The following is a 64,545-nucleotide window of genomic DNA, read 5'->3' on the forward strand; positions in this document are numbered from 1 at the left end:
TCTGTGCCTCCATGTGTTCTCTTTATACTGTGGTCCATCCCACAAGCTTCCAAAAAGTAAATAGAGAAAATAAATCGTGTGAGGATGTGATTATGTTGAAATTCATGGTCCCTGTAAAGTTGTGATGGACATGCACCAAGAAATATACTGTACTTAAACTGCAAATGAAAGTTAAAAACATTACTTAAGCTGCAATCTTCAACTCAGAGAGATTCCCACTTCGGGTGTTGTTCCCTCTCCCTCCCTCTCTGCAAAGCCCTCTTCATATCACCATGTTTACTGGCTGTTGACATGGAAAATATTTTAGGGTGAAATAGCAATGATTCATATATACACAGCTTCTCTCTGTGCTCCTGTTTGTCTTTAAACTTAACTTTCCCACAAATCGTGTATATAAGCCATGTTTAGGAAGGGGCGAACCTTACTCTACAAGATCTGACGGGGATGGATGTTACAAAGACGATGCTGCATTCGTATAGCTGTCTGGCAAAGTTGGCTCAACTGGAATATATTTGGGGACTGAAAGATGATTGAGCATGTTTTATGGAATTTGTATCTTTAATACACCTTTTCCTGAATGCTACAGCAGGGAACAGTTTCTTGGATGTTTTTGTTTTTTTAACTAAACAATTATGGTTTGCATCAAATTTATGTATTCCAATCCAAGCTGTGGTTGAGGACATTCACATTTTCCGTTGACCTTTAAAAGACACAAAGTTTGTGGACTAAGGGCAAGGTATTTGGTGCTTTCATCACCTGCGTACGTGTGTCTGGAGTGTGTTTGGGTGTTTACACATAACAGTAGGCTGGTAAATCCTGGGCCCACTCCTAGAGCACTGAGCATGACCGCATATCTCCAGGCTTGACGTTCTGCCCTGCCGTTTACTAAACAGCCTTGATAGGGCACGGCTGTTTTAGTAAAAACAGAAGGTGCGTGTATTTGTGTTTTGGGTTAATTTGGTAACAGGACATTTATCATTTTAATTCAGATAGTATTGAAGTGAAGAAATAACTTCCACTGACAGTAATTTCAACAGACTCACGACCTGGGCTCAGAATCTCCACCAAAAATAAAATTTTAATGCTATTACATTCTAGCAGCATGTCCTTCAAATGCTTTCTTCTGCAGCTCTGAGATAATCGCTCTTCTCTTAGTTTATGATATAAACATCTTGCACTACTCAAACACACACAAAGCGTGTGTGTGGGAGGCTGAATTCCGTTAGTTCGGCAGGTGTGTGTGATACTGCCACGAGCCAGGCAGCAGGTGGGGGCGAGGATTTATTAGATTTTAATCACATTACTGTATTGAGCAATAATTCCACTCCCTAAGGCAAGGAAGGTGCGTGTGATGGATACCCCTCAGTGACATTGGCCCCGACAAATCTGTCAAAGAATCATTTTGAAATGCATATTTATAGTAATTTCAATGTTATGTTTCAAACGTTTTGGGGCAATACAAATATGATTTAGTAAAGTGACTATCCTCAGTTAAAAAATACTTTATATAGAGTCAACTTAAGGGCTGTATTTTCATAGACAGGCACATGTGTACTCTGCGTCAAAACTGGCACATCTGAATTTTCATGCTGGAGCAAGTCTAATTTAGAGTGTTTGGGAATTTGGCACACCATGCAGCACCCCACTCAATGGGCTGAGGGCATTTTCTATTACTTGGCCTGGCACATCTGGCAATTTGGTGACAGAAAGTAGACTAGACTTTAAACCAGGTGACAACAGGTCTAAATTGTGGCTCAGATGGATTTAATCCAGGCGCAGACAGACAGATTCTGGGCTCCACTGATGTGCGGTGGATGTCATCGTATTTCATTCATAAATATAACGTGTACACAATACATTCTGTAGAGTAAAACTGACTCTGTTTAGAGTGGGACCAAATAGACTCCGTTTTAGAGTAACATTTACACTTCGTAGAGAATAAAATAAAGATTAGAAAAAATAAGAGGGACAACCAAGCTACTCTCTGAGCCATGCAGCTCCTCCTGTGTCTTTGTATATTGCTCATGTCAGATGGAATTTTCGCAACTCCAAGAAACTAAAAAAAATGTTTTTGGTCTCCTCTTGGATATGAGCAAACACTAGGAGGGGCATAGCTCTGGGCAGTATCTCAAGCTGAAGATTGTGAGTTCGTTCCTCAACCCTTGAGTGACTATATATTTTTTCCAATTCTTTATTTTACTCTCCTCCAAGTGTAAATATGACTCTAATATTACTTGGTCCCACTCTAAATTGAGTCAGATTTACTCTAGAGAATTCACTGTTAATGAAAACCTCATTGTATAAAACAAACATATGTCTCCAAGTGCCCACTAAACAATGGCTAACATCATCCGCAATCGGAGGTCTTCCTTATTAACGTGCAGGCACCATCTCTTGGACGGATTACAGCAAGTCTGTTATGCTTCCACTATGTGGACCGTGCGCCTCTCACTGAATTTTAAACGGGATGCCGAAACCCGCTTTGACTGTCTGGGAATCAAGTTGGCTGTGTTCACTCCCACAACGGCGCAAATACCAATTTCTAACAGCGCATATCCAAGGAAATACTAAAATAAAGAAAACTCCACCAATCCGGAGTTAGACTTGCTTTGTGTTAGGCTTGCACTAGGCATGCAAATACGACCCCACATTTTTCAGGGTGTGTAAAATAAATTGTTTCACTTGACATTGTTGAACGGAAAAGTGCCTTCAGTTGACCTCGTCATCCATATCCGTGTGATTAACAGTTTTGCATTGATCATGACATTTAAAGGACCAAATGAGATTGAGGATGTGCTGGTAAAATTAAAAAAATAAATAAATAAAGTGCAGAGCACACACAAAATAACAAAAGTTATTATTATTTTTTTTTAAAACAGTCAAGTTGGATAAATTATTCAACTATTGGGATGAGAAAGCAACATGTTTGGGCAGTTTTGAAATTTGCCACACTTCTGTTAATGTGTCTTCGCTTCATGACTCCACTGTGTGGATTACAGGTGAAGAGGGTCAATTTGCATATGAATTTGGCTCAGTCGCAACTAACCCCCCCCCCCCCCCCCACCTCAGCCCTGTATGACTGCGAGGGAGGCATGATACTTTGCATGATTAAAACTCAATTCATATTTTTGATTTAATGACACCTCACATTTTGCTCTGAAATCAGCACATAATGCAAATTTTATAATGCCGATCTCTTCACCTTGCATTCACACACAATCTGTAATACAGACCTTTTTCTCAGTCTTTCCGTCTTTGTTCATTGTTTTTTTTTTCATTCTGTGTTTGGTGTAAATGGATGTCATGCTGCCTGTGTTTCAGGGTAAATAAAAGCCTCAAATAAAGGCTTTAGGCTAAAATTTATCAATGGGTAGTTTACGGGATAGGCCTATTTATATATATTTCAGGACTACCAAACAAACGGTATACAATAGTACCCGTGCATGCAATTTGACCACACTAAATTAGTAAATCGTAAATTAACTACATATGAATTGTGTTTGTCATATCACAATCCTGATGAATTTGAACCAATGTCATTTGTTGATTTTAAATGTTTATGAATGGCACCAATGAAATCTAACAAATAAACCTTAAACCTCTAAAGCAATTAACATTTCTGACTCAGTTTTTTTTTTCAATTTCTTGCACTTTTAATGTTGAAGAAAAATACTACATTGGTGACAATCAATCAAATTGGGTAGTTAGCAATTAGTTCCTAGTTCAGCATCTTGTGCCAGTTGGATCAAGCGACACCCGGTCTGCAGTATATAGGCTACAGAGGCTGTGCGACTGTTTAAGTTGTTTAGGCATGTGAGGAAAGGCAGCATGGGAATGAGGTTGTTTATCATTTCAGTGAATCTGTTAAACAATTTATCACACAAAGCTCAGGTTTCACCGACTCGCTGCTTTTACTCCGCTGGTCATCAATTTCCAGCAGGAACTTTTTTGTCATTTCGTGCTTAATCTTGTATTCTTATTCTGCTTCTTATTCTTTTTATTTGTGTATTTATTTCTCAACATTAAAGCAAAAACTGTTGATTTTATTTCAATAAGTCATAAATGCAGCTGTCAAAAGTATTTTATTCATATCAAAAAGACAATATAGCATAAAGAATACATTAACAGGTGTAATAACAACCAAATTATGTGAAGGATTAAGATTAAAAGACACATTGACATATTTACAAAGAACACAAGACACCTGGAAGATCATCAGATCAGATTTAGGAGGCAACAAAACAAAACAATAATGGTTCACATGAATATAATATGTAGACAAAGGTGTAATTTAACCGCACATCTAAACTGCTGCATTGACGTTGTGTTTGTGTGATACCATCAAGGAATCACAGACATTAGTGTGGAACAGACTGATGTCAGCAGATCAGATCTCAGATCAGTTAAGAATGAGTCAGCTCTGATAGAGACCAGCTTTGTAGGGATATTAGCTGACTCTGGATTTAGTAGTTTCAGACAGTTTCAGCTCTTTTCTGCTGACTCAGATGTTTCTGTGGGAATCTAAGGGGATTATTTTGTCACACGCTTTTGCGACCTTAACTGTCTCTGTCAGTGCAAACATGTTTAGGGTGTATGTGTGTGTGTGCTAACATCTCAAAGTGACAACTAGTCTCAACTTCAAAAGAAAACTAAATTCAGTGAAGAGTCTTGCCTATAACATCAAGTTAAACTTCAGTGCCCTCGCGTTGATAGATGATTCCTGTTGAGCCCAGCGGGGGATAGAAGTGTCCACTGGACGCACTGTACTGGCTGAGGATGGGGCTGGTGTACCCCAATGAAGAGTGAGTGGGTGAAGAGGGGAGCATAGGGGGAGCTTGCACTTGTGGAAGCCATTCTCGGCCAGCAGAGTTTGGAGAGTAGTTACTAAAACTAGAAGCCTGTGGAAGCCTGTGTGGCCCATCTATAGGCAGGGGTCTGCTCAATACATCGCCTCCCACATTGGCTGATCCACCGGACACTCCGGACATCTCAGACAGGAAGCTGCTCAGACAAGGTGTAGCATTGGAAGATGATGGGGAGGGAATTCTGTCCGGTGTCTGGGAGATATTTAGGGAAGAGTTGGCAGAGTGTTTGGGGCTGCCCCTTTCACTTTCACCTGACTCAGGGGCTGCTGAAGTACCATCAACACCAGAGAGGGAGTCAGACTTCCTCTTCCTTTTGCGGCGGAAGTTTCCATTGTCGAACATCTTTTCACAGTTTGGATCTAGTGTCCAGTAGTTGCCCTTGCCTGTTAAGGGAGATTTTGCAAAAATGTAAACGATAGGCCTACAGGATATACAGTAAATAAAAAAACAAACATTTGATGGCGAGAGAAATGAATGAAAGCATAAATCTCAAAATCTTACCTGGATCGTCCTCATCTCTTGGTACTTTTTTGAAGCAGTCGTTTAGTGACAGGTTGTGTCTGATGGAATTCTGCCATCCTGCTTTACTCTTGTTGTAAAAAGGGAAGTTGTCTGCAACATACTGATATATCTGACTCAGGGTCAGCCGCCGGTCGGGTGCTCCATGGATAGCCATGGCGATGAGAGCCGAGTAAGAATAAGGTGGTCTGACGAGTTTCATCAAGTCTTCTTGTGAGGGTAGGGAGAACCAGCTCAACTCCCCTCCGGGGCCGCCTTGTCCAGCCGTGCCCAGGTATGGTCTCTGCATGCCATAGTGCTGCGGGACGAAGGGAGGCCCAGGGTTCCCGGGTGGACCGTTGGTGCTCAGGTATGATGGTGTGTTGAGGCCAGAGCCGTTGAACCAAAGATAAGGATTTGGCGATGGGGTGCTGAAGTCACCCAGCTCATAGGAAGTCGGCGTGGTGCGCTGAGGACTTGGCAGGGATGGCGGGGGGTAGTAACAGTCGCTGTACAAGCTGAGTTCAGGGGGCTCCTGGCCGAGGCTCGGGAACTGAGGACCACAACGTGGAGGAGACTGTTCCTGGGCCTCAAATGCTGACATTGTCGAAGCAGGATTTCTTCTTTCCTTGGAGAGCCTCGTTAACCTTCAGTTTTCTTAATTTCTATGACAAAATCTTTCTACAAGTTCTTTCTGTTCAAGCTGTTGAAGGTAGTAGATCCAAACAGTGCTGTCTGTCCTCTATGCTTGTCAACTTTGCCCTTGCTTTATGTTCAAATGTCACCTGTCATACCTGCTATATCTGTTTCCCTGGAAACGCCCCCACTCTCGTTTGATTGGTTCCTTCTTGAGTAGCCTCCCCCCCTTGGAATTGTACAGTTGCTCCAGGCATTGTGTTCAACCTTGCTTAAGTCTATTTTTTTTTCAAACTTAGGCAGTGGCACTATCCGTCATTTGTAATTTGTTGAGCAAATTCAAATAAAATTAAAATGACCATTTCTTTTTAGAAAGATTAGTAAAATGTCCTGGAACATTCCATAATATGTATTATTTATGTTTATCATCATTGATATGGTATTATTTATGGACAATTCCAAGCTTACGTCACAATTACATCAGTCAAAATGGCGATCTTACTCGGTGAATACGAGCTCTCCACTCTTTGAAAAGCATTGGACAACAGAAGTGCTATATGAACAGAAATTGGACATAATTATAACGTTAGATAAATGTCCTTACAAACAGCGAAGAGGCACTTGTACATTATTACACTGCAAAAACAACAACAACAAAAAACAGTTGTAGTATAACAACATTTTACTGCCTAAAATTGATAGAATGATGGATGGATGAAATTTACAGATTTGTTTTTCTGTATTTTTAAAATATGTTTTAATTTGCACATACTGCGATTTTACATATTAAATGCAAAATAACATGAAATCACTGTAACTGTGAAAACACAATATTTCTGTTCATTGCAAATAAAAAAAATACAAATACATTTAGTTATTATTAAAATGCATTCACAAATTAATCTTAATTTCACAAATATTTGTCTATTATTTCAGGGAATAAACTGTAAAATGCAACTTTTTTAATTATTTTTTTTAAAGGAAAAAAATCTTTTAAAATTGCTGAGAAATTAATAGTAAACATTTGTAATTTTACGATTAATTATTTGTTAATTGACTAATGTTTTTATTTAAAGTATCTACAATTACTGCAATGTTCTAGCTATAGTAATATTCATTGTCATTGTATTAACATTTATTTTGAAAGGACATCTAAAGAGACGGCGAAAGGAGAACATTTGAGAGGATGAATAACCAAGGAATTGGATTTGAACTAATGGATGTTGCCTCTGCTTATAGGGCCAGCACTAACTACCAACTAAGTATACATTTCATGTGATCTAAAATGTCTAAAAACATTGGTGGCGTGGCTCAGTGGTAGAGCGGTTGTCTAGAATCCCTGAGGTTGTGTGTTTGATCCCCTTTGTGACCATGTCGAAGTATCCTTGAGCAATATACTGAACCCTCAATTGCTCCTGATGCTGCGTCATCAGAAAGTGAATGAAGTTTGAGTAGTCAAAATATAAAGCTGTTTGAGGGCTGGAAAAGCGCTATATTAATGAATTACCATAACAGTATGTTGTAATTTCAAACCCTGTATCTAGTTTTTCAACAGTTTTAAAAAAAAAGTTTTGAAAAATGAATTACATTAAGCATTGCCATTTGTAATACAATCTTTACTTACTATATTTCTGGGTAATTTATTATTATAATTTTTTAATGTGAAACTGTTTCCAATTGAACATTAAAAATAACCTTAAAATAAGGTAAACATTTTTTTAAATCATGAGTACAACTTGTGTTTTAAAGTCTATTTTCTGTACATAATAGAAAGGGTTGAAAAATATTTTCAATTCCATAATTAAAATATTTTACCATTATATTTTACTCTGCATTTCGGTTGTAGAAATGGGTTGTTGTATGTTAACAGGAAACAAATACAGTATTGTTATTCTAACCTTCCTAAAAATGTTCTATTTTGTTCCATTAGTTTGATTTAACAAATTAATGGAATTTTAACTCAGTGTGCACTGGGTGTCCTTTTTTGGTTTTAAATTATTATTATTATTATTATTATTATTTTATTCTTTTAACACATAGCTCAAGAAAGTTCAGTGTGTCCACTGTCTGTCCACCACGATAGTCAGTCACAAGCTGTCCACTACACAGTGGACTCACTGGACTGCCTGACCTTAAAGCCTCGATTGCCAAAGTAAGTCATTAAACATTTTCATTTTATTTCAACATACAATATATATACTGTGAGCTTGTTATCTAGAAGGTCGTTCGTTTGTTTTGTTTTTTTGTTTGTAAGAAACGGTCAACTCGTCAAAACGGTGAAGCTAACATGACCTAGCATCATAGGCTAATGTTGGCTAATGACGGCTAAACGGTGTTGAAGCTGTCAGAAGTGTAACTTGTGGACATGCCGGTTTGTTCGGCAGATGGCCGACAAAACATTGCCTTCTGGGCACCAAACGGGCGCCGAAAACTCGTTGGAACTCAACAGACTTTTGGAAAGAATGATAGAAGACATGGAAAACATATCTGGTACGAAACGTTTGGACTTTAATTTATTGAGTTACGTTGTACTCGCACCATCCGTCACCGTCAGTGCAACTGAACTGCAGTTATGTCCACCTGTAGTGCAGCTGACGTGGATGGCGTACGACATGGTGACTCTGCGGACCAACCCCGAACGGTGGGGTTCAATGCTGCTTCTCAGGGAGGCTCATCACAATTGCTCAAACGCTGCGGAAGGGGGCCCACTTCTGGAACCCGCTCCCACGGACGCGACACGCACTCAGATGTGAAATTTTCCATCCATAATAGCAGCTCTTTGTTGTTCATTTTTCCAAGAAATCGATACATTTTAGTCCTAATCTGCCCACTTATTCATTAGTATGCATGCATTTTGTTGTAATACGTTTTTCACCGTCATTTATATAAGCTCAAAAATTCCAATAAAAGTACATGTTCATATTAAGTATGTGCTCTGCCTTTGATTTATTACAACCATTAATAATAGTAGTATATGATACAACGTTTGATTAAGTGAGCATTTTGAGCAATGCCCTCATTTGTCTTTTTTTCTTTTTTTCCTCCCCAGATGAATAACACAGAGAAAAGCACTGAACAGTCTTCATCAGCCACCTGCATTGATCTGGAATATATCCTAAGAGGGTTGGAATCGCTGTCTAATTACATGGATCAACTGGCACGTATGTGTCTTTCTTTCGGTCATTAAGCATCAATTATGACATTAGGATGAGTACGACATTGAAGATCGATTGTCAACCATGCAAATTAGAAAATGTAACAGTTTGCCCTCGATCTGCAATGCGATAGCCACATATGGATTACAGGAGTCAAACTGTTATGCAAGTTAGCCGCGCTTGGAGGTGTCAGCAACGCTGAGTTGCGTTGTTATACATGACAGCTGTCAGATCGCTGGTGGGTTAGAGAGACGTAACTGAAGGTTTACTCAAATGGCTTATCCATCAAGCAGGATGTTGTGACTTGTTTTCTGCCGAGGGGGACAGTTGCAGTAATAAAAATAAAGTGTGCCCTCATTAAAAATGTCTTTTATCCTTAATAGCTCAAATCCAAGAAGCCACAAGATTTGCTTAATTCATAACGTCTTTCATTCAAGACGTTTCTTTTTCAAAACATTTCAATAAACTTGTGACATGATGAAGTAAAAAAACAAAAACGTAAGACAAACCCTCAATTAAGGGATCCTCTGCTCCCTGCTGCTGAATTTTGGCACTAGATCTTCCTATCCCTTATCAGCTCTGTATCAAATATGTAGTCATTACCAAGATAAGAATTTGATTGACACTGAGCGTATGGTTGTTATTGTCATTATAGTTTTTGCTGAACTTTACCAAGTGATTTATGCTGGCACATTATTTAGCTGTTTTATTAAGACAAATGAAAACCAATGTGTGTCCATTGATATTGATCAATGTTGGGTAGAATTTTCTTGTATATGCTCTCAATAAATGATACTTTAACCGTATAAGGCTAGTAAGTGAATTAAATGCCATTAATGAATCCGTTCCGTTTCAAAGTCTACATTAATCTTCAATTCAACACTCAAGTTGTTTACTGCTAAGATTGATTATTTTTAGAAACTCAGACAGGTTTTTTTCTCTAATCCCCAACCTCCCACCTGCAGTACAAACCCAACTCAGGCAATGTGATCTGATCGTTTGTGTCGGCCACCCTGACAAGCTGGGACACCTGAAAATCCAGGAGGCGCCTCAGCAGTCGCCGCAAGCTTCTCCTGGAAACCATGTAAGAGAGCAGAGGTCATCTTTGAATAACTCGATAAAGTCAACTGACAATTATAAGTGCAAAAGTAGATACACTGGTTTTGCAAATATTATTTTCTACCATAAAAAAATCATGCATAGCAATGACTTTTGTGGAAATGTATTTATTAAGGTTCTCTGGGGTAGCCCCCACAAATGAATATGAACCACACGTACTGTAGCGCTGGTGCAGGACACAATCCTGCAGGGAGCTGCAGACCTTAGTGGTTTCAGTGTGTGTGAAGTGTAATCATCTCCTCTACCCTGGGGAATCTTAACAACACCAAAGTGCTCATAAAAAGCTGACTTGGACCTAATGATGCAGTGCTACTCTTGTCTATGAGCATCAAACATTGCCTGTGGCGTGCACATTCTTCAGTTTGCATTGAGTGAACGGCCACAACGTTTTTCTCCTCTAGATCACGGCTTCATGTTTTATTCTCTTGCTTAGTGTTTTTGAGGCAGGAGCGCAGGGAGTTAAGTTGTCTTGGTTACTGCTCTTGAAGCTATAAACCCAACAAGGTTTGTAGCAGTGGTAAGAGTAGCCAAATTGAGAAGTATCATGGTGTGGGAATGGCTAGTGCACACACAGTGGCGCACAAACATCTGTACTCAAATATGTGTTACTTACATAGGTATATATATATTTTTTGTAATTGGGGTCTTTGTTTTCATGCAGCTAGAGACAAAGGATGATGTGAATGTGTTTGTTTCTTCATACCAGCTGGGAGGCCAACAACCTTGAAGCTGGTATAAAACCAAGACACCGCAAGGACTACTTCAACTTGACAGTATGGCAAGCCAGGTATAGTACTCGGGTTTAAGACTGGCTTGTGTTGTGCTGTTCTTTTGACAACACCACCATCTGCTGTTCATTTTGTGAAAGTCCTTTAGTTTAGCTTTTCAGTAAACTTTGTGACTTATCACTGCACTTTGTTAGTAGAATTCTTATATACTTGTTATAAAGGTGATCCCCATGTCAATTTATGGGTGTTGGTATTTACTTTGAGTTTGAATAGAGTATTTCGTCTTTAAAAAATAAATTCTGCATATAAATGAAAATAAAACAGTCAAATTCCATAGGTTTTTGTATGATTTCACTCAAATGAACAATGTGGTCATGCTGAAATAATTGATAAAAAATAATAAATTCTTTTTGTGTGGGAAATAAGATTTATATGGGGGGGAAATGACACAAGGTTGGGAAAGTATACCATCATCAGGTGTGTTTTTCTGGTGGTAACTGATGGTGAGATGATTGAGTTGCTAATAATAAACAGTGACTGCATTTACCATGCACAAGCGAGGTTGCAGGCAAAAAGGTGGACAGCATTTTCCGTCACAAGTGTGTTCTATACGAACGTAACAAAAGTGGAATAGTTTGGATGGGATAACAACACATGAGAGTTCTCCAACCTAGTCTATGAAGAGAATGTAAACCGACTGTACATGTACAGTAAGTGAATAGTGATAGATAAGAACTTTTTTTTTTTTTAAAGATTACTGGCCACCATATATGTAACATTTTCAATACTTTTTGTGGGGTAAAATAGGCATAACACTGGCGTTGGGCCAAAACCCTGTCCCTCTCAAATCTCCACGTTTCAGGAAATCCCCAAAATGGTATGTTTGCTCAACCATTAACATTGTATCATCAAGTAGAGCAAACTATTTCCAAGACCTTAGATAGGTCACATCATACACATGACACCCACACGTGTGTACAGACCGAAAGTGTAGATTTTTTTTAAAGTTACCAAATTGGGGTTTATGAGGTTTTGGCCCAACACCAACAAGATTTAAAAATAATGGGATAAAGCCCCTACCAAATTATTTAGGGGATGGCTGTGAGAATAATTTAGCGGGTCTTCCGCCACTCTAAAATTAGCCTAGTAATGTCAAAGTTGTTTTTTTCCCCAAGTAATTAGGGATGTGGTATATGGCATGTGTAATAATGATGACAGTGCAGTGTGTACCCTACTTTAGAATTGGAACTGGTCTCTTAAAGACAGAGTGCAATGCAACATTTGTAAACACTGACATATTTTGTTCATAGTTGGTAATGGCCTCTTGAATCACTTTGTCATCTGCAGTAGCTTTTCTCTGTGTGATCATTTCAATCCAGTTCAAATTAGTGAAGTTTTGTGGAGCATATTGTATGTGGTGTGTGTGGAACAATTCAGTTAATGAAGTCAATCTTTTACTGACCTGTAAAATGTTCGTTTTAGATTTTTTTTGGGTTGTCATTATTGATTTACAGTACTAGTGACACATTCAGTCATTTATGTTCATTCAAGTCATGTCCATATGCATACATCTCTTTATTAAAATAACAATTGTGCTTATTCCTCATCCCTAATGTCCTCAGCACAGACCTTTTGTTTGGAGGTTTTGACCTATTAAAAGTTGATGTGTATCGATCGACTCTTCACCAAATTGTTGTATCTTATCATTCCGCACTTTTTAAGACTTGTAATTTGATGATACAACACTATGTATTTGGCACTTTGTATGTTGTTTGTATGTAATTTTAACTTTCTCTGTTATCTTATTTTATGGGGACTACAGATGGAAACTAGCATTGTGCTAAATCTGGTGCAGCCATCTTCTTAATATTACTGCACACTGTCCTTTTAATAAACTAAACTCAAACTCAAACCGTTAGTGTTGTTGTCATAGAAACTGCATCTTTTTATTGTAAATCACAGCATTGTCTAAATCCAATTGTGTAACCCAGCACAATGAGACTTGCGTCTTCGTATCTCACACATAGGTGATAGGGGAGGAGGGAGAATGATCAATCACGGAGTGATCCACCCCCAAGACCCTCAGGCCCGTCTGAGTGAAAACATGAGTCCTCCTGGGGGGTCTTTGTGAGGGCCGTCCCCTCCTCTCTACTGTTCTAATTTTGAGACATACCCCTGGTGAAGGGCAGGATCATGCTACTGTGGGTTCAACATGGAACACTGTATGATAATAGAGCAAGTGTTGCTTTATCCTGTGAAAAAGTGCATTCAAACAATGGCACAGACTTCCCCTATTGAAATGAGTGTTAAATCTGACCTTGATTTGATAAATGTTAACTGAAGTAAAATGGTTGAGAGCAGATGTGGTCATTTGGAGCAGACGTCAGGTCAGAAGTTTCCCTTTTGGGGTCAATACGGAAGTAATCATGTTGAGCTAGTGGAGAGAAAAGATAAGGGGTGGATCGGGGAGGACCTCCAGTGGGGCAAAGCCTTCATTAGTGCACAGCAGGACAGCATGGGAAATACGGGACATCCCTAGGAGCAAACAGGCAAATGGGAAAGATTAGGGCCTAAAAAGTTTCTTGTTTTCAGAGTCAATATTTTGTACTTTTGTCTTTCATGCCCTCCATTGCCTGAAACAAAAGACCACTTTTCCAGTCTTACTAATTGTGAAGCTGTGTATGATGTTAGTCTTGCTCCTTTATTGGCACAAGATTATGACAAAAATGTTAAAAAGACTCCTACCCCCTCTGCCCCAAGGATGGACCCTGCTGATGAATGCAATAGCCGTGCCATCTTTCATTTAACTGAGACAGTGGCAGATTTATGACACGTCCAGCTGAGTGGAAGATTTCCGGTCGATACTAGGGGTTGAAGAGGAAAGAAGGAGGTTAGTCACTGACTGTGGAAGGAGGTCTTACAGAACTTCCATGCGAGTGAAATAATTGAAAACGTTTTCAAGTGGGAACACATCACTTGGAAAACCTACAAACCCAATTCCAATGAAGTTGGGACATTGTGTTCAGCATAAATAAAAACAGAATGCAATGCTTTGCAAATCATGTTCCACCTATATTAATTGAATACACTACAAAGACAAGATATTTAATGTTCAAACTGATCAACTTGATAGTTTTTTAGCAAATGATCATTAACTTAGAATTTTATGACTGCAACACGTTCCAGAAAATCTAGGACAGGGTCATGTTTACCACTTTGTTACGTCACCTTTTCCAGAGCTGGGCACTTCCAGTTAATCGTCAATTCCCGTCTGACACTGTCCACCTTTCAGCATGTGCTTCCGCATATTCTGCTAATGCTTAATGATACGAAGGCACGCAAAAATACACGGAATGAGTGGGAGTGGACCATATGTACTCAACCCGATCGACGGACGTAAACGTGCTTCAGTCTGTGCTCAATCCATGTATTTATCCCAGGCTTCGTGTCATTGTGTCATAGATGAGTTTGAGCCCAGAACAGCTGACCGGCGGTGTTTCTGTGTTGTTGATAAATGGCTGAAGAGAGTTTTAAAGGGATACTTGACTCAATGAGCCATTTTCAGCAGTAAAAAAAAGATAATATTGTGTCTATAATTAACGTGATAACTTCATTATTTTTCATGTACAATTAAAACCTTTAAAAACAAAATTTTCCACTTGCTGTCCACTGAAAATTACATCACCTGTGCTGAGGAAAAACGACAAATCCGGGCTCACCTGTATTCTGGGTTTGTTCAGCATGAGCCATGTCTTACCTGTTACCGCAGCACAGACTACACACTTTTGTCGACAGCAAGTGGAAAAATCAATTTTAAAGGTATTAATTGCCCATGAAAAATAATGGAATTCTCAATCTAACTGTAGACAAAATATAATTTTCTTACTGTTGAAAATGGCTCAATGAGTCAAGTATCCCTTTTAGTTGCACTTTCGGATGTTGCACCAAGTTGTATTGACTGACGTTCTCTGCATTGTTCCTGAGCCCAAATGTTGATATCTTTTACACACTGATGTTGGTTTTTGATGCAGTGCTGCCTGAGGGATGGAAGGTCTTACTTAATGTTGATTTTGCCAGATTCTCTGAACCTTTTGATTATATTATACGATGAAATCCATAAATTCCTTGCAGTTGTACGTTGATGAATATTGTTCTTTAACTGTTTGACTGTTTTCTCACGCACTTGTTCACAAACAACTGAACCTCGTCCCACCTTTGCTTGTGATTAATTTAGTGAAGCTCCTTTTTATACCTAATCATTGCACCAACCTGTTCCCAATTAGCCTGTTCACCTGTAGGAAGTTCCACTCAGGTGTTTGATGAGCATTTCTCAACTTTTTCAGTCTTTTTGGGCACCTGTCTCAGGTTTTTGGGGGAACATGTTGCAGCCATAAAATTCGAAGTCAATTTTTGCTAAAAGCAATAAATTTGATCAGTTTGAACATTAAATACAGTGAAACCTCAGAGTTTGAACATCTCGGAACTCGAACAATTCGGACTTCAACCAAAAAAGCTGAGTAAAAAATGCCTCGGAGTTAGAATTCATTTTCGGAGTTTGAATACCCAAGCAAAGCAAGCCGAACATACCTTGAAAACGGGTAGCTGAGTGAAGCCGAGCGAAGCCGAGCAATGTTGAATGTTGCGGTAGTTGAGACGATGGACTGCTCATTTCCAGTTAGATCGTGAATAGTGTGCATTTTGATTTTTCCATGACAATTTTCTTTGCCATGGACCCAAAGAAACACAACAGTGCCAGTGGCAGCAAAGAAAAACATACAGTGCTACGAACCACAGTGGAATTAGGAAGGAGATTATCGCACAGTTGTAACTACCGTGACTACTTCTGTAAATACTGGCACGAGGACCCCCTCCCTTAGCTGTTCAACAACGTGCCTAACGTTAAACAACGCACGCAATGACCGCAGAGGTTGAACAATTCGGACTTTGAACACTTCGCAGGAACGAATTATGTTTAAACTCCGAGGTACCACTGTATCTTGTTTTTGTAGTGTATTCAATTAAATATAGGTTGAACATGATTTGCATTTCATCATATTCTGTTTTTACTTATGTTTAACCCACCTTCCTCGGAAAACAATGTTCTGCGGCTGTCAAAAGCCCCCCCCCCTCATTCTTTGAGCTTTGATCTTTTGTGTTTCTCATTAGCATACTCTTGAATGTGGAATGTGACAAGAAGACTGAGTTTGGCATCCTCCCAGATTATCAGGACAAACGCTTGTCTTCTACTGGTGGAAATACTTCACTAATTTGTCTTTCAAAGCCTGAGAATCAATTCAATACACGTTGGCCTCAAAGTACTGCTGGATCAACATCTTGATAGAGGCGTCATCTGCACCATGTTATCCCTGTAATCCCCTGTTTAGTGTATTCATGCCATTCTCATTCTAATGTCCACAAACACCCTTGCGGTTTATCATAAAATTAAGTGCAGCAATCTTTATTAGTTTGACATGTACGGAAGAGGATTAGGGCCAGTGAAGAGGGAAAAAAAGGTTAGCAGGATTCTGACTTTATTCTCAACAGAGTTTAAAGTCAGAATTCTGAGGTTAAAGTGAGAATTCTGCCAAACTTTTTTCTTTCTCTTCACTGGACCTAATCCTCTTCGTAACATGGATAAACCACAACACAATACTTTATATGTTTCACAATTTATTTATAAGACTGAGACTGGGTTACATATTTTAATTACACAAGTTAATATAAATAGTTAATATAAAAAAGTGCAAACATGATGACAATTCAGATATTGGCCCTCATTTAGAAGATTGTCAGGCAAGCATGTTTTATTTGGGTCCACGGTGTCTGCGTCTGAGGGCGTGACGTTCAGTTGCTTCCCTCCTGGCGCAGACGTGCTTCACCACCACTTGCGAGCAGTCATCGCAGTTCACTTTGCAGCACCAGTGGAATTTACAGTTGCAACTGCTCACCACCTCTGCACGCCGCTCCTCCACCCTCAGGCCGCACTCATGGCACAGCCTGCGGCAGCTTCTCCTCTCCCACTGTGTCAGACCCTCGCCGTGCTGCACGCACTCCCGGCCCTCTGTGCCGTACAGCCCTAGAGTGATGTTTCTCTTGCAGTAATCTGGGGAATCTTCTAGGTAGATGAGTTCAGTCTGCGGGACACTGCCAAAGGCGTCTACGATGGCTCCGCGGCTCTCTGCGCTGTTGCCTGCCCTTTTGCGCTTTTTGTCGATGTCCAACTTTTGGGCTTGACTGTGCTTGACCTTTAAATAATCCCCAATTTCTCTGAAGTCGGACAACTGTGCCCAACACGTTTGGACGCTGCAGCTCTCAGACATGCCGTGACATCTGCAGATGCGTTTCATGGTCGCCTTCACTGCCTGTTGGAGCACAAACAAGATTATTTGCTGACATTTGGAATGGAATTTCCCCCATGCCACCATCCATTCTCCTCTTCAATTCCAGCAACCAACCTATCAACTTTATACACATGTTCATGTTCACATTTACCTACAATCAATGCTGTCTCTATCCAAATGTTTAAAATAAGCCTTTTTTCCTATATTTTGATTTGACTAAATCACTCAGAACGATTGCTTTACTATGCTTTACGCTCAGGTCTTTGTATATGTCTCTAGCTATAGTCCTGTTAGACATGGGAGAGAAATTTCAAGCAGTTTATCCGTAATTTTATTTGGAGGGAGATCTAATAAATTTCATCCAACCATCCATCATGTGTAAGAATGCTTACAAAACGTCCAGCTTCATTGTTGTGCAGGTTGACAGCCGCTCTTGAGTCCTGAGCGGTCTCCTGTGCATCCACATACTGTTTGGAAATCCTCTCCCCGAAATCCACGTTATCGCTGCAGCCACCCCAAAGCCAGCCTTGTCCACCTGTACACACAAACCACAATGTACATATGCGAGTCTTGCCGTGTATTTATTTCTAACAAGCGGCGTTATAATAACAACTTGCATAGCAAAAACATAATGCTGAATATAACTTTTGAATGAGGTGTTACCTATTTTACCATTCCTTGAGACATCACAGCCACAGTTGTCAAGATCTCCCATACTGCAGTTCCTGGTCAGAATATACATGACTCCTGCGGCACTGATGGCATGGACAAAAGACGTCTCCCTGGTGGCTGCAAATGACCAGAGATGCTTTTATTTAGATACCTTCCTTATATTTCAAAATGAGCATTTCGTTAGAAAAACTTGCACTCATAATACTGCAAGAAAGTATTATGTATATTATGTATATATATATATAAGTTTAACGCTCAAATACGCTCCCTGTAAATGCGTGACTCTTATTATTTTTTTTTAGTTTTATTTTTTTTACAATCACACATTCACACGTATTTTAGTAGATTAATTACCACGTCTCAGTCCCTTTAGCTGGACAGCGCTTTCCGGACAGTTCCATCGGTCCCACGTAAACTGGTGTTTGCACTCCTCGATGCCACTCTGCGTGCCAACCTGCACGCTTTTGGCGTAGGTAAGATAGGCCTGCAAGAGAGGCGAAAGCTTTTGTTCATTAATTTTGCTCTCCTCGTCTCCTCAACGTTCACGTTGCAGTTGTCGTTTACCTTGGATCCCGTCATCAAAAAGTTACCAGCAATCCTGGGAAGAAAATATCATTATAGTCCCGCTCTTAAATTACATATAAATAAATTGTGATTCACTTACCACGCATGTCCCGGACTCATTTTGCATAGAAAAGACAGAAGAAGCCACAGCAAATATGCCATTTTGACCGATTGTCGACTAGCAAACTTATATGAGCCCACCTTCTGCAACTTAAGCCTTTTTATTTAGAGGAACAAACGGAGCCCTTGTACCTTTTCCCCCAAGCGGCCGAAAAGCTGATTGGATAACGGATTTAGGAAACGCCTATATGCGCACTTCAAAGGCTGGTATTATAGGCGATAGTGTATTTTATCTCCAAAGCTGCATGACACCAATATACAAGAGACAAACCAGACGTTTTCATTTCATATTATAAAAAAATATTTTATTAAGTCAATTTAATATACAATATCACAGTTTGGACTGGAGACCAAATTGACCATCCGCAAACGCAACTGTTGTTGTTTTGTTCGTATACAGTAAATGTTACTCAAAATCCAGTGTGGGGAATAACATGAAGTGCTATTAGATAGCATGCCGATCATTAGGTCATAAACTGCAACCGTGCGACACGAAACTGTCACTCAATCAGTGTCCACGCGGACGGTGTTTTCGTTTTGCTTTGTTGTGTGTTTTTCTGCCATTTCGCTTGCGCGCACAGTAATATTTAGTAACGACCCTTTTACACTTGTCACATTTGACCGTGCAGCACCAATGGAATTTGCAATTACAGCTACTGACAACATCAATGAACTTCTCCGCCACTCGGAGGCCGCATTCGTAGCACAGCCTGCGACAGCTTTTCCTTTCCCACAGCGGCATGCTTTTGTCTCCCTTCAGGCACTCCCGTCCCTCGGTGCCCTCGTAACCCAGGCTCTGGTTCCTGACGCAGTAGTCCGGTGAGTCCTCGAATAAAATGAGCTCCGTCCGAGGGATGTTGCGGAAGGCGTGCGTAATGGCGCCTCTGTTGTCCGCACTGTTGCCAGCCTTTATCGGCCTCTTGTCTACTTCCAACTTCGTGGCTTGGGAATGCTTAACTTTCAGGTAAGTGCCCACCTCTCTGAAGTCGGCCAGTTGCATCCAACACGTTTGGATGCTGCAGCTTCCAGACACGCCGTGGCACTTGCAGGCTCTCCTCATTGTGGCTTTAATTGCCTCAAAGAGACAGAACGAGCAGACATTTAAATTCAAAGCATAAATAGAATTTTTGCCCTCGGGCTTTTTTCTTTTCTTTTTTAAAATCGTTATTAGCAATTGAACGGCTTACTAGTCTCCCGGCCTCGTTGTTATGCAGGTTGACCGCAGCACGAAAATCATGACCATCTTCCAATGCGTCCACAAAATGTTTGGAGATCTTCTCGCCAAACGCCACATTATCACTACAGCCTGCCCAAATCCACCCTCTGCCTCCTGAAGATTAAAAAATAAAAAATAAATAGCCAAACGCAGGGGAAAACAAAACTGTCGATCTACACGCGTCATACCTGTCTGTCCTATTCTGGATTCATCACAACCGCAGTTATCAAAGTCTCCCATGCTGCAGTTCTTGGTGAGAGTATACATCACTCCTGCAGCACTGATGGCATGGACAAAGGCTGTTTCTCTTGTAGCTAGATGAGAAGCAAAAACAAAATAGTTATTTGTGTGCGGAACGTGTGCGTAAAATACAACAGTGTAATGATGAGAGCATGCGCGTAAAACGAAATACAGTTCCAACTGGGAGAGGCGGGTATGTTTTGCGCATCAGTGTTTTAAGTGTGACTATTTATTTGAAGGGCTGTCAGTAAATGACTCAATGTGTATTTAATTTGGATGATTTTAATGAGTTGAGAGCGCGATGGCAGCTCTTGCTAAATTTTAAAGAACCACTTCTTACCACTTCGGTGACCGTTATGTGTGGATAGCTGAAGCGTGCTCTGAGGGCAGTTCCATCTGTCCCAAGCAAACTGGTGTTTGCACTCTTGTATTCCACTTTGCGCGCCCACTTGCACACTACCAGCGTAGGTCAGAAAAGCCTTTGGAGAGAGAGAGAGAGAGAGAGAGAGAGAGAGAGAGAGAGAGAGAGACGGAATGTAATTTGTCAATGCGCGCAGCGAGTTAATTATTATTAATTATCGTTATAGTTGAATTTACAGTATAGTCCCAACGAGGTGTGTTTACCTTTGGTCCTGTCATGAGGAAATTCTTCACCGTCCTATGAAAAGAAAAGAGTCCAACAATAATCCGAGTTAGTCCAAATTGAAATACCAGCAAACCTAAGATTGAAAGAAAGTCCATGCAAAAGTATCAATGACAGACCAAGTGGATGCAGACTGTAAAATACAACTCGTGTAGAGAAGCGTCACGGTATGCAGCATCCAGCCTCCCATGATTGCAACAATTATGGAACACCCAGAGAAGAGTCGCGAAAAGAGAAGAGGCCTAACATAAGGTGCACCCCAACCTCCACGCTGATTTTATTTATATGGCGGTAGGCCCTCCTTGATTGACAGATTTGTCGAACAAGTAACGCTCCTCTGTGAAAAAGACGACAGTGAAGGTCCTGGCCTGTAGACAAATAGGAGCCGTTCCCGCATAAGTGCACTTCAAAGAGACAACGCAGACACGCCAACAGCCCCTCATTAATTCACCTGAATCGATCTGGTCCCCCATTCCCACCAAGTAACAAAATTTAATTACTTTATAATCTTGTATTAAAACTTAATATCCATGCAAAGGTTTTTGATATGTTGACACTGGTGGATATACCAACTAAATGATAATATTTGAAATGATGATGCTAAATCTTACCCACAAGTAGCCTACATGCATGCGTGGTGATTTTTTTTTCTCCTTCATTTTTGGGAAATGGCACCAATGTCCCACAGGGCACATGGTGACGACAAAGCCATAAAGTCTTGCAGGAGCTCAGCCCATATAGTCATGTAAATACTTCTTCACACATCGCCGACATTGGCATCTTGGTGATAATAGGATAATAGATGTTTCCTTCAGAAACAACCTGGTGTGAAAACAGTCTGGAATTTACAAGGGTATAAATCCATGAGAGCGTTAATGCGTGAAAGATACAGGGTCAGCTTTGAGTTGTAGGCCTAATCATACAATACTTTGACCTATCCAGGTCACAAAATAAACATTTGGGATTGTTAATCAGCATATTCACCTCTTCTGAAGATTTTTCGTGATTTAGCCTATAATTACTGCAAGTCATCAGCATTCATCTCATCAGTTTCTGTCATTTCTTAGCATTATTTGGCCTCAATGACATTGCCCAGTGATTAACATTAGATTTAACCAAAATTTCATCTACTTGTCCAAATCCCCAAATAAATCACTCAAAATCCCCTACAACAACAATGTGTTCATCTTGTAGAACAATAGATGGACGATTGGGCGAGAACATCAACACAATAGAAATGTTAAGTAGGTGACGATAATCCCTATAATTAGATATCATCCACAACATTCATCCTGCAATATGACTGAAACCTAGAGCCACTCCCAACCTGGATAGGACACTGGCTAATTCAAATCCCCTGGACTTTAATTAATAGAGCTCTTAACCATTTTAATGGCTTAATAACATGTGGACAATGGTTAAATACATGGGCGTGTTAATGTATGGGTGCCATCGAAACTTTGCTGATGAATCATGTGGCAAAATGTGACATTCACCTTCAGTTTGGAGCACTTGTCATACATACTAAGATGTAAAAATCTTGATGTAAACAACAACACAACCCATACTACTAGTAGTAGTATAAGCAGTAGTATTATACGACTTCTACTACAACTATTACTACTCCTACTATTTATTACAATAAACTACTGCTACGAGTACCTCTGTATACTTTATTACAATAGACTTGTATTGGTGTTGTAGCAGTATTAGGACAATGATCTGCTTTTAATATTATTTAATTCTATCAAAATAGTCTAACATTTCGTTTGTACTCAATCTCTTATTCTCCCTCTTATGACAATGATGATCATTGATAGCACTAGTAGTAGTACTATTATGAAATTGTTTTTGTTGTGTTTTAGTATTTTATTATACCATTGGAAGAACTAAACTTGTGCTAGATCTCAATCCATGGCTCTCTCTCTCTCTCTCTCTCTCTCTCTCTCTCTCTCTCTCTATATATATATATATATATATATATATACAGTATATATAACAATAGCAATCTTGTGAATCAATGAGGAGCAACTTTCTAATTTTGTCGAGTAATTTTTTGGGCAGGTCAATCCCGAGGAACTAAAGCTAGGGTTTTATTAAACAATAAAAATATGACAATATAACAAATGGACAATTGTTTTTCTTTTTTATATAGTCAACAGTTTTTATTTCTTAATTTTACATTACATGTAGCAGCAAACTTTACTTTCTTTTTTATTTAATTTGTATTTATAATATATTTATATAATTTATTGTGCAGACCTCATAAGTCAAAATCAAAAGTCAGGACTGCATTGTAAAAACAAATAAACAACATTACTGATAATATAAATATTTTTTTGCTACAGTATGAATACAATATACTATTACCTCATCAGCCACTCCTCTACTTGATGTACACTGTAATGCAACTTAATCTATTTATGGCTCCATTCCAGACACGTATTAATATGCCTGCCATTTTAGTGTTCAAATTTGGATGTTCTCTGCTTTAACCCAGTTCCGGTCACCCGAGCACTCAATTTCGTTGCAAAATGTGCTAGCTGTGTCAATTTTAGGATTTCTCGTCAACCTTTATGAGAATGATACTTTTCTGAAATGTATTTTAGTCACCACCATGGAGGCGATGATTTCTGACTCAGGAACGAGTCCGCAATTTGATTAGCTGAACTCATAGCCAGCCGAAGGCCTTTGCTAGCTAGCTGGTGCAATGAAAGTAGCACGGAGCTCCCCTCAATCTCCGATTAGCCTCAGTCGGGGACATGAACAATTGCGTGCTTCCGGCCCAGTGAAGTTTTTTGCAACCGTCGCAGCTGCTGATTCTCAGTTTTGCTATTCAATTTTGATGAAGTGCAAAATGCAAATTTTGCCTAGTTGCGAAGCTGCTCATTTCGAGCCTTGCAATCTGCACAATGAAAAGTGGGAGAACAAAAAATTATTTTATTCTAACAAACTTTTTGGCCAAATAAGGAGATTCTGTATGTGAAGATGGGGGATTTATGGTGATGTTAAGTGAGATAAATGGACATGGGTGGAACCCTTCACAACGACTGCAAAGGGTGTCCTGACTGGCAACGCCTGTCAGTGACCAAGATTTAGGGCTGTTATGTATCTGTTATGGACTTTGCCATCTTGCTTTTGTCATCCCTTTATATAGCTATAGCTATCTATAGCTCTTACGGTGTAAGTAGCACAGAGCTTCTCTCGGCCTCGGCCTACTCGCATAGGTGACGTGACGTAAGCCTAGCGAAGCTTTTTGGGGGTAGGGTCTAAAATACTTAAACAAAAAAAAATCCTAATGTCGCGTAAAGTCAGAAAACTGCCCAAACTACCAAAATTCACATGCACATCTACACCCATGCCCACTTTAACCTCTGAAAAAAATCCAAACAGTATTTGTATTTTTGATTTTATGGGCATTAGGCCTTGCTCTCCCCATAGACATTCACCTCAGAGAAAAAGCTTAATTAATATTCGAAAACTATGACCAGGCGTCACCAAACTTCATATGCTTGTCATCTCTACCTATGACACATCAAACTCTGAAAATATTAAAACAACCACCTCAATATGGACATTAAACATGTTCTTCATTAAGTGACAATGCTGTAGTGAGTATAAGAGAGGAAGACTTTAATGCGCATAAAATCCAAAATATTGGTGTGATCGTTATAATATCTTCAAAGAGTGGGTATAGATAGGGATGTCCACATAGATTTTTGGTAAAGCTTGATTGCAGTTTTCTGACATCAAGTGATTTTAGTTTTTTTTTTGTATTGAGAGATATTGTGTGGCATTTTTAGAGAATGAATTGGGCATAGGCTATGCAAAGCTGTGCACATAAAAGTTGTTGCCAATTGGTCATAGTTTTCTAAGCAATGGTAAGTTTTTTTCTCTATAGTGAATGTTAACAGGGGAAAACAAGGCTTAATACAATGGCGACTGTTTTGATATTTTGAAATAAGCATGAAAAGAGATGTGCATGTGAATTATGATAATGATTGGTCATATTTTTCTGACATTAACCATCGTTAACCTTTTTCACACTAGCGCTTTAGACAAAAACCTTTAAAAAAATCTTTGATTCCCAGTTTTGCTATTCAAGGTGACAAAAAAAAAGACTAATTTTGCCTCATCAACAGCAATGCAAAACCACATATTTCGAGCCTCGACTGTATTGTGTCCTTCATTGACAGCAACCCACTTTTCCAATTTAGCCTATTGTATTCATCCCAAGGCTAGGGTGGCTATTGGTAGTTTAGTGTCTACTAATTTGTGTATGAGATCTGACAGCTTTAGAATTAGTGTTACTGTATATATTCAGTCAGAGATATTTATTTTCTTTTTTCTTCTTCTCGTGCATATCTAGACATAGAATAGAGTTAAAGTATAGTAATTATCCTGTGTTTATTAAAATTGTTATTTTGCAATGACTTAAAAAGCTCTTGTACATGCTGTTGCATTAGAAATGCAGATGTTCCTAATATTGTGACCAGTGAGTGTGAGCCTGTGAGTATTATCTAATCCTAACTGAGTAACCTTTTTTTAAATTGAGAGCAACTTCTTGGCTACTGATTAGTGCGAAGGGCTACCAGTATGTGCAAATGTGCTCAAATTACATTTATCATCATCATGTATTATTATTTTATTATTACTAGATATTATTATTTAATTATTTGATTTATTATTAGTAGTAATAGTTAATATTATTGGTAGTGTACGTCATGATTATTTAAATTAATATTCAGGTGACGAAACCGATCCTGTTAATGATTTTTTCATAGCAATTTGATAATACCGAATATGCAAGACTTTTTCTTACATTTTCAAATGATCACACTTTCTTAGAAAATAACAATGTCCCATCACTAGTGAGCTATTTCCACATTTGTGACCTATGATCTAATCATTCTTACAGTATTGTGCTTGTTATTAATGTGGTGTTGTCTTTTTTATTGTATCCTGATATAGAAGAGACAAAATAAACATGATAATTAGGTTCCACATCTTGCTATTTATTTCAAAATGAAAAGTAAAAAATTATTACGAAAACATCCTTGATGGTTTGGCTCCAGTGGTTCCCTTTTTTTTTTTTTAGGAGAACCGCCCCCCTAAGCCACCCCTCCCCTCCCCATCTCCTCATTGTCTGGTTACCTGCCTCCTGTTGCTACATCACAACACCACTCCCCAGTTTGGCAATATTGGTGAGCTGTTAGCTATAGGCTAACAGAATGAGACAGGCAACCAGGCTAACCCTTTACACTGAAGTGATAGAGAACCCCCCCCCCCCCCCCCCCCATGAGGCTAAAACCCCTGGGAGCTCAGAGCACCCCTTTTGAAGACCAAAGTAGGAGATTGGAGTAGTGTGATAATTAAAAGAAAGTGCATTTTGCTGTGGCATCCCAGCTTCATTTCTTCATGTGCTTTAGCAGTCAAGGTGTGGCATCTCCTTTTCTCTCTTGCTCAATAGCTGCAAAATGGGACAGAAAAATGGTCAGCATCCGACTGGGACACGGGAGAGTTCATTGTTTGCATCTGTTGTGCTTTTTGACACTGGGTGAATTGAGACGCGTTGTTTCAGAGAATAATGACTGGCTGCATGCACTCACTCTCTTTGGTGGGTAGAGGATTTTTTTCTTTTGTCTCGGTCTTTTTCAGCTTGGTTTTGTCAAAACGGGAAATCTCCGTCATATCAGGCTTGTCAGACATTTTGACTGTAAAGACAAAAAAAAATGTTGAAATTGTTTTACCTTCCGAAAGGTAACATTGTTTTTCTGGGTTATCACAACTGCCAAATGTGTCCGTGGATTGAAATGATTTCGAAATGAGCATCTGAGGTGTTTGCATGTGAAGGGAGTGGCTTTGTGCAGCTAAGTCCACATGGTTGCAAGTTGCACATCCTCCTCATGTAGCACCACGTGCCTACTTTTACCCAACTGTGTATTCTTTCCTTTGTCTCTGTTTTTCCTTCTATGAGGCCAAATTCTTTGTTCTGTCCCTCTGCATCCACCCCTGCAGCGTGGTGCTCGACTGCAGTCAATTTCCTGAGCTAGCCTCAGGTCTGACAACGTGTCCTATGTATGGCCCAGTCACGCCTCTTCTAACCTCCTGCACTGTCAATAAGGCTGCCATACAATTCCACCAAGTAGAAATTGGTCTGTTAACAGGACTAGATGTTTCAATCTTTAGTGTCAAAGCCAACTGCATCATGGCATAATGATAGCTACACCCACCTCTGCCAAGCCCTGATCAGAGCATGTTTCTCAGTTCAATTAACTAATTACCCTAACACTAATCCCCATTGTTACTTCATCAGTATGTGCGCAACCATTCCGTTGCACATCTTCTTCCCCTTGCTGCCATCAGCAGGCAGCCTCCGGTGCTCCAGCCACACCCCAATCCTTTGTCTGACTCTCAGTGACAATCAACCAGAAAGATTAACAGAGGCACAGAGACGTGAAAAACATGCTGGAAAATACATCTTACCAATGGTCCTCGCAAACAGCAGGCTCAAATCCACCAGCGGAGAGGAGAGTAAGGACGGGTAGAGTTATCGAGCGTGAGAAGGAAGCTGCCGGTGTGTGCACGCTTGCCTGTATGCAGGGTGTGAGTATTAAAGGGAGGGAGGGAGTGAGGGGGGGAGTTACAAAGGAGAGAGAGAATGACTAAGAGCTTAGTCAGTCTTCCTTTTTGTCATCAATATTCATGCTCTTATGGGTCAATGACAAGAGACATTGTGTTATGTACAGCCCATATATGAAATTCATGTATTTTGTATATTGTCATTTTGGACAATACAAGTCATTGGCTTTTCTATTTATTTTAGAGGTGTCAAACAATAACATTTTAAAATCAGATTAATTACATCTTAGAAATCACGATTAATCACTTAATTAAAAATGCTTTTTATCAAAAAATTTTGCCCGCCAAATTTGACCACCTGTTATTAGGGATGTAACAATATCCAAACATCACCATACGATATTATCATGATATGAAGGCCACAATATGATCATTATCACAATATTGTCGGAGGTTGGCAATATTAAAAAAGGTCACGATATTGTAAAAAATTGAGCTAATACATAAAAACACAATATTGTGCTTTTTTACATAACAGCAATGCATATAAACAACCTACAATCTCTAATAACACTTAATATTTGCTAATGCACGCAGGCATAGTGTTCCTCCACATATTGACTCGGTTCACAAGCATATTAGATCCCCTTCATCTAACTATTAGCTTGGATTTTAAACATAGAAGGGCCAAAACATGCTTTGCGGAAATTAAACTGCACTAAAACACTAGCCACCAGAGGATGCTAGAACCGCACAAATGGAAATCAACCTGGCTTTTTTTTAAACAGATGAGCTGCTTTTAATATTGTGACATTACGACGAAGATATTGTGGCAGTTTTAATATCGCGATATCACGATACAGCGTTCCCTCGCTATAACGCACTTCAAGTTTCGCGGTTTCGCTGTTTCACAGATTTTTGTGTGTCCAATTTTACATGCATTTTTCACAGTAATGTACCCATTTTATAAAATGTATGACGGTTTGAGCATTGAGAATGTTTAAACAAGAGAGACATGTGAGAAAATGTAAATGCCTCAATGAGAAAAGTGTATAAACTATGTGGTGAGGTACGGGTTTTAGAGCCTTAAAACATTTATAATAAATGTAAAACATAAAACTAACTACTTCGCGGATTTAATTTATTGCGGGTATTTTTTGGAACCTAACCCTAGCGGAAAACGAGGGAATACAGTATTGCCGTTATCGTTACATCCCTTATGTTTATTAATCAAACATAACCTGTGCTACCTTAATTAACCGTAATCATCCGCTGTCAAGCTAAAGGATCATCAGTGGTCAAAATTAATAGTGCAATTAATCTGCGTTAATACATGATTAATGCAATAATTTTATCAATAATTTATCAATGACATCATGCTTTAACCTTGACAGCACAATTCAATTTATTTTTATTTTTTTTATTCTCAACATTTTTGTTCCAAAAGTCATTCCTATCTTATACAGTCCACAAGGAATCTGGTCACATACAGATGGCTCTTGATTCAAATCATTGAAACCTAGAATAACACATAGCACAAAATACTGCACTAGGCAAGCAACCAGCGCATTAAATATAATAGGATTAAATAATATGAGATTACAACACTCATGGGTAACTACGGGTAATTTAACACGTATAAATTTAAATTTGAGTCAATAATTTTGGGCCTCCATTTTAGAGTGTGGTTTGACAGATAAAGTAAATATGTTTAATGAGTTTGTTTTTGGTTACATAACAGAATAGATTGATTTTGAGTGTAAATGTCATTGGTAGTCGATTAAAAAAAACATTTTTCATCTTTTTGAGTTGATCATAACGTCTCATTTCGGAGATATTAGTCACATCCTTGATTTAGTGATCATGCAGCTCTTGATTACATCAGACGGTAATAGAATAGTAATGATGAGAGCCCTGAATTGTCCCTATAGCTGACCTCATGAGAAATGGGAGTTCCCTTCCTTAATCTTCTCAGGGGTTCACTGCATGGTGTTGTTGCCAGTTAGTGAGGTCACTTGCCGTATATATCAGCCAACCTCACAATATAGCGGTGATGATGAGTCAACATAACCCTCAATGTGTGAGCCAGACAGCATGTGCACTGCTATTCTGGCACTACTTACTCGATGTTATTTGCATTCTACAACAGCGCCTCATTGTGGTCATAAATAGTAGGGTCCTGCTTGTCCAAGTGTGGAACTGACCCATTTTTTCCCCAAGAGGCTCATGAGATTAGACCAGGGGATACCAACCTTTTTGAAATTAAGAGCTGCTTCTTGGCTGCTGATTAGTGTGGAGAGCTACTATCTTGATACACACCTCTGAAATGGCATATTTGCTCAAATTACCTTTATGTTGTTATTATAATTAATGATGTTCATTATTCAAATATGTGAAGCCAATGCTCTTGGTTAGGAGTTCTCACTATAATTAGGAAACATCAATGTCAAAATGCAACACTTCTATAAATCACTGCCATTGTTCAAATTTTCAAATGATCACTTCTACAACATTACCAGGAAATAACAATGTCCCATCGCTAGTGAGCTGTTTTTGGAGTAGGCCAGCGGGCTACTTATGTGGTCCTTGGGGGCTACCTGCTGCCTGCGGGCACCACGTTGGTGACCCCTTCATTAGACGGTTATAAAAGTTCATCGTCCTTTGAATGGAAACTACTGTAAATATAAGATTAACATAACCTCTAATATGTCAGTAATCTCTAGAATAAAAGGATCACTGAAATATAACCACACCCCTAATATAAATGCAAACTCACCTCTAATATTAATTCAACTGTTTTGTCAAACAAAACATTGATACAATTCAGAGTTTTCAATAAACCTAATATGCATATTTTTGGAATGTGGGAAGAAGCCGGAGTACGCACAGAAAACCCACTCGCTCAAGTATTGATAGAACATAAAAACTTCAACAGAAAGGCCTAGAAAGTCCAGATTCAAACCCAGAGTTTCTCACATGTAAGGCAGATGTGCTAACCAAATGGTCCACCATGCAGCCCTAGGTGATAGTTCATAACATTTCACACATAATCAAAAAACACAAGACAGAAACCTACAATCAAGCCTGACATTGACTAATGGAGATGTTAGTCAGAGTGGTTGTCTCCCAACCCAGAAGTTGTGGGTTCAATCACCGGCCCTTGTAACCATGTTAAAGTGTCCTTGACCGTGGTTCAGTGCTTTGCCCAGTCCCAAATGTACAGAAACACTTGACCACGACAACCTTCATCACATTCTCTCACTTGGCCATTCAAACTATGCATGGTCCCACATAACACCTACACAGTATATTTCGTAGAGTAAATTTTTACTCTAAAAAGACTATATTCGGTCTCTCTAAACAGAGTAAACTTTTACACTTAGAAGAATGTAAAATACTAAAAAACAAACAACAATAAAATGCTCAAGGATGGAATAACGATCCCACAACCTTCAGCATGGAACACAGCCACTCTACCACTTAAGCTATGCAAGCTAACATATTGCTGGTGTGTCCCAAAGGAGACCAAAAAATGGAGATATGAGGATTCTACCTGACGCTGATATATTGACACAAAGTAGGAGTGGTATGGGTCAGTGGTTAGGTTGGCTGTCTACCAACCCGAAGTTTCTGTGATTGCTCCTCAACTGTTGAGTTTTATTGTTTGTTTGTTTTAGAACATTTTACTCTCTTCCGAGTATAAAGTTTACTCTGTTTGGACTAAGACCGAATATAGTCTTTTTCAGTGACAAATTTACTCTATAATATGTACTCTGTAAAGTCAGTGTTGATTGCTAGACTGCAAAGGAAGCTCAGCCTAAATGCCCCTCCCCCTTAAAAAAGTGAGGAAATATGCACTGCTGTACAATCTATGCGCTATAATACTTTCACCTTTTGTTCAGAATCAGCTACTTATCACAAATAACTGACACAACTTCCTTCTAATTCATCCCTGCAGTTCCACAGTCGGACGCTGCTTCATAGGGTGGGTTGTTCCATTGCGCAAAACTGGACGGTCATTGGATAAATGCTGGGCTTTTACCCGCACATCGGATGCTCAGCGTCAGTGGGTCGGCCCAGACATCCGGCTACTGTGTTATGATTGGATGATCTGACAGAGGCGTAAAAAAAGAAAAAAGAGCTTCCCCGCATTTGAAAGTCCCGTATGTTTGGGTAGTGTCCTCCGAAGTCTACTCATGACATATTCTCTCATGCTTGGAAGAGATATGCCAGGGCCCTTGACAGTTAGTCATGCACGCACACGATGCTCCATGTTGGTGATACAAAATCAATGCGACTGTTCCGCCAGACAATCTTACTACAACGGCAGCAAATGGTTTGCAACTACTCTAAAGTATGGCCCTTGATTCTTAATGTCAATATGTTATGCGCTGTAGGACACAGCTGGACTCCGTATGCTTAAAAGAGCTGGAACAATATACCTGTAGTAGACTGTACAGATATGTACAAACTATACTCAAGCACTCAAACTAAGAAACATCTACTGCAGCTTGAACATCAGACACAAGCAAAATCATTACTTGGAAAATGAATGTAGTATGGACATTTTGTTCCCTTGCACCCAGGCAGAATTTTGCATTGTGATTCAATTTGATCACTTCTAACCTTTAATCTACCTTGACAAGGAAAATTACTTTCTCTGAGAATACTCACTCCTTACACATTCCAAAAAACATGCATGGTACATTCATTGCAGAGAGGATCAAATCTAGTTTACAGTTGTGCTCATAACATACTTTGAGTATGTAAATTTATGGGCATTTTTAATATTATTCTTATTATTTTTATTATTATGTGTGGCGTTGGTCAACTCAAGTACACCACACATCAAGCGGTACAGTGTGGTGGAGCAGACAGACTATGGCGATGTTTTCCCATTGTGTTGGGTCTCTTACATTTTAGAACAGTGTTAAAAATCAGTATGTGTGTACCCCATTTCAAATAGATGTTCACTTCTTGATTATGTTAATAGTCAATGCATGATCATGGTGTTGATTCATTTTCATAACTTTAAGCATTGCTTGACAAAAATACACGATCAATGTGATTTGTTAGTTACAAATCATAGATTCAGTTCTTATTTTTGTTGCAAAATCTTTGACCTTCTGGATAGATCTCAACCTTCCTATTAACCTTTATTTTTGAAATGTTAACACATTTGAGGGTTCCTGACTGACAAAGGTCAGTGAATGATGTGGCAGGCCAGTCTGACACTTTAGCTTGTTGATGTAAAATACAATTCTATTGAACCGCTGTGTGTATCAAGTTTGCCCCGATGCCCCTGTTTGAAAATGTCAAGATGAATGTAATTTCCAAAGTACTGCTGCAATGTACAGTAGTGCACTTTTAAGGTTGTGTATACAAACAGCCACAAGATGGCAGCATTTTGCCTTTTATGTTTTTCATGTCATTTATTTAGCAGGGACATTGCACAACAAATGTGTTGCACAGACCAGAAACAGCTAGAAGCTAATTTTCCTTTGTAGTCCCTGGTCAGAAGCAGTGACAAGCAACAAGTCTGTAGAATAAACAGATAAAAATCCATTTACAAAAACATAAATACAGCATCTCAGAAGCACCAGCAAAAACATTCCCTTCAGCAACACTCCAAATACTCACATCATTATTTACATATTTACAAACATTTACCTGGCTACTAACCTTCATTGCTTGATTGCTGACCATCTATCAATTTAAACAGTTGAAGACTGTTACACTGCCAAACAATTAAGAGTTCCACATCCCTGCAGTTTTAATTGAGATTTTTTTTTGTCAAAATGTGGAAGATCTGAAGTTCACGTAGCAGTCTGCTCGAGATGAAGCTCTAATTACAGCGCATCAAAAATCATTGTACAACGAGACACTGCTCACACAAATCAGATTAGAGTCTTGAGAGTGCACGTAAACACAAATGGGAGGCATCTCAGGGCAGCTGGTGGTTGTGCAGGATGAGTTAGGATAGCACAGCTTTAAGAGCGCTGTCTCGCCTCATGAACTCCTCGACTAATGATGCTGCCTTTGATTGGTGTCCTGTGCTCCATCAGCCGGGCCACCGAGCGGAATGTCTTGGTGTGGAGTTATCTCACCTTGCCAGCTGGAGGACCATGGCAGAGATAGAAAGTGATGAGGGACGACAGTGGACAGGGACAAGAGCTGAGGGATGCAACAAACAAAACACATTTATACTCCATTTTATCAGCTAGCAGGGAATCATGGCATTATATTGCTCATACCTGCTGAAGTGAGAAACATTCTTCTTAAAATGTCCTCTAGACTTGTCCAATTTTCCACCACTTTAACAAACAAGTTTTAAATGAAAAAATATGTACCGCTACGGAAAAGTAACAGCTCCAAACGGACAATTTATAGCTGAGAGGGTATGTTTAGCATATGAGGGGTAGTAACCGAAACTCAACTTTATTGGCTCTGAAATGCAAATCAATGCAGTATTTCATGATTTAAAAAAATAAAAAAAAGGAAAAAAAAGTAGCTTTTGGAATATATATATTTATATATATATATACACCTTACCAGCTAAAAATTCACGAGGTCAACAAGGAAACGGTGAGTAATTCTGCAAGAACAGAAGGTTTGTTTGTTTGCCCGGTTTCGGCGCTGGCATATCACGCCCAAACACAATGTCGCTCTGTGATTGGTCCGAACCAGCAGTGGAAATCAATGGGGTCGGTACAAGATGTATTCTCGGGAGTTTGTCAACTCACAAATACCGCAAGAATTCAGCTTGCAGAGCAAGGTTACTTGATAATTTGGAAATCACAAATTTACGTTAAAATAAAACATTCAAAATGATTTTGGATCATTTGACATTCACTAGTTTATAATTTTAATGCATTCAGATATGCTATGTTTGTATGCTACGCTGTTTTTGAACTGAATCTGTCCTTTCTTCAGACAAGCATTTTGTGTATTATTATTCTTGAACTATATTATTGTAATGTTTGCATTTTAACGCCTGTGACCTTTTGAGAGACCTTTAGAAGGTAGCCTTTTTTTTTTTTTGCAGCAGCAGCAGCAGCAGCAGCAAAGATTCACCCGAGCTTAGATTGCTGTGACCTTCCAGCACAATAAGTAGGTGCGTATTCAATAATATTTACTTACTACACTGACCTTAAACCTTTTCTTGGAACGATGTTCTTGGCCCACCCAGTCGTCGTCAACACATTGATGCGACTTGCAAGCCATGTAATTCCTGCCTTTCATCTACCCATCTAAACAAATACAACAAGACAGAAAATTGCAGAGCACAAAAATTTATATCATGGCGATTTTTGAGAGCAAGTCTGTTTTAAGTCCTTGAAAACCCAGTGACTGCCATTTTGCATGCATAACATGTAAAATAAAATGATTTTTAAAAAAGTAGCTACTCACTTTCCACCAAAACAGGGTTATTCCTGATGCAACCTTTCAGCAGCCTTTCTCATCACGAAAAAAAGATCCCAACAGTGGCCAGAAACTCCAAAATTCAAGATCGCCTGCCCGGGATGTCAAAATGCCGAAAAATTGCATTGACAATAGTCTTTAATAGCAATTGTGGAACAAATCAGGGCCCCCAATGTCCGATTCATCCTTTCCCTAACACCCCTCCAGATGGCTGCCAATGGGTCCATTAAGAGCTTAATCTCTAATTTGGCAGTCTCACTGTTAGGGATAGATGAAAAATTGTATTTCTGGGAGTAGCTACACTTGATCATTCATGCAGTGTCAGTTATGGGTTCGAATGGGCCAGGAAACAGTCATGTATCTTTCTGCTATTCAGCTGTAGTGAGCAAAAATTCACCACTTTCTTTAATAACTTTTGGGGGGAGATTCCAAAATATATGTAACAAGAATAAAACATGAATGATTAATGATTAACTTTGGGTCTCTTAAGCAGCGAGGAGAGTGTTGTAGTCAACGGCACTCGTTTACTCGGTGACTTGTTTCTGCAATTTTTATGTGGGATTTGAGTTTGGACAGCAAAGTTATGTTCTTATGCATCTTATAAACTATTCACTAAATGATTATTTTATTTTATTCAAAAGATGCCTTAATTTTGCTTGGTTCTCAGTCTATCCCAACTTCTTTTTAAAGATGTTTTTGATGATTACGTCACACAAGATAATGATTTTGATGATTACGTCACACAAGATTTTTAATTTTGTATATCAGCTACTCACACAAAAAGGTGGTCTAATCTTAAAATAAATTATTTATTTATTCATGTAGGATTTTATCTGTCAATATTTGCTGGATCTTGAATTTCCTTTATTTAAATAAAAAGTTTATGTTCAAGTAGGTCAGATGTAAGCTAACAGGGAGAAAAAGAATAGTCTGTTTTATTTTATTTATTGATTTTATTTTTTTATATTAAATCCATGTCCACATTTTTCATGTCGTGAACGGAGAAGGCAAATCCCATTTAAAGCACAAGTCTGAATCTTCACAGCACATTTTGAAAGTAAAAATGGTTTAGTCGGGATATATTGTAAGAGAATTCCGCCCTTTTGTTTCTTAGCCTTTGAAAGGAGAGATCAATAAAGAGGTTGACGTGAGGTGTCAAGGTCAACGATTTGATGGGCTTTTAAAGCGGGAGAGGCTAGCAGACAGCAGCAATGGAGACAAAAATCACATTTCTATTAGGATAAAAGACAGGTGTCTCACAGCAAGACATGGCACTATGTATGCACACACATTGACACTGAGTGTTCCTTAGATTTTAGTCCATCAGGAACTGTGGACAACTGATTTTCTCAAATTCAATCATAGCATAATATCTCCTGCAACCTTGTTGCTCATTTTTAAAATTAACTGGGGGTCAAATATATTATTTAAATATGTATAGAATTTTGAACACCATCAGTTTCTGGACAATGGTTGAATTGTTTGAATTTAGACAATGTTTTAAATAATAATGGAAATATTATATTTCTAATAATAATAATAATAATAAGTCTGTCGAAGGGTTAAATTGTTAACTTTGTAAAGCCTTTATCTGCACAAGCTACATTTCATAATTTCTGTCTTACAAGTGAACTTTCAATTTGTGACTTTTTTATTGTCAATATTAGCCATATTGCACTAAGCAGTTGTGACAGATACAATACATTTCCATCCATCAATTATGTCCTCATAGTTCCTTTTGTCACCACTCTTATGCTTCTGTGGTGAAATCAAAAATTTAACACAGCTTAACTCAACTCAATTTTATTCATAAAGCATTTAACCTTTTAGGTTGCAGTGGACATGACATAATTGCGTGTCTAAACTAATAAAAATGAATAATTTGAATGATGTCAACACTTCTTTTTTATGATTGGATCCTAGCTAACTTGTCACAATCGCAAGTTGATTTGCATGATGTTCCTGTTAAAAATTGTTACATATAAGCTTGGTACGTTTACACGTGACAGCCATACTGTCCTGGCATCCACTATAACAAATAAAAACATGAGATAACCCAAAAAATGTTTCCCCATGTTGTTCTTAAGTGGGAAAAGAGTCAAAAGTCAGTAAAAAAGAAAAAGAAAAATGCCCAGCGGGAAAAATGCACGTCTGAAGGGGTTAAAACAAGCATTGCTGCATACAAAGTGCTTAATATGGAGTAAAAATCATCAGTCATGCAAGAAAGAGGTCAAACAAAATAACACAAATTAATAAATATAAATAGGTAACTAAATAAAATATATTACTAACACAAAATACAGCAGACCATAAAACAGTGAAACAATCCTGAGTCTCATGCTGAGTCAAAAGCCAAAAATGTGTTTTAAGATGCTTTTTAAAAGTGGATAGAGAAGATGATTGCCTGTTTTTTCCAGGTGACCAATCTCCTTCAGAGGTGGAATATTCAGCAAAATGAGGGGCAAATTCCCAACTGTTCGACCTCAGGATTCTTTTGTGCTCTTATCATGTACCTTCCTACAGGAGAGGCAAGAGAACAATAGCAGTTTTGCTGTTCCTGCTGCATGGATATGAGCAGACATCTGTTGAGGAAAGCTACTTCTGAAATGGGGAGATTAATAGGCTCCCTTTTGCATGCTTTAAAATAACACACATCCGACACCGTGTGTGTGCGCGGTTGCAAGGGTGCCTCATGCACATGGTGTGCGGAAACGTTATCTCCACACAGCCACCTGTTTATATGAAGGGAGTCACGAAATGCTCTATGAATTCCAATAAGTCTCGCCCTCCGAGTACACACTCTTACTGTTCTATGCCATAATCTAAATCCCTCATTTGAAAAATTATGTGTGTCTGTAAGAGAGACGGGAGGAATGTGTCAGTGAGGGAGATTAAAACTGCCACTTTTCAGTGGTCTTTAGGCTGACGTGCCAAGTGCGGCTTTAGTGATACTGTAGTGAGTTTTTGTATCAACACTGGATTGATCAAAGGCTCAATTAGCGAGAAACTCGCTTATCAGGACACCTACGAGTGAAAGTGCGTGTACCATCCAGTCCATGTTCGCGTTGCCAAACTTGATAGAGTTAAAAATTCACCCATTTTCAGCATGGAAACAAAACTTTTAAAACAGGAAACGTGTTTAGAATTAAATCTGCTAATCCCGAGGATTAATACAAATGTGTTTGCTGAATTCTGGCAGGAGCCTGTTTCCCAAGATTTACCCATAATGCACCTGCTGCTGTCACAGTCCGCTTACTCGACAGGAAATTGCCTGGTTTTAGAGGGCACGCCTGAAAGCAGAAAAAGACTTCCACGATTAACGCACGTACAAAACCCTTACTAGACGACGTCGGCAAAGGAGATTGTGCACTTGTCTTTTAGCTTCACAAGTCCAATTACCTCGTCCAGTGTGTGTGTGTGTGTGTGTGTGTGTGTGTGTGTGTGTTAAACTTTTTGTGTGTGCAAATGAAATGCAACGGCACGAGCAGGTAGATCAGCGGACCCTGACAGTCAGATTTCATGCACCAAAGACTGCGCCGGATGATTGGCCCTACAGCTTCTTTCAGGAAGCTTTCACAAACAAGACAATTTGTAGAAGCAATTGTGAGTCCGTTTGTGCCTTGTGATTGTCACTAGAACTTCCAACAAAGCTTCAAAGATTCAACTTAAAGGTTGGGAGGCCGCTGTTCTGATTAGGACTTATTAGTGCTAGGGGGATTGTATGAAAATGTAACCTAGGTAAAAACAGAACAAAAAACAAAACAAAAAAAACAACTGTGTAGCAAAGAAATTGTCAAGGTTTTGCTGCTGTCATTATAGCATTTTTTATGTTAAGTTATCATTTCTGCCCTTTTGTATGCTTAAAAAAGACATTTAATCATGTTCACCATTTATTTATGTGACAAAGCTTTTAGAAGACCTCTGAGTGACATTGTCACCTACTGGCAAAACTGATATTTTGAGCCTGCACACCTTTTTTTAAATTATTATTATTTTGGGATTACTAGTCTATTCCTACTAAAAAGCAAAGAAACTACTTTACTAATAAAAAATCATTATTATTATTATTATTATTGTTGTTGTATTATTGTTATTATATTTTTGGGGGGTTATAAATTTATCTTGTTTCGTGACCCCCCATTCTCAAACCAAAAGGTTTGCCAACCAAGGTATTAAAATTAGTTCCAGCCGCAGAGCAACATTATATTTCCCTTATTTTTATTGTAGTAAAGTTTAAAAAAAAAAAAAAATCTCTGCAATATCGAAATCGGGCTACTGTAGGTGAAAACACAAATTATGAAATCACTGCACAATAATGATGCCTGAAGCACGGAGTTCAGTGCCTTCCATAGCCATACCAGTTCTGTTCGTAAACCGGAATTAGTGTATAATCCTATGCAATTTTTCTTTCATGAAGTTGTTCATAAACCAGGTAATTCGTAAATCAAAGTTCCACTGTAATTATAAAAAACTAAGTCAATTCATCTATATCAATGTGGTTGCTTTAATTAGTGGGTTCCTCTTCAACAAAGCGGTCTCATCATGGAGGTAATGGAAGACAATGATATGATGTATGTTTTGAAGTCAATTGACAGTCATATCATTGCATGTACAGTATTCCATTACATTCCAAGCCTGATAAGTAGCAGAGAAACTAGATAAAACAATGCTTTATTTGCCTTTGGCTTCAATTGGCATATCTGTAAGCTTATGTCAGTGTCTTTCCTTTAAAACTCCACAAACAGAATTTCAAATGTTTGCATGTTTACTGTTATGCATAATCAATGATTGCTCAATTCTTGTTTTCTCACCGACAAGAACGAAGCCATCTGTTGGATAAGAGTGTAGAAAGTCTCAATTCTGTAAAACAATTCAATACTGGTCATGTATTCTGAGCTAAGCTCACGTAACCTGAGATCTACCATGGTTCTTTCTCTCTGTACTTCTCTCTGTAATCCATGTCACTTTAACGATGCATAATATTTGATCTAAAATCGAAGCTGCTGCAGCCTTTGGCCCTCTGCTGACCACAATTATTACTCATCATTTTGCCCTGTTTTCAATGCTGCAGTGCTAAAAACCGTACATTAAACTTGACGCTAGCATGAAGAACAACATACAGTTGCGTTCCTTTCAGGGGTTGTTAAATTTAAGGAATGAAAGCATTATTTATCTGTGCTTCATGGGGAATGCGCTTTTGGCTTATTTTTATGTGTGATCTACACTAATGACTGTGCTACACCGTTGCCAAATAAAAACAATTGCCCTCCACGGTCTGCCCTGTTTGATTCCGCGGTTTAATCAATAAGCCACACACACCGGAAGTCTGGTAAATTAAGCATTAATATGAGCCGTGTATCAGGCCAACCGCATATCCAAATGTATTGTTGAAGGTCTGACATGGAAATTCTCCAAGCGGGCGAGGGGGCGGACACTCTTATCGTATCTTCCTGTTGCATCCACTGCTTTCTCTTTCCCAAACAGTCTGACGCAACATGGCATGTTCTCATGTGCTTTCACACTTGCTCTTTGCTCATTTCTTCACACTTAACCCCCCATGCTGCATATACAAGCCAACACATGTTATTAACTGGTTCACTCCCTGCCATTTTCACTGAAACAACCGCTACCAGCTGTTTTACTGGATTTTGACAGATTTTGCAAGGCCTACAGAATATTGCTATGAAAACATAGAACTTACCAAAAGAAAGATAAGAGTCTCTTCTTTGATCAGGTACAAAGTATATTTCCATCTGTTTCCGTTTTGCAGCAATTAGCATTAGAATATAGCTAAGTTTCATCATTATTCACAGACCAGTTTAAAACAGTGGGAGAAAGAGCTTTTTGCAACATAAAACTCTGGTTGATCTCTTATACTCTGCTGCCACCTGCTTGCCGTTTTTGTAATGACTACAATTGCTCCAAGCATTCTCTTCAGTTCAGAGCCTGCGTCAAAGCCTTCTGTATGCTCTAGCATAAAATAACAAAAACAAACAAAAACGTATAATTACGTCTTTGGGAGCATGGTAACATTTGAAAGGAGCAAATGAGTTAACCGATTTTGTTTCCTCCATAATTCCCATTTTGCTTTGCCACGAGAAATTACATCTCCTCATTCTATCGCAGATACCTCTAGTGACCCCATTTTCATTTATCCTTTTTCTCTACTCAACGCTATCTCCCGTGCCTTTGGGAAGGAAAAGTACTAATTAGTATGCTGATGCACAAGCCCGTTGGTGTTGCCATATCTACACTAGTTAACCAGCTATTTTCACATTTTTCTGTGTAGCTGTGCCTCAGCCTCTGATGTGTGACTGAAGAAACACAAGGGTACATGCTGTTCTTGTCACGGTTAAAGGTATAGCGACAGATGCTCGTACTATGCGGGCTAGCACTGAGTCACGCCATCTATCTGTCTGTCTTTCTGTCTGTCTTCTGACAAGTGCGTGGGGTTGTGTCGTTACATAAGAATCCTCGCACTGATTCCTGTTGTATGCCCGCTGTCGCAAGCGAGGGAGTGTTACCATGACGATGGCATTAGAAACCAATCTTACTTCAAACAATGTGTGTATATTTATGTCTTCGTATCACCTTTCCTTTTTTTTGCATGCAGCTTCTGCACTTGATGTGGTTCTCAGTCAAACCGTAGCAGGAGTACGAGCATCCATGGAAGATTAACGGAAGGGCACTTCATGATTAGATGGAAAATTGGTTATAGATTTGTCGGTGGAAAGATGCAAGATGAGAGAAGTGAGGAGGCAGATGAGGTTAATTAGAAGGATGGAAGCACTTGTGGGTCCAGATGTTTCCAAATCAGCCAGTGATAACACCCCACCACGCAGCACTTCCCCTCTCCATGTTCAATCTGTAAATTTGCCAGCGCTCTGTGAAGCCTGAGCACTTTTTTAAAAATCTCTGACTAACGTGTGTGGACTTGCAACTCTTAGATTGCACATGTCTTTGAGTGTCAGCATACTTTTGACCTGACCTACTCTGATCTCATTAGTGATGTTTTCCTCTACAAATGCTACAGGGGGCGAGACAACATTTGACCCACATCATGGGTCAACTCTGTTTGCCCTCTCCTTGTGTCTCCTCTGCCACAGTGACTCAGTTTTCAAGAATCTGTACAATCCCAATAAAATAAAATAAAAAGTTAAATGCTGTCTTGTTAGTTCTAAATTTTGGTGGCTTCATTACAATGACTGTTTGACCAGACCAGTCCAGTACAAGACATAGGCTCCCTCTAGTAACCTTAACAATAACTACAGTAAATGAGAAAATCAAAACAGGATATCCTCAGTTTATGACAGAGTTCCATTTCTACTATGTCAATATAACCTGAAACTAGTATTGTGCAGCACTTCGCTTCGTGGTGTTAACACACGCGCTCACTTTGATGACAAATCTACATATCTTTGTCTTAAAGCGTAACTCACCCCTCAACCAGACTCTTGCTCCACCCCTCGTTAACTCATTCACTGCCATTGACGGCTATATATGTCAAAAATTCATTTTAACTATTTCTATTAGTTTAAAAAAAAATCCACTTTTGCTAACAAGAGTATGAAAACCTAGATTTTTTTTTTTTATTGTAAATTTAGAACAGATATAAAATATGTGATTAATTGTTAGTTAACTAGTGAAGTCCTGTGATTAATTACAAATTAAAAAATGTAATTGCCTGACGGGCCTAATATTAAAATAAAAAATAAAATAAGGGGCGTTTAATCGTAATTAATCGCATGATAATTTTATATCTGTTATTAATGTACAATAAAAAAATATAGGTTTTCATAAAAAATTTAATGAAATAAAAAATTGTTAAACTAATAGAAATAGTTCACATTACATTTTGACGGCTATAGTCGTCAATTGCAGTGAATGAGCTAATATTTGAAAATGGCTCAAAGGAGGCGTTGCCTGGAGGACCATTTGGCTTGCGAATGGGAAGAGGGGTGGGCGTGGTCTGGCTGTAATTGACAACAGCATTGAAAACTACGATCTAAATCATTTCTATACTATGAGAAACAATGCATTTTGTGCTATAAATACATATAAAATGCTTTTAAATAATATATAAAATATATAATAATATTTAAATATAATTATTACATTATTAATTTATTTAAATATATATTTATAATATAAAATACTTTAAATACAAATAAACTAACTAAATGCTACGCTAATAAATCACTAACATGAAAATTGGTATAAAGATGTCAGCAAAATACTTCAAACTAAAAAGGCATGTACAAGACTGGGCCAGTGGGTGGCAGTGCAACTTTGTCATATTCTAAAAGTGACGTAGTAAATCACTTCTCATCCAATGAGAGGACAAACTGACAAATTGTGTTTATCACAGTGTTTAACTTGAAGATGGCGCCACACAGATGTTTTTTGCCTCAAATTCAAGCTTTCAACAAACATACACTAAAATGTCAAAATAATGACCAGAACATGTAGACACAAGTAGACACAGTTTATCAGAGAAAAAAAGTTGATTCAGTGTTGAGTATCCCTTATAACTGCTTCAAGCGAGACTAACGGCTTAGAGATATGGCCTGAAATTCAAATCATGGTATAAATTGAATTACTAATGTTGAGTGTAAAAATCATACTGGAAGTTTTTCTGAATGTATCATTTAAATGTGAAGGGTAAATATTTTCTGTTTAAAGTGTCAGACATTATCATATATTCTTCTCTCTACTTCTTTTTGTTCAAATTTTGCATTTAACTCTTTTACTGCCAAAGACGTTAAATGACGTTCTGCAAAAACCTACGGAGGAGCGCCAAAGACGTTAAAAGACGTCCACCCATTTTTTAATTTTTTTTTTTTGTTGAAACGGGTGCAGGGAAGGCTTGCGGAGCTGTCCTGAAAGTTTCAAGCAGGTCTAGTGAGCCTAATGACTATTTTTGGCCCCTAGAGGGCAGCGATGACTCTTTTGACAAGATCGGGTGGGCGTCAGCAGAAGACGTGAGGCGGGGCTAGAGTGTTGTGGGGACAATGGCTGAAGAAGCCATAATGGCGGTTGCAAGCAGCTCACGCTAGAGCCGTTTTTTTCAAAGACGAAAAACATCGACCAATGATAAAGAGCACATTGATGACGACGATGATCATCATCGATGATGATGATGATGGTGACTCTGTGGTTGGAAGCATTGACGCGGCAGTAGAATACGTTAGGCGGAGCTAGATGGAGGAGGAAGCGGACAATGTTGCAAGCAGCTCACAGTTGGGAATTTTCAACGCTAAAGAGCACATTGATGACGACGATGATCATCATCGATGATAATGATGGTGACTCCGAGGTTGACGGCGAAGTTGGAAGCGTTGACGCGGCGGCTATGACGACGTCATAAAGGTTCACGGTCTAGCGATGCTGACACCGGAAAACGCGGAGCACAAGCGAGCACGCTCAGGCGGACGTTCAATCGGACGACGAAGAGTGCCCCGAGTCCAAAGCATATTCATCGGAGTAGTGGGTACAGTCTGCTACTTGTTATTCCCCGGAAAAAAAGGCCGTCAAGAAAGTGTAACGTCTGCACGCGAAACGGACAATGAAAGTGAAAGTAATCTGTTGTGCGAATCCTGCTCCCTCTCCTTGCACGCAGGAGAGCGTTACAAAAAGAAAAACTGTATTTGAAACATCCACATAATTGTAAGTAGTACCACAGTTGCACACATTTGTAAATAGTTTGCGAAATTGTTTTGTCAAATTGTTACACTGTTGAATGGAAATAAACGTATTTTGCAAACTAAAAACACTTTTTCATTGTTGGTGATAGCGTTTTACAGAAGTAAAGCACTATTTAGGTGTTTGTGGCATCATTCATGGACAAAAAGAAGTGTACAATTCACTAGAGTGCATGAAATAACATCGTTTCACAAAAAGCTTTGTTTCAAAACAGAGCATTTCGGTGAAACTAACCATTTTCTATTGTTGATTACTGAAGAACGAAATAAGGTAGAAACAAACTATTTTTTCTGATGAAAGATGAGAGTTCAATCTTTCATTTGGTAGTATGTGTGTTTCCATAGTCCAAACACAACATTTTCTGTGGACCTTGAACGATCAGTCAAAATGCTTAAATCGGCTGGCACTGGCGACATCCCGTTTCTGAAAACGTCTGGCAGTCAAAGAGTTAAAAATGTCAGCTTTTTCTTTTATGTAATGAAATAAATTGAACAGATTAATAAAACAGTCCCTAGCAAAGGTAAATTAATTTGAAAAAAAAAAAGTATATAGAAATTTTGAGACATACAGAATTGTTGTGTAGATCTTTAAACTAAGTACTCTGTGGTGCAGTTTTCCGTCGCAGTGCGTCAGCCAATGGCATTGCTCGCTGTGCGAGTGTGAGTCGCCAACTGCCATTTCCCCCTCGTGGTCCATTTCAGTTGAATTCTGCCATGTTGCGCAATGTGCGGCGGGCCTAAGGCAAAACAGAACATTTGTGTCGTCTCTGAAAATAATCTGTCTGAAACTTACTGTGAACATGTTATATCCTCATCTGTTCTCGGTGGATTTAAGCCTTACTTTAAAAACCAAATACAGAAATAAAGACTTTTCCTGTGATGATGACATCTGGGATGGTGTCACACTTTAAAACCCTAAACTACTAAGATGAAGAACGATGATGTGCCACTCAGTGAACGCTGGCAGCCCCACTGGCATGCAAGGTGATGATAATCGCTGTGAGTAATTTGCTGCTCAGAGTCAGAAGAGTAGTTGGGGTCACATAGGAGGAAAGTCATCAGATTCACATGACTGCATGAACAAATTAACCTGAAACTACCAAGGTAAATGTCAGAAGATTCTTCTTTTTCTACGAGAGGGGATGCCTATGTATGAATACAGCACCAGGGCAGAGAGTTAATGCATTCATCATTTATTCAGCCCATGTGGACACTTTCCAATAAGATTAGTTTTGTTGCTCATGCATCACACAAGGGATTGCACTTTATAGACAAATTTCACTCCTTGAGGCTGTGTCGTCATCCAAACAACAAACAGCTTTTTGTCTTCGGTATCACGTGGGACTTATGTTGATTTTGCAAAGTCTGGCGATGAAAACATTTGACTATCAGTGCGATGAAAGAAAACCCGAAGTATCTTTTATCTTTAGTTTCTAATATTAGTATTCAGATCATGAGGATTCGGTCGTACTAAAAGACTGGCCCCAGGGAACCAATTCAATACATAAAATGGACTTCTCGTAAATGGATACAATTTCAAACTCTGTTGAATTTGCAAAGGGCCAGTTCACAACCAACACTTGGTAGAAACCATTTTGTGGATAGTCAAATAAAATATACATCAATTTTCTGTACGGCGTGGGTTACACCCCGGGCTGGTCGCAAGCCATCGCAATGCACATACAATTTGAACCCAGACCGCATGACACCTACGCCAAATTCCCCCCAAATTGTTCATCATCTTTCACAATCCTAACCAGATTTATAACTAAGACAATGTCATTTACTGTAGTGCGATAACCAAAAATAACTCTGCCTTGCTCAAGTACCCTTGGTGACTACATAAAATCTGGAGCCAAGTTGTATTTAACATATTTAAAAATGTGCAGAATTTAACAAGTTACTTCATGTTAAAGATTAGATAGCTCCTAATATGAAAAGAAAAATGCACTGAGCTGTCATCAACGTCTTACAAATGCAATTATGCCATTTAGTGGCAAAAAAATGACGTCAACACAAATCAATATCACACTAGTTTTTTTACAGTACACCTTCTAAATTTTAACTCAACTTTGTGAATTATTATGAAATTACTGTATCAATGACTAAAAGATGCAGCCAAATTAGTTTTTCCCCACTTTTCTGTTAAGAGTATGAAAACGTTCTTGTACATTTTATTCATTCATTTTATTGTACAATTAGAACAGATATAAAATTTGCGATTAATCGTTAGTTAGCTATTGAAGTTGTGATTAATTACGATGAACATTTTTAATTGCCCGACACCCCTAATTAATAGACATGCTTGGGCATGGCTGAGTGCAGAATGGCTGACCAGCGAGGGCTGGAGTGTAAAGAGTGCTTCAGCATTGCGACGTCAAATCCTAACTCAACAAAAACAACTGTCAAAACTCAACGTTGTATTATTAAAAAAGTGGTGAAATATATAGGAATGTTTTGCCTTCTGACACATTTACATCCTGCTCTAAACTATTGAAAGTGACCCCGAGTGATGAACAGAAGCGTTGTAGTTGGACTGTAATGGAGCAGAGGATGATAGAAGAAGCGCAGGAAGAGAACAGAGTGCGTGTGGGTGCGTGTGAGGTCTTACAGTGCTCAAACTGTCATTCAAGCTTTAGAGGTTTATCTTTGGGAGGAAGGGCAGTGGGCTTAGCTGACTTTGCTGTGGGGACCGCAGTTATCGGTGTGCACACTCACTGTGCTTGTGACAGCAGGTATCCACTAGGGGGGAGAGAGATGACACCGTGTCATTATGTGCACGACTTAAAATATTCAAATATTCCCTGCAATAAGCTCTTGTTTTTATATACACTGTTTTGTTGCAAACGGAACACACACACACACACACACACACACACACACACTAGATAAGAGCCACAGGCTGTAAGTGCAGATAGAATTGAACAGGGATGCATATGCTCGCCTTGCCCAGTTATCTCTTTCCAGTCAATGCACCACATGATGACTCCCAGAAAGGCTTGAAATTACAATCATCCTCATGTGAAGTGACAATATTTTTGACCGGTGCATTTGTCAGCTCCACACTCCTTTTTCTACTGACAAACACATCTGATGCACACACACACACACACACACACACACACACGCACGCACACACACACACACACACACACACACACACACACACACACACACACACACACACACACACACACACACACACACACACACACACACACACACACACACACACACACACACACACAGTGGATCCCAAAAATGTAGAAACTCAAAAATGTATTCTACACAAAAAGCACAGAATACATAAACAAAAGGTGCTTGCGCCAAATAAAATGCAGCAAGAAAACAATCAACAAGTCAAAGTACTTACAGAAAAACACGGAAGCAAGATCAAGAACGGGTGAGGCAAAACATAGTCGAGGAACAGGATCAGGAAGTCGAAACTACAGTTGGGCTAAGGAGATGAGCAAAACGAATGGTCCGACAATTGACTCAGTCATAAGCTGCCTCTATATATACACTACTGATTGAGAAGTGGCTGCAGGTGTGTATCTCCTGGGACCCGCCTACTAGTCAGGCTGCACAAAACTACCTGAGAGCACAGCACAGATCATGACACGCGTCCCATGTTTGTGGTGAACGATGAGAGAAGGTAGCTTGACCAAAAGCAACATCAGCTGTTAAGATACGGCTGTCAGTTTGACAGCTTCTGAGGAAGGCGGCAGTCGTCGCCGAAACTAGTCAAGGTAAAGCACAACCTTTTCTTTGTCTTAAAAAAGGAAACACCACAGGACGAGGTGGACCAAAAGCAGTTTTCCTGAGTAGTACTTTACAGTCACCCCGTGAGGCAGCTCTGGTTGATCGATTTGAGTTCCTCTGGACAAACTGTAATAATGGTGGTGGAGCTTTACCATGAAAAATGTTGTAAACAAGGACACAATCAGTATGTAAATTCAAAAGTCCATACTTTTTCAGGATATGACAGTGATGATATGTTGGGGTTTTTCTGTCGAGTACCTTTAGTGCTTGTTTATAGACAGTTTCTACAGATTTTAATATTGTTACACCGGATGTTGTCCAGCTTGATATACAGTATAGCATATGTGATATAATCATTGAATCAAAGTATAGCTTAGATGTCTCAAATGGTACATTATTTCTAATAAATCTAAACTTGGACAAGTTAAACTTCATTCTGTTCACATTTTTTTTTTTTTACGTGTTGTTTAAAATTAAGCTGCGAGTCAAGAATGACTCCTAAATGTTTACCATTTTGCACTACCTCATTTTTCTTGTTTTGGACAACATCAGGATTGCTAACATTACTCACCCTTTTTGTAAAATACATACACACAGTCTTTGTTAAATTAAGATGTAATTGAGAGGTCTCAAGCCATTTCTACACAGAACTCATAGCAATTGTCAGTTCTTGCGCCACTTGTGTTTTGTCCTTTCCAACAGCTTGGTAAGCCATTTATGAACAAACTAAATAGTAATGGTCACAGAATTGACCCTTGTGGAATCCCAAGACTGTTCTTGCAAGTTACTGATTGTGTATCCTGTATCCTTACACTTTGCAACCAATTAATTGTAGTTGGAGAGAAATTAAAATGTGACCGTTTTGTTAACAGTATGGAAAGCTTTTTTTAAGATCAATAACAATTGCACCAACAACACCACCTGCTTCAATATCTATACCAGTTAAAAATGCACAAAGCGTCTATCCCGGTTCTTCATTCTATAAGGAAACTGAGTAATCCTGCAAGAATATAATTAATTGAAGCATCCATTTATTCGTCCAAGTTTTGGATGTTTGTTTCATCTGTGTTTTTTTTAATGTTGTCCCTGTGTCATTCCCTTGTCTCGTCAAGCTTTATGTGATCCACCTGTGTTTGCCTGACCTGCCTCGCGTGCCAACCAATCAGTGCCCCCTGCCATTTGTGTCTTGCCCAAGTGTCCTGAAGTGAGAATTCATCCATCTTTGGGCCCTTCTCAGAGTTTCTTCCTTTTGTCCCTCCATTTTCCCCCCTCAAGATACATCCTTGCCTACTTGTGTTTAAGACCATGTGATTTCGTTGATCTTTGTGAATGGTGTGCCTGTGAAGTCCTTTCAGACTCTTTTGTAATTAGGAGCTATAGAAATACAGTAAACTTGGAGAGAGATATATTTTCCATTATGAGCTGCAGCCTGCAGCAGACGATAAGTTTTACGGATCCGGGACGGAAACCATTCATCTGGTTAAAATAGTTAGTTTTTCCAATACCAAACAAGATTAAAATCAGTTGATTGTACTTCAAACCTTAAATGCTTAAATCCTTTTGTACAGTCACAAGGGACGATAGTGTCATTCTATATCACCTTGATATTGGATATAGTTAAGCATTTTGTTGAAGAAACAAACTGATAAAGCTGTTTCATCTTTTCGTGAAAGATTAACACAGCTAAGGTCAGAGGTTGCCAGTTTGTTTTGCCTGAGGACTTGTATTCCTCAATGGAATAGTCTTATCGCTCTTGTCAGTCGGAAGCAGTGCTCAGTGAATGACGAGTAGGTTTACACATACTGTACTGTATAACACATAACACACTATTATTCTGCATCTTGTATTCATGCATTATTCACTTAAAAGGTTAAAGAAAAGATCAAGAAATAACCTCTCACAACAGGAAGAAAAGTGAAACGCAAGTTAGGGTCCAAACATGAGTGTGTCTCGCACGCCATAATTTGACATAATGACATAATTTTGTAACTCTCACAGCACATCCATGTCTCATTCTTAAACATGCACGCACAACACAGTACAAGGCTTCTTATTCAGTGGTATACGCAAGTGTTGAAGATTTTGTCTGCTCTGGTATATCTCTGAGGCAAATACTGCACTCTCTACTCCACTATTGTAAAGTGCTCAGCATAAATGAGTACACCCCCTTTGAAAAAAACACTTTGAACAATATCCATGCCGATGATGCCACATGCCGGCTTGCACGCATGACGTTATGCGACAGGATTGGCTGAAGTTTTCCGGTGGCATCAAAGAAAATGTGTCATTTTTGTCAGCAATCAACTGATTTGAAAATGCTTTCAACATTTTACAAGGAAAAAGCGAAATTTGCAATCGTTCCTGGTATAGTTCGCTTATAATGAGGTTCTTTAATTTTATAGTGTGTGGTATAATGTTAAATGTTTTGATTCTATGGTGGGAGGTCACTGCCTTTTGATAACGTTTGTATTTAAATATAAAGATGTTCTTGAAAATATAAATATTGGAACTCATCTGGTCATAAATAAATAAATACATAAATCCCAGACTCTCCACGATAAACAGAATTATCTATATACTTAAGTCATTTTCACATATAGGAAAATAGGTTTATATTGCCAATATGTGTTCCTGTTAATAAGTGTTTTGTATGCATTTAAGGATAAATAACCAAAAGAAATGAAGAATAATCAATACGCCATTCAAAAGGACTTTATTTGTATGACGTTCAGGTTCAAATGTGACAACAACCGTAAGTTATCTATCAACAGATAGAGAGTTTGTGTGTAACAATTCCCACAATTATGGACTAATCACAATCTTCGACATCACTGAAAAACTTTCAGTCAATCCTGTAGCGCGATGTCATTGGAATGCACGCAAGACGGCCGCCGAAGGACCCCGAGTGGATCTAACCACCCGAGTGGATCTGGTACCTAAATCGGTCCACCCCACTCCAATGGCTGTGCGAATTTGCTATATTTTGGCAGGAACTGGCGCACGCTGTCAGCCGATCCAGAGCATCATAACAACATGCTCAATGGGTGACATGTCCAGTGATAAAGTAAAAAGTATTGGAGTTTACATGAATTGTGTGCAGATCCTTGCAACATGGGATCGTTTATGATAATGCTGGAACATGAGCTGAGACACAATCGGACAGATTTTGAGAGAATGGCCTTTTTGTGTACACAGAAAAAAAAGTCTTAGATCTTTGAGTTCACCTCATAAAAAATGAGAGTTAAAAACAAAGTGTTGTGTTTATATTTTTGTTCAGTATATGTTAGATGCTGATAGACTATGGATAGCATGCACAACGCTATAGACTATGGATAGCATGCACAACGCTAGACATATAGGCACTGTTTTTTCATTCTATTAGGAATTTACCATCTGCTGTCAGTTTGTCCTCCATTTCATCATCCCAGCTATCCCTTCTGTCATGAGTGCCCATCAGCTTTTTAACAAGACGCAGGAGGCCAGTGAGGCAGGCATGGTTAAACGCTCTCTGCCCCTCCATTTCCCCCACTTGAGCGCATTGGTGATGGAGTCTCATGTCTGGAAGCTTTATTTCCCCTGTGGGCACTCTAGCATATTGTAGGGCATTTGTAGTGCTTAGATAGCTGAGCAAGTGAACAGATCTGAGCCTAAGCCTCGCACAGAGTGCCTCGGTTTTTAAGCCTACAGCCAACAAAAAGATGGAGGACTTGCTATGGATGATCAGTTTTCTGCCACACGGTGTGAGCTTTGGGCTACTGAGCTATGCTGGCTGCAAGGCAACCATTCACAACTGTCATTAACACTAAATATTCTCCACATCGTTTGAACTAACTTATAAAATGTGTTTTTGGCTCTAGTGCTACTTTACTTATTAGCATTCCGTTGGTCTTAAATCATGTTTCCATCAAGTAGTACAATTCAGTTTGTTTTGCAGTGGTTAAATTGTGTAAATCCTGATCAGACTTGGGCGACAACGTCAGGAAACATTTACGTAAGACAGACGATGCGCATTCCAAACGCAGCCTGGCTATTCCAAGTGAACTGTTTACATAACGTTCGTTCGGATTGACAAAAGGAATATACCACCCACCCCTGTGTTTCCAAAGGAAATTCCATTCAAATTCAGTCTTTTCATTTTGACTTGAGGTGTTTATATGGAGCATTTTCAATCATTTTGGTCATTCGGATTAATTCTAATCGGAATAGATGGCTCCTGTAGATGTAAATCTGGCTACTGTCACAAATTCCTCCTAGAGATTTTATCCAATTGTCTTCAAACTCTGGGTAATTCATCTAAAGATGCTCATGATGAAATTTCAGCAAAAGGTTTTATTTCTTTCAACACTGTTGTCATGGCGACAGGTTGGCTAAACGTGCAAAAAAACTTTGCACATGTGTGAGGCGTAGCAAAAATATTGTTGGTTGCTTTTGGTTTTGGTCAGATTTTAGTTGTCCTGGCGTAATTGTCCGTCTCGTCAAGTTTTATCATGTCCACTTGTGCATGCCATCCTGGTCCCTTCCTTGTGTCATCCAATCAACTCCCTCAGCCACGTGTGCATTGTCCAGGTGTCTGTCGTTGCTTTTTTCCAGTCCTTTTTGGTTCATTGTCCACGTCAAGTTGCGCTGCTGTCTTATTTGTTTGTTACTTCGAATCTTGTTTGTGGAACTTGAGGATTTGGTGTGGTTGTTTTTTAGATTACTCAACTACTTTTTTTCCCTTTTCATTTTTGTTAACTTAAATTACTTTTCTGAGCCTGTACCTGCCTCACCACCTTGCTTCCATGTGTTTGGGTCCACCACCATACTCCTACTTTACCAATTTATAGGATTATTGTGTTACTTTTTAAAAAAAAAATTATGAATAAGTAGCACTCCCTACAAATTGATATAGTTACCACTGTATTTTCCAGCATGCGTCTGAAATGATATTGTTTGCAATTCAAACACTGGAACTGCTGTGTTTTGTTCTACCAAACAAGCAATGCACTTTACAAACCACATACTTAGTAGCTCCCAAATATTTGTTGAAACAGATGACAGCAACGATCAACAAAAGGCATGATTAATCACTTGAAAAGTAAAAATATTTACTGAAAGCTTTTGGTAAACCGGAGAGGATTAATTGAGTTCACCAGCCAATCTCTGAAATTGTCAGTTAATGTGAGCTATGGAAAATCTACAGGACTGCAAGAAAACACTTCTTACATTTATTTAAAAAAAAAAAAAACAGAGGGAAAGGTGCAAGCAATGTCTTAAACTACCTCGGAAGAAGAATAACGTCAGCCGCTGCCTGAAAGCAATGCGACAGAAATCAAGATATGAACCAGTGTCACCAGAAAGAAGCCTTTTGATGAGCCTATTGTGTGACACCAGTGTATAGTCGGGGGTATGTGCCATTTTTGTGGCACCTGTCTTTTCTTGAAAGGACAGAAAAGCTAAATAAGAACTAACCTTGTGCCTGATTGGGTTACATCTGTCACCAAGAGGCGTTTATGCTTCTATTCTCTCTCGAATGACTATTGATTTTTCAGATTTTTTTTTTCTATGCTAGCGTGGTTAGATATGTGCTGATTTAACAGCATGGTTCTACCCGGGCAGAGATGCAGAGGATCGCGTGTTTTTTGTCTGAGAGGCACCTGTTCTGTGAGGCACTTAGCTTCAGCCTGTCCTCTGTGATTTCACCAACACTCATTACATGGCCCAGAGCTGCCTCCACACTGATTTAGGGAACAATCTAAATGGAGGATAACGAGCCACACTGTTTTCTCTGCTGCCACACATCACACAGTAGCTCACTAAATGCAGAGCTACTGTGCTGCAATCTCCAACAATCCACTAAAGAGGGGAGAGAGTAGAACATGTCTGGTTGAGATGTGTTCCAGTAAAGTGCTGGTTCATAATTCATTTTTAGTATGCTAAACCCCATTTGCCATAAGGGATTTAGACATTCAGGATCAGAAGGTGCCTATACACAAAAACAAATTCACGCTCATAATCTCCACTCCAGTTCATCGAAATTCAAGTTCACACTTCAGAAGCAGACTGGGACATTAATTCTAACAGAGTAGATTCCAGAACAACAAAATGTAAACTAAATCCATGGTTAAAAACTTCCCAGTTGATACGGGGCATTGCCCCTTCGAGGACATTATCTACACGTAATATGGAACTGTCTGCAGTGGAAATTGGAATATAATTCACTCTAACCCCTCAATGGCCTTCGAAAAAGGTGTGTAAACCATTCAAAAAGCCCAAGGACACGAGATTATTCCATTTCTCCACAAACCGGCAGTCTGAACACACACTACCTTCTTATTCAGCTTTTTCTTGATGGTGCAGTGATTTAGTCTGTTGTCCACTAGCTGGGGAATGTAAGCCTCTCTTTTTTTCTCCTTCCAATCCCTCATGGAAACTGTTGCTGTTTCAACATCCTTGTTCACTGCTCCACCAAGTTGGTGCACGCATATGCCGGACAAACACTGCTCTTAAAGCACGCAGGTATGCATTGTTATAATGATTCCTTCACTTCTGATACAGTCCCATAATATCTTATTAGTGCTACAAGTTATTCCAGCACTTGAGAAACGTCTGTCCTATCTCCATTCTTTTTGTATTTTAAAATAATGGTGGGGTGGGGGGAGTGCATCCCAGATTGAACCCCAATTCCAATGAAGTTGTGACATTTAAAAAAATGCTAAGACCCATACAGAAGACTGGGAAAACTGCCAGTGAACAAGTTAATAGGAAACAGGTGAATGTCATGATCGTGTAGAAAGCGAGCATCCCCAAAAAGCTCATTTGGGTGGGGCGAAGTTCACCACTTGGTGAACAACTGCATGAACACTTTGTCTAATATTTAAGCATAGCAAACTGTGCAATTGCAGGGCATTTAGAGATTTTACACTAACTGACAATATCCAAAATTCAGAGAATTTGAAGAAATATGCACGTGAACGGCAACATTGAATGCCCGTGACTTTTCGATCCATTAAAACTGACATTGTGTAAAGGATATTGTCTCAGGAACACTTCAGAAAACCATTATCACTTCAGTCAACCATTGACTGACACAAAGTGGTCAAGTGTGCTGTGGTCTGATGAGTCCACATTTCAAATGTTTTTTCCTCCAGGCCAACGTGAAGGACCAACCAGATCACCATCAGCGCAAAGTCCAAAACCCAGCATATTTGATAGTTATGGGGTGTGTTAGTGCCCACGGAATGGGTAACTAATACATGTGTGAATGCCCCACCTTCGAAACATTACAACAGCACATGAATGAATTTGGACTATCACATCCAACTATTTCTACACAAGCATTACAATGTAAACTTTCCATATGTCCCCTTTAATAATAGATTTCTTTTATAATCTTTTCACTGTACTTACTGTATGATAGTGACGTTTGACAAGTCAATATTATACTTATACAGATGACACAACCGTCTGCTACTGAAATGAAAAATCATGGGAGTAACCACTATGTTATCATAATTCAGGTCACAATGGCAAAAAAACATACAAAAACAAAACCTTACCCCAACCAGCTTTAAAACTTTAATCTGAGACGTGACGCCGATACATGACAGTTGTCTCGACAGCGCTGGCGTTTACAGCTGGCAGGTTGACTGCCGCAATTTTCTGTGTTGCTGGCCATCATATGAATGGGACTGCTATTGCTGTCATGGTCATAGCATAACCCAACAAGCACAGTACAATATTCTGTCCCAGTTTCCAAATCTTTCTAAACGTTGGCTTTTGTTAAGGACTCTCTTTTAAAGCCAGTCTTTTCCACAGACCTTTTTCACTTTACAGATTTGCCTCAAAGTACCTGTCTAACCATATAATGCTCAACAAAGAGGTTTGGTTCAGTGCTACTAAGTGTTTTCATGGTTAGAGCTAAATTTTCTGACAACTGTGTTGAAAAATATCAGGCTATGCTGCCTACTTTACCTCATATGTATTGCCACTGTGTTCAACAAATGTACTTTTATTTGATGATTAGTCAGTTTTACCTATACTTTTGTTTTTCCTTCTCTTCTCTCACCAACAGAAACAGGGCTGTCATACTTGTTTTCATCACAGCTCACATTACAGTATAGTTTATGGTTGCGGTCCGATTATAAGGGTGAAACCTTTTTTTTCTTTTTTACGAAACTCTTATATGCATAGTTTGTCTTCTTTTAAGGAAAGTAAGCATACAGACAAGTGCAACAGTATTCATTTTTAAGAGTGTGAATTATTATGCTTTGAAAACAATGATGATTTAGCTCAATCTACAAACCCCAGGAAAAGCTGTTTAGATTCTGTAAGTTGCATTTGTACCATAGTACTTCTTTTTGTGCTCCCCAAATATTCACATTCACATGATAACATTTCTTAAAGCAAACAAAATGTATGTTCTTCCAATAGCTATCCATGTCTGTAAACCGGAAGCTGAGCTGGATTGCATTTGTGGTTAATTTTTAGTCTTGTAATTTTCTCTCGTCTTCAGAACCATTCATTAAAACTTCTGTTTTGTGCTGGTCGAGCTGTAGGAAATTCACTGCCATCCAAGACTTGATATCTAAAATATAGTTAAGCAGGGCCCCTACTAACAATTTTTGGTTCCCAAAAAGTTTGCCGAAGTAGTAACATTAGTAACATTAATTATAGGTTACGGTTTGGTTGGGATTTGGTTGCTCCATGGATGCAGTAGCAAGTTTTGTTACGTTTTCTAAATGTTCTTTATTTTATTTGCCTTCCCCATAAATTTTAAAACAACTTACTCATATAAAAATTCCAGTGTTTTTTTTCAAATAAATAAACTTAAAGTGACAAAAAAAGAAAATAAAAGATTTTGCCAATAGCGGGGCTTGTACCCACTCGTAAACTGAGCATGAAAGCTGCATGCTTTACCACGACACTGAATGTCAGCTGTGCCAGCCATAGTACAAATGCTGTCCTGTCTTGTAAATATTGTAGTGTGTACATTGCACAGTGCCAGGTGATGCTCATTTTCTCTACTCTCCAACTATTTCGCTAAATCAAACGTTTAACGCTAAAACTGCAATATCTATTATTTCTAAGTATTAGAAGCGCATGTGCTTAATAAAGTTAACAAGTAATAATGCTAAATAAATAAAAAGGCAACATTTAGAGAACATTCCAAATCCATAGCAACTAAGTGAAAACATTGAAGCATATCATTCCTTCAACATTTAGGGAACGTTATAACCAGAACACAATGTTCTAAAAAGATTTCTCTTTGGTTAATTTCTAACTAACCTTTAGATAATCAAATACTATGGATGTCCCAATCACCCTTTTTTTGACCCAAGTCCGAGCCGGCTCATTTAGAAGATCGGCCGATACCCCTCGATCCGCGGTCCTGATCCAATACCTCGGCATTGTATTAAGGAGAATTTATTTTCCATCTATCCATTTTCTGAACCGCTTGTCCTCACACGGGTCGCGGGAGGCGCTGGAGCCTAAACGCAGCTGGCTTCGGGCAGTAGTTCAACCTCTCAAGAAAAACAAAAGGCGGGGTACAACCTAAACTAGTTGCCAGCCATTCACAGGGCGAATAATTTATTGTATTTATTTATTTATTTTTGTTATTAGGCAAAACTACCCCAGCATCTTTTATAAGGTGAGTGGAGCAGTCATTAAACTAAGTAAAACATTGAACCCCCCCTTTTTTGGCACATCTATGAGTTACTCAAAGGGCTATTATTAACCAGTATATTATTTTTTCAGGAGTGCTTTATTTTTGAGAACCTACCTGTAGCCGTTTTAAAGCATGCTACTTAATACAAATTGATGGGCTAACCTAATGTTTTACTTAAGAAAGAAAAAATACAGTACAGTATATTTGCATTGCTTAAAGTACTCTGGCACGGTGCCGGATTTCCAGCGTATAGCACAATGACAAATCCAGCGAAGTAAACAGTTTACATGTGGGGAATATTTGACACGTCTGGCAAAACACCGCAGAGATAAGGCCAACTTCAACATAAACCTTCCCATACCAAGTAATATGTGGAGCGCTATGCCTAGAAACGTTTTTATTTTGAAGTTTTCCCCAGGAGCATTCTGCCAGTCGTGGCGCACTGGATGACTTGACTCGTCCTGTGGAACGTGTGTCTGCCATTCTTTATTGCCGGCATAAACTATTGCGACCAAAGTCAACAAACAAATCACGTTCGATCGCCATTTAAGGGCACTAAAAGAAGACTTAATTAGGCTGACGTATTGGACGGTGCCTGTTGCCAGTGTTTAGGGCGTCTACAGTGTTAGCGTGCTAACGGAGTTAGCGGTTGTAGCTAAAGTAATCAGACTACTTTTCAAAGGCAGTCTAATTGACGTGATGATTGCACACTTTGATGCTTACAGCCGGACACAGTTGCTGTTCCTAGGGATCAGTTTAATAAACTGAGCTCACTCAATTGTGCAGTTGACGGTCGGCAAAATCTAAACTGTGGTTCTGACGTCACTTTGTCTCACAGACCAAAAACTACTCAACTCTGAATTTCATTTAATTTAATTTAAAGTCATGGAATAAAGACAGGTCAAAGTAAAATAACACCAAATAAATTAATAATTATCTTAAGTGGGGAAATGAGTAAGTCAATAAAATAACACAAGTAGGTAAGTAAATAAGTCAATAAAATAAATAAATTAATGACAAAATACAACAGGCACCATAAAACATTGAAACAATGAAAGAGATGACCTGACATTTGGGGAGGACTGGCCATCAGCAATTTCATGAGTTTCCCAAATGCCCAGTCCATCCACAGCTACAGCGACGAATCGAATGGTAATGGCTTGATGTCGGTCGAACAACGAATCGGCACGTTGGACACTGCACCATCGCCCTGGGGAAAAAGTTCAGGCTCAGGATTTAAGAACTTTAAGCCATGTATATGTGCGTGAAACAAGCAAAAACGCAGCATTGTGTCATTTTGGGTCCGTTTCTCAGTAGATGGGTGGTTCGGTGAACTCTGGATGGGCGAAAAAATAATTCCTAAAAACTGCAAAACAGTAGCAGCACAAACAAAACTTTTTATGGCACTCCAGATTTAATAAAAAGTTATGAAACTAACTTCATATATTTATCCGAGTCCTGATTGGGAGACAATGTCTGATTCCGATCGAGTCAGCAGCCATGTGATTGGGCCTGATTTCCGATCGGGACATCCCTACCAAATGGGGTAGATGCCACGGACTTCCGGGTTTTATGGACGTTCTTTAAAAGTTTGGTGTTAGCTGGGGTATCAATTGGCCCTGCGTCATCAGGAGACACAGTGATGTACAACTGTGTAAGCTAATGCCATGCCTCTTGATTATGTCCCTGACGGGAATTAGACCTACAATTGACCCTTGGGGCACTCCACTCTCAATGTCATGTTTTCTGGAAGAAAAATCTATCTATACCGACTGTTCAATTAGGCCCCTTTGGCACCTGCAATTAGGTAACTTGAGCTAGGCCTCTTTCTTGCTTGGCCTTCCCTTTCCATGGCACTCATACTACTGTAGTTGAGTCCAGTCAAGTTTATTTATATAGCCTTTAATCACAAAAGAGTCTCAAAGGGCTTCACATGCCCACAGTTGACAAATATTAACGACATCACCTGTGTGTGGAAATTCAGTTCAGTCGTACATTGACATTATTTGTTTTTTGTTGTTGTTGTTTTCCAATTAGCTAACCAAATTACTCTTCTTAAGAAGGGGCTTGATAGTCTACCATCAATTTTGTTTCTGAAGTCACTTGAAAAGTCCTCGCAGAGTGCCCCTGATGGTGTCATGGTAGTCTTTTTAAAATTGGTGTTGCTGAAATGGTTGATGTTGGAGAAAAATAAATTGGGATTGTATTTGTGGTTTGTGATCCGCTTTCTAAAATGGTTAATTCTTGCTATAATAGGTCATGTCGTTCTTGTATTTATATATGCAACTAATATTGGGCATGGTAGAGTAAGTGAAGCGAGTCAACCCACCAATATGTTGTTATAGGATGTCAGAGATCAAGTCTCAAGTCTGAGTGAGGTCAAATGATTGGTTACTTGGAAAAGTAACCTTAACAACATCCTTTGGTCAACTCATTAGCGTGGGTAATATTGTTGGAGCTGTTGACAAATTGGTGTGTTATTCTTGACGAAATACAGCCCCACCATTTCTGCCCACTCTTGTACTGTGTAATGTGTCACTATAGGGCCACCCCTGCATAAAAGGTGTCTCTTTCACATCTCAATGTGTCACAAGTTTAACATCATGACATCAACACACCACTCACTGCAATAGACTGACAAATCTGATTGGCCAGCTCTTTGTCTAGAGTACTAATTAATACAAGTTGAATGAATGCTCTGCTGGTTACATGAGGAACCTTGGAATGTGAGAGGAGGGGTGGGGCTGGGGGGACTAAATCCTGGGGCATTCAACCCATACACTGTAGGTGGATGGACACATACAGAACTCTTCCAAAACTTATACCAAAGAAAATTGCATCCCCTTTATCACAGACATTTCATGTTTGTTATACGCACAAATAGTGTAGTTGTAGTAAATGGTATTGGCTATATTTAGTTTTTAGCCAGATATTCAAGTCAAGGAAGACAAACATTAGTAATATTTTAGGACTAGTACAAACCAACCGTTAAAATGTTGTCTTATTCTGCAGTTATAAAAATAAATAGCTATTCTTTTCTCATATTATTTGCAAGTATGTTGTTAGTTGTTTTGCCAAGTTGGTATAATTAAATACTATCACATTATTGAAGTTAAATACCACATTCAGCATCATTTTCATGAAATGCTCACTAGTTTGTCCAGTATTAGATATTCATCTAAGTCAGACCTCTTGTGTCATCTTCTCCTTTGAACTGAAGTGGTAGTTGAAGGGTCAGAACAATTGATTCCTTATTTCGAACCAGGCTTTTAAAGTCATGAGTTACACTTGGCAAATGAAGGGGTGTCTATTTAACTTTGAAGTCACTGTGGTAGTACAAATCAAGTGGGAAGTAATATATTGGCTAAAACACAAACTGAAGCTAAGGCAGTGGTTGCTATATGCTATAAATAAAGATAGAAATTAGATACTTTAATCATCGTATGAACAAAGTAAGCTAAATTACCAAATGATGGGGGGGTGGGGGGCTATTATTTGAACCTGTCTGATGTCCTTTACATTGCGATCACCTCTGAATAGTGTTGGTGCTGTAAAATATCGGTAGCTGAAGAAGTACAGCAATAACAGAGAGGCTAGTCTTCTCGTTTTTTCTTCTTATTTTTCTGAGAGAGTTCAGTATTCATTCGGTAATCTTACCAATTTGACATGTCATCATCATTGCTCTCTCTCTCTTTTCTTTTGTATGTGCGTGTGTGTGTGCAAATGTGCGTACGTGTGAGTGTGTGCTCATTAATTCACCTAAAACCTATTAAAAATCCCATACCGTTCACCTAAACCGAATACTTCAGAATCCCGCTAAAGTCAAGAAGTTGTCAGGAGACCCAAGGAAGGATCAAAGAAAGGAAAATGAAATCCAGCACCGACCAGACATCACCTACTACTGACGGGTTACCAACCAGAATCTTTCACCAACCCCAGAAACATCTAAATTCCAACCAATTAGGGAGACCTCAAAAGACCAAAGGAAAGACTGAGGAAAGGAAGGAAGGATAGATGAAGCAGAATGAGATCCAAAGACATCAGCCTCGACCGATTTAATGACCAGAGCAAGCAGATTGTGTTTGAATTTCGATAGATTCTGGTGGATCTGGCATGCATGAAAACCTCCACCAAAGAGGAGAGCCGTTGACCCTGGCCAGACAGAGCAAGCACAAACCCCCAGGGCCCCCCAGGCTGCGGCAGCGCCAAGGCACAACCCCGGGCCCCGCAGGGGCCACCAACCAGAGAGCAAACCCAGTATTTTGAGATGGGTAAATACATTTTATCTGTATACGAAAGTAACTTATATATTTTTGAGAGTTTTTTTGTTGTTGTCAGAGAAAGCTTTGTAATATCTTTAGCTAAAACAGGCAGTTGGAGCGTACCCCAAAGTGTTGGAATTTGTTTCTTTATCATATTTTTAACTTGCAGATAATTTTTTGAACAAAGATATATATATATATATATATATGTGTGTGTATGTGTGTATATATATATATGTATGTATATATATGTGTATGTGTATGTATATATATATATATGTATGTATATATATATATATGATATAAACATATTACCTGAAAAAAAGATGGTGGAGATGTGTAATTCCATTCTGCTCCCACACACCTAAATAAAAAAGATTGGTTGTTAAGTTGAAAGTCGTGGTTATGCCATATGGGAGAAAGCCCGCAGTGCTCTAATAGGGTTTTTGTAATTTTTAGTGCCTTCCACCAGGCGGTCAGGGTGGCGGAAATCATTGGGTTTTTAAAACAATTGTTATAGTAGTATAATACAATTATAGTAGTGCATAAACTTTGGTGCCTCTAGACCTCCTTTGGATTTACTTTTCTGAAGAGTAGATAGACTAATCTTTGCTTCTTCTTTTTTTATTTTATTCCAGTAGACTTTTGTAACTGCCAAGTCCAACGACTGGAACCAGTTAGACAAAGGTTTGAATGAAATCATTGAGAATTTTTTATTTTTTTTTGGTTGGGGTCTTTTTCTGGCTTTAATAAAAGTTTAATTGCTGTTGTGTTCTGTGTGGGCGTACGTAACCATTAGTTTTGATTTCTGTTACTAGTCTTAAGAATAATAGAGCAAGCATTAACCAAAAGTGCTTAAAAAATATAGCTGGATAACCATCCGGGGCAGGTGCTCTGCCATTAGGCATATTATCTAGAGCACTGTACAGCTCGTTTATAGTGAGTGACGCATCTAACATATGTTTATATTCAGTAGATAACTGAGGTATGTTTAAGCTACTGAGGAATGCCTCAATATGCTCAGGGTTAGGCTTGTTAGTTTCTGAGTATAGGTTGCGATAATAGTTATAAAAAAATTAGATTGATTTCTTCTGGTGATTGTGTGCATTAGTCTTCTCATTTGAAAGCAGTACATCATCACAGTCACTTTGAGGATGGTATGCATTGTTATTACGTAGGAGACAATGCCAATTGAGATATAGCATAAAGAGATCTCAATGGCTGATGATGTTGCGTTTCCGCAGAGGTGGACCCTAAAAACGCAGACAAACAGTAAGGAGAACAAAGTTTAATCCAAAAATCACACAAAAGGCAAAGTACAACTAAGGGAGCTTGCAACATGCAAGACATGAAGTAACAAAAAGCGCACGTCGAAAGCGGAAACACTAATTTACACAAATAGCTTGCACCAAACGAATAAGATAATCAAAACTTACAAGAGGCGAGGCAGACAAACAAGAACAATAATACAGAAACAAGGTTGCAGAGTTGAGGCTAGGCTTGGGCTGTGACGAATAGCAAGTGAATAGTCCTGCTTCTTAAATGCAGGTGCCGGCTGATTACAGAATGGCAAAAATAAATACATAATAATGAGACGAAATTAATGGCTACATGATCAAAATGGGTAACTATTGAAGAGGGTCTTCTACCCAGATTTAGTCATAACTGTTTTAATTTCCTTATTTCCTCAGTAGAGCTTTGTTCTGCGGATGTATCTTTGTGAGTGTTATCGCAATTTCTGCCAGGTGCAGTCATGACTGAAAAACCTCCTCTATTCCTCAAATGGGCTTTTGTTTTGTGTCTGAATAGTGTATCTCTGTACGTCCGGTCAACTCCGCTTGAACTGTTTACTGGAAACTTTGTGGTACCACCCTTCAAGATAGTATAAGAATATTGTAAGTCCTCTGTAATCTTCGCGATTGTCTGTAACTCACTTGTGCCTGGAATATTCTGTACAAATAAAAGCTTCGAAGGAACTGTTCATCGTCTCCAGCCTGTATCCAGATAACCAACATTCTCACTACCCGGAAGAAAACGAACACGCGGAGGAAAAGATCAACTCCACAACACTATCTAGGCTGCACCTCCTGTCATAAAGCAACTCGGTGTTATCTTCAAAGTATATTCCATATCAATGTGCACAATGTAGGCGTCATTTGGACTTACTTTTTTGGTAATTTATGTTACTTATTTATATCCTTAAAGTTATAATGTTATGTTCTAATCTAAAGTATAGTTAAAATTGAGGTTTTGCATTTGGATGTAAGGGAATGAGGGAAAATATTATTAGGAGATGCAGCTTAGGGTTACTATATGCTGGTGTTTTTGTTTACTGTTATTTTGCACATGATATTACTGTATTACAAGAGA

The 64,545-nt window shown here is 39.0% G+C and overlaps 4 protein-coding genes and 2 long non-coding RNA genes across 7 annotated transcripts; 1 reads left to right on the forward strand and 5 right to left on the reverse strand.

Moving 5' to 3' along the window:
• Positions 1-4,063: 4,063 nt before the first annotated feature.
• Positions 4,064-6,118, reverse strand: foxi3b (forkhead box I3b). The gene is made up of 2 exons (XM_077578048.1): positions 5,367-6,118; positions 4,064-5,248 (listed from the first exon to the last, which is right to left on the reverse strand). The coding sequence occupies exons 1-2, from the start codon at positions 5,965-5,967 to the stop codon at positions 4,686-4,688; spliced, it is 1,164 nt and encodes a 387-aa protein (XP_077434174.1). The 5' UTR covers positions 5,968-6,118; the 3' UTR covers positions 4,064-4,685.
• Positions 6,119-8,087: 1,969 nt separating this feature from the next.
• LOC144059193 (uncharacterized) lies at positions 8,088-11,335 on the forward strand. Its single transcript, XR_013295595.1, has 4 exons — positions 8,088-8,151; positions 9,049-9,160; positions 10,120-10,238; positions 10,980-11,335. It is a non-coding gene; the product is annotated as an uncharacterized LOC144059193 (long non-coding RNA).
• Positions 11,336-16,748: 5,413 nt separating this feature from the next.
• LOC144059192 (protein Wnt-8a-like) lies at positions 16,749-18,790 on the reverse strand. Its single transcript, XM_077578129.1, has 6 exons — positions 18,679-18,790; positions 18,579-18,612; positions 18,369-18,498; positions 18,006-18,131; positions 17,735-17,877; positions 16,749-17,363 (listed from the first exon to the last, which is right to left on the reverse strand). Exons 1-6 carry the CDS (start codon positions 18,738-18,740, stop codon positions 16,806-16,808), a joined length of 1,053 nt encoding a protein of 350 aa, XP_077434255.1. The 5' UTR covers positions 18,741-18,790; the 3' UTR covers positions 16,749-16,805.
• Positions 18,791-19,075: 285 nt separating this feature from the next.
• Positions 19,076-26,080, reverse strand: LOC144059191 (protein Wnt-8a-like). Of its 2 annotated transcripts, XM_077578128.1 has the most exons (6): positions 20,917-26,080; positions 20,779-20,812; positions 20,495-20,633; positions 20,103-20,228; positions 19,886-20,028; positions 19,200-19,773 (listed from the first exon to the last, which is right to left on the reverse strand). In XM_077578128.1, exons 1-6 carry the CDS (start codon positions 20,985-20,987, stop codon positions 19,207-19,209), a joined length of 1,080 nt encoding a protein of 359 aa, XP_077434254.1. In that variant the 5' UTR covers positions 20,988-26,080; the 3' UTR covers positions 19,200-19,206. The 2 variants fall into 2 exon arrangements, with proteins under 2 accessions (XP_077434253.1, XP_077434254.1); XM_077578127.1 differs by having other exon boundaries at positions 19,076-19,773; positions 20,779-26,080.
• Positions 26,081-26,091: 11 nt separating this feature from the next.
• On the reverse strand, positions 26,092-27,414 carry tmsb2 (thymosin beta 2). The gene is made up of 3 exons (XM_077578130.1): positions 27,284-27,414; positions 26,407-26,511; positions 26,092-26,267 (listed from the first exon to the last, which is right to left on the reverse strand). The coding sequence occupies exons 2-3, from the start codon at positions 26,504-26,506 to the stop codon at positions 26,230-26,232; spliced, it is 138 nt and encodes a 45-aa protein (XP_077434256.1). The 5' UTR covers positions 26,507-26,511; positions 27,284-27,414; the 3' UTR covers positions 26,092-26,229.
• Positions 27,415-32,898: 5,484 nt separating this feature from the next.
• Positions 32,899-47,983, reverse strand: LOC144059554 (uncharacterized). Its single transcript, XR_013295681.1, has 3 exons — positions 47,876-47,983; positions 34,529-34,629; positions 32,899-33,494 (listed from the first exon to the last, which is right to left on the reverse strand). It is a non-coding gene; the product is annotated as an uncharacterized LOC144059554 (long non-coding RNA).
• Between the last annotated feature and the right edge of the window lie 16,562 nt (positions 47,984-64,545).

The sequence above is a fragment of the Vanacampus margaritifer genome, chromosome 10 (assembly GCF_051991255.1).
Source record: "Vanacampus margaritifer isolate UIUO_Vmar chromosome 10, RoL_Vmar_1.0, whole genome shotgun sequence".
In the NCBI taxonomy this organism is placed as follows: Eukaryota; Metazoa; Chordata; class Actinopteri; order Syngnathiformes; family Syngnathidae; genus Vanacampus; species Vanacampus margaritifer.

Coding starts and splice junctions, on each gene's coding strand:
- foxi3b (XM_077578048.1), bottom strand. CDS start 5,967: ATGTCAGCATTTGAGGCCCAGGAACAGTCTCCTCCACGTTGTGGTCCT. Junction 5,249..5,366: donor AAGAGATGAGGACGATCCAG/GTAAGATTTTGA, acceptor CTCCCTTAACAG/GCAAGGGCAACTACTGGACA.
- LOC144059192 (XM_077578129.1), bottom strand. CDS start 18,740: ATGGCATATTTGCTGTGGCTTCTTCTGTCTTTTCTATGCAAAATGAGT. Junction 18,613..18,678: donor ATGAGTCCGGGACATGCGTG/GTAAGTGAATCA, acceptor TTTTCTTCCCAG/GATTGCTGGTAACTTTTTGA. Junction 18,132..18,368: donor GCTAAAGGGACTGAGACGTG/GTAATTAATCTA, acceptor GGTCATTTGCAG/CCACCAGGGAGACGTCTTTT.
- LOC144059191 (XM_077578127.1), bottom strand. CDS start 20,895: ATGGACTTTCTTTCAATCTTAGGTTTGCTGGTATTTCAATTTGGACTA. Junction 20,229..20,494: donor ACATAACGGTCACCGAAGTG/GTAAGAAGTGGT, acceptor CTTCTCATCTAG/CTACAAGAGAAACAGCCTTT. Junction 19,774..19,885: donor ACAACGAGGCCGGGAGACTA/GTAAGCCGTTCA, acceptor TGTCTCTTTGAG/GCAATTAAAGCCACAATGAG.
- tmsb2 (XM_077578130.1), bottom strand. CDS start 26,506: ATGTCTGACAAGCCTGATATGACGGAGATTTCCCGTTTTGACAAAACC. Junction 26,268..26,406: donor TCCTCTACCCACCAAAGAGA/GTGAGTGCATGC, acceptor CCCATTTTGCAG/CTATTGAGCAAGAGAGAAAA.